The sequence below is a fragment of the Chiloscyllium punctatum genome, chromosome 24 (assembly GCF_047496795.1).
Source record: "Chiloscyllium punctatum isolate Juve2018m chromosome 24, sChiPun1.3, whole genome shotgun sequence".
In the NCBI taxonomy this organism is placed as follows: Eukaryota; Metazoa; Chordata; class Chondrichthyes; order Orectolobiformes; family Hemiscylliidae; genus Chiloscyllium; species Chiloscyllium punctatum.
In genome coordinates, this window is record NC_092762.1 from 59,637,305 (window position 1) to 59,709,393 (window position 72,089).

A 72,089-nucleotide genomic window follows, 5' to 3' on the forward strand; every position below is an offset into this window, starting at 1 on the left:
GGTGTTCCCCCTACAGCCCCCACCATTTCACCATTTTGTCCCCAACTCTGCAAAAGCCTCTTTGCCAGAACCACCCCACCCCCATCCCTAAGGCAGCAGGGCAGGTGATAGGGTAGAACTGCTTTTACCAGTTGTGGCAGAGAACGAGGTGGTTATGTTGGAGCTGTACAAAACTTTGCACTGGGTGGGGGGGGGGGGTGGGGGGTGGTGTATTGGAGAGCCAACAGGATATTGTCCAGGATGGAGCAGTTTCACGATTAAGAGGGGCTAAGTAGACTCAAGTTGTTTTCTTTGAGTTGAGAAGGATGATGGGGACGGACCAGATTGAGGTGTAAAAGATTGAGGGGGCATAGACAGGGTTGTTAAGAAGCAACTGTTCCCTTAGTCAAAGAGTTAACGAGGGGATATAATTTTCAGGTAAAGGGCAGGAGGTTTAGAGGGGATTTGAGGAAAATATTCTTCAGCCAGAGGGTGATGGGAATCTGCAATGTATTTCGTGCAAGGGCAGTAAAGACAGGAAACTTCATAACCTTTAAATAATACATGGATAAGCATTTGAAATGTCATCATACTCAAGGCTATAGGCTCAATGCTGGAAAGTGGAATTAGTGTTGATAGGTCAGCATAGACTCGATGGGCTAAAGGGCCTCTTCTATTCTGGAAGACAATAATGGATGTACCACCTGGATATTTTCACGCAGAGGTTGACGCGTATATGGAACGTGCTGCCAGAGGAAGTGGTGGAGCCTGGTACAATTACAGCATTTAAAAAACATCTGGATGGGTACATGAGTAGGAAGGGTTTAGAGGAATACGGGCCAAATTCTGGCAAATGGGATTAAATTAATTTATGACATCTATTACAATTGCAACATTTAATAGGCATCTGGATGGGTATATGAATGGGAAGAGTTTGGGGGGATATGGGCTGGGTGCTGGCAGGTGGGACTAGATTGGGTTGGGATATCTGGTCGGCATGGATGAGTTGGACTGAAGGGTCTGCTTCCACGCCGTACATCTCCATGACTATTTGACTTCTTGTGCTAAGATCTGTGACTGACTTCAATAAGCAGCCCTCAGTATCTTTGACCTGGCGTTCCTTCAATCTCATTACAGAGTCTTCTTCAAAAAAGGTATTCAGACCCTCTCCTGGCCTCCTCCTCCTCGAAGCACATCATCCTGAATATCGTTCTCTGAGGAGCCCTGAAAATATATAAGTTGTTATATGAACAGGACACATGGAGGGCACAAGATTTGATCTCTGATATAAGCAGCTTGTTTACTAACAAATAAATACAAGAACAGGCCAAGAACACTTTCAGAATGTCACAATACAATTACTTTTGAATTTTATTAACTATAAAACTGTAGCAGTTCTGTAGTATAACAAGTGTTTCACCATCATAAATAACTTCTCCTTTGAAAATTACTTCAGGTTCTTGCCTTGTGGTTTCTGGTGGGCTGAAACTGAATTATTCCCGGTTCATCCCATCCCACTTGGAAGAGGAATGAGACATCCCCACCTCACCTTCCCCAGGCACTGACAGCCAATAGCAAGGCAAAGCTTTTATCCCAGCAGCTAGGCCCGAAAACACAGAGGGCAAGCATCTCAGCTGGCTTGGTATAATTATTTCCATCTGAGAATAAGGGCCATAAATCTACCTTTGAATTATTAACAGCACATTTCTGGGCCTCGTGGAGAGGGATCCATGCTATCATCAGTATTTTTTCAGGCAATCAATTGCTGCTCATTTTGAGGATGTGAAATCTGTTCTGTAGTTGCAGCAGAAAACATCCAAAAGAAACAAATTAAATCATATTGGGCATTGAACAGAAGCGTTCCAAATACACTATTAATGCACAGGCAGCAGTGGAAAACATTTCAAGGAGCAGCTGCAGTAGGTCACATGTTCTGGCAACATTGCAGTTTATTAGATTTCTGTCCATCGCTTGTTGGAGGAACATCGATCTCCACCACATCACTGCCAGGTGACTCGTGCGTCAATCGGTCAGAGATCTGCTTCTGTGAAACTATGCGGTAAATTTCTAGAAAACAAAAATAATTTTAGTTATTCTGGACTTTTCAAACTCTATTTTTTAAGAAATTCGTCCCATTCTCTACACTCGGTACAAGGCAGCCTCCATCATTTTCATCAAGTAACCATTTCTCGTATTTGATTGTGGACCAGAGGCTGCCATCTTCCAGCCCAACAAACTGAAGCTCATCCAAAACTCTCCTGCCTCTGTCTGAATTCACGCCAGGACTCTTTCACCCACCAGTGAGCCCTGTGCTCACTGACCTACACTGGTTCTCATTCTGGCAATGCCAGAGTTTTAACGTTTCCAAATTCCTCCATGGCATCACCCCGCTCTACCTGTGATCTCCTCCCACATCGAAAATATATCAGATTAATCATCTAACTCTAAATCATCCCCGATTTTCATCACTCCAACAATGAAGAATGTGAGGACTGTAGATGCTGGAGAGTCAGAGTCGAAAGGTGTGGTGCTGGAAAAGCACAGCAGGTCAGGCAACATCAGAGGAGCAGGAGAGTCAACGTTTCGGGCATAAGCCTTTCATCAGGCCCTTGCTGCTCCTTGGATGCTGCCTGACTTGCTGTGCTTTTTCCAGTACCACATTTTATCACTCCAATAATGATAGCTAATGTCTTCAGCTGCTGAAGCTCTTTAAGCTCTGGAATCCCTACTGTGAAGCTTTCTACCACTCTCCTTCTTTAAGGTACTCCTGAAAACGTACTCTTTGACCAAGCTGTTCATCATCCTATGACTTGAAGTCAACATTTGTTTAATTATGCTCCACTGAAGCATCTTATGACGTTTTTGCAAACTGTTCTTTATATTCAGTTGTCACCTATGATTGTAATCTAATTATTCAACTCTCGCGAGTAGTAGGAAGGAAAGCAACAGTACAGTCAAGTCCAATTCTGATTTCAACTAGTTTTCCAGCAGGGTCACTAGGCAGTGATGAGGAGCAAGAACCCTGGGTGATTTTCACCTCTGAAGTGCAGGGCAATGAGACAAGTTATCATGTTTCGTACAAAGCCTCAACTGAGATCAATGGATATCAGAGAACATTGTGTGAACACAGACCTGGTTCAGTATTTATTTCCCATTTCCACATGGCAGGGCAAAATATTTCTCACCTACAGCCTTAACTGAGACCCAACTATTGTACAAATTCAATTCTTCGTCAACTCTGAGTATCGCTGTCTCACTTAACAGCGTTAGATTTGTTTTCAACATTTGTAAGAAAATTCAATTTTCAATCCAGTTTTTCTAATGGATTGAGACGGAGAGTAGCCTAGTTGCCTTATGTCAAGGGAAATACACCAGCACAGATTTGATGGACTGAATGGTCTGCATATTCTACAAAGTGCAGATCGAAGGACCGGATCAGATTTTCTGACTCTGCTAATGATTCATGTTTGTCTCAATTTCAATTCCTCTGTGAACCAAAATCTGACCTTGTATGTTGCAGTTGAGGAGGAAATATAAAGAATATACTCCATGAAATAGCAAGCCAACTGTATCCATGAGTAGCAATGAACAATGTCTGTAAAATGCTGATCTATTTTCCAAAGTAGTTGGTGCTGTTGTTAGCCTGTGACTGGAGTCCTGATCACTGGGAAGTGAAGGAGACAGTCAGTTGTTGGAGGTGGTGCAAAGGAAAGCCACAAGACTGCTCCCCAGTCTGGGGGAGGTCTGAGTTATGAGGAAAGGCTGTTCAGCTTGAAAAGTAGGCATAAGAGGAACTCTTATGCCATAATATTAAAGTTAATGGTGAAAAATGTGGGGACACAGATTCAAATTGAAAAAGCCACATTTAGAATAGTTTTCAAGAATATCGTCTGCTCACAGTGATCAACACATGGAATGAACTCCCAGATAGAACAGGGTATATAAATACCATTGATGAAACAATTGGGTCCTTCACGATGGAAGGCTTAGATACTTTGGATAGATTGGTGAATTAAAATGGGGCCGAATAGCATCTGTGATCAATCATAAATATGACAGTGTGCCTCAAGAGAACATTTGGAACTTGTAAAACGTATAGGATAAGGTATAGGACTTTACGCTGTCCTCCTGATCGTTCCGCCTTATAGTTGAGTAGAATTAACAACTTGATCTAGCTCCTTTGAATCTGCTCTGATGATGCCACCTGGTGTCTCTGACCTGTCCTCCTTTTTGCTCAGCCAAGGACTCCTGTGGTTGACAGAGTCCTTCGCGGTGTACAACCTATTTCCTGCACTTCTGCCCTCACCCCATTACCTCTCTTCTAAAATGCTAGGGTTCTCCTTGTTTTTAACTTTCCATCATCCTGTGCAGTAAAAGGGTCATCCTGTTCCATTTCTGCCACCTTCAGCAGGATGCCACCACCAAACACATTATCTATCCCCTCCCTGTCAGCAGTCTGCAGGACCTTTCGCTCCACATGATCCTGTTTCATTTCTCTATCACTCCCAACACTTCCTTGCATCCCACCTCAAACCTCAAGGCACCTTCCCTTGCCGACACTTGACCTTTCACCTCCTCACTGTCCAAAGTCCCCATCACCCCTTCCAGGTGAAGCAGCGTTTTATTTATACTTCTTTCAATCCAGTCTACTGTATTCAATATTTACAATGTAGTCTCATTTACATTGGGCAAACCAAATGCAGGCTGGTTAACTGCTTTCCAGAACATATCCATTATGTCCCGAAGAATGACCCTGACTTTCCAGTTGCTTCCATTGCAATTATCTGCCTTGCTCCCATGCGAACTTTTCAATCTTGGGCCTGCTGCAGAGTTCCAAAGAAGCTGGAGGAAGAACTCATTTTCCACTTGGGTATTTTACAATCCCTTGGACTGAATATTGCGTTCAGCAACTTCACAGCATGGTGTCTGTCCTCCATTGTTGATTACAACTATCGTCCTACCATGGCCATATCTGGATTCTGTCTCGTTACCTTTGCACTAGCAGAATGGACCATTTTCTCTTGCTCTTATTTATCATTTCTACCTATTTGACATCTCAACTTCTCCTTTTTACCACCTCTAGCACTCCCTTCGTCTTGCTTGTCAGTCTCACCTGCTCCTTACACTTTATCAACAGAATAAAAACCACCATTCACTGTGTCTCACACCTGCACACACACATGGGTGCTGGGGAATAAATAAGCACTACCGCAGTTAGGCAATAGTGTGGGGGTAAAAAGGGGAAGAAAATTTTTTTTAAATTAAAGAAACAAAAAACAGAAAAAGAAAACCCACCATTTTCTAGCTCCATTCAGCTGAATAAGAGTCAAATTGGACTTGAAATGTTAATTCTGTTTCTCTCCCCACAAATATTCTCCAGTAGTTTCTGATTTTATTTCAGATTTCCGACATCTGCGGTATTTTGCTTTAATTTTGCTGATGGACTTGCTGTATTTCTCTTTTTACTCAGAGGCTTTCTTTGGTGTATTTTACATATTGTGGTACAGATACATTTATTTGCATCCAGACTGTCTTTTTGATTTTACCTGTCAAGATATTTTGGAAAGCCTCCTCTACGTTTGTTGAATCCAAAGCAGATGTTTCAATAAATGAAAGACAATTCTTCTCTATATGAAAAGGGATCAGAAGAAATTTCATTAATATCAATGAACCTAGTGGAACCCAATAAAATCACTTCTGAGAGCATTTTAAAAAAAAATTGATCACGCAATGTTTATGAATCTGCCTTATGGCAGCTCATCAGTATTACACAGGAAGAGGCAGCAGGAGAATATAAATGGTCTTACAAAATTCACAAACATTATTTCTGTTCCACAGCCACCCATGAGCTCTGATAAAAGCAGAAAGAATTCAGATTTTAAATTGTTTCTGTGTGCATGTGACTTACCAGCAAAAGCCCGTGCCTCATCTGTTGGCACAGCTCTCAGATGACGGAGGTCACTCTTGTTCCCAACCAGCATGATGACTATGTTGTTGTCACCATGGTCACGCAATTCCTTTAGCCACCGCTCGACGTTCTCATACGTTAGGTGTTTGGCAATATCATAAACGAGCAGAGCACCGACAGCCCCACGGTAGTACCTGAGAGAGCACACAACCCAGATTTTATGAGTCCAGCTCATCTGCTGAAACCTGCACTACATGTGGTACATCTGTAGAGGCCTTGTGGCACACTGGTAGTGTCCCTACCCTTGGACAGAGAGATTCAAGTTATTGTCCCACCTGGTCCAGAGGTGTGTCATAACAGCTGAACAGGTTGATTAGAAAAAAAAATTAAATATACATTTTTTACAAAGCCGTCTATGGTACTTGGCCATATGGAGCAAAAAATGTCATCATCTCAATCCTTGATTCATGTTGAATTATTTGAACTGTGACCAGAGGGTAACAATGGTGTTACAATTGCCTCAGCACTCAAGTGGTATGCACGGAAAACATCAGGCTGACTGCTCCCCATCACTGTCAGTGACCCAATTTGAAAAACGCACACACGTTAAAAGTTGGGGTAGGTATGGATCCACCTACAGTTGAGCACATAAAGATTGGATTACTTACAGTGTGGAAACAGGCCCTTCGGCCCAACAAGTTCATACTGAACCACCAAAGCGCACCCACCCAGACACATTCTCCTACGTTTACCCCTGCACCTAACACTATGGGCAATTTAGCATGGCCAATTCACCTAACCCACACATCTTTGGACTGTGGGAGGAAACCGGAGCACCCGGAGGAAACCCACGCAGACACTAGGAGAATGTGCAAACTCCACACAGACAGTCGCCTGAGGTGGGAATTGAACCCGGGTCTCTGGCGCTGTGAAGCAGCAGTGCTAACCACTGTGCCACCATGTCACCCACTGGCACGGTGGCACATATATCCTTCAATGAAACACATCAGCTGGTATTCAGGGCATCATGCCCCAGCAAGGATGGAACTGTAACCATGAAATACTGAGTTCTTTAAAGAATGGGTGAAGGAAAAGACCTACTTCAAATTTTCAACTATTGAAGAGAAAACTGAAACCCATCAACCATCATTGCAAACTCAGCTGTTTCGTTGCTTTGAGAAGACTATATGACATTAAACTATCTCTATGTGCTGCATCAGTTCCTCTTCACCTTTGTTATTATATTTGACTTGACAGGAAGTTCTGAGATTTGTATGTCCTGTCTTTAAAAAGCCTGCACCAACTTCATGACAGGCTATTCAGATTTTCCATAAGCCAGTACAGAGTGGCCATCCTAATTGTGGAAAATGGGCCTCAGACATAAGAGAGATAGGAGTGGTGGAAATGTATTACCGATCGTATAGGGTGTTCGGGTTGCTGTGGCAACATGCACTTTGACATGTTTCGTGTCATCTTGAGCGGTGGATAGTGATAGTGGAAAGTCCAACTTTCTTTCCATCTCATGACTGATCAAGAATCTCAAATACCATTGGAAGAGTTTGCATATCAATAATCAATCTCTTTAGCCGTGTTATGAACAACTTTCTGTGGCTGTCAAGGCCAGGAATGGAACTTAAACTATGTGCTTCTGACTCAGAGATAGGGACAGAACCAGCTGGAGATAGATGGGGAAGGAAGGGGTGCAAATTAGTGAAAAAGGTCCATACGCTGAACTATATTAATAAAATACTTACGCTGAAGTGATGGCACGGTATCGCTCCTGTCCTGCTGTGTCCCAGATCTGGGCCTTAATGGTCTTTCCATCAACCTGGATACTCCTGGTGGCAAACTCCACTCCAATGGTGCTCTTACTTTCCAAATTAAATTCATTACGTGTAAACCTGGACAGGAGGTTGCTCTTTCCGACCCCAGAGTCTCCAATCAGGACAACTAGAAGAGAAAAGATTTGAACCATTAGTTTCAGAATCCAATCCTGGGATAGAATCACTGTATATGACCGTATCTATCATTCACAGTTAAACTGGCCTCTGTGCGTGGAATCTGTGGTTCAAACCATTTTAAATGGGAGGCCATGCCACTGCCAGTGTTCTGTTACCAGCTGTTGGGTCCATCGTAAGTGTCATCATGATTGACTCTTTCATCTTTGCACCCATGCTGCAGGGGTATGCTTAGCATCAACGCTGCCCTCCCCAACGCTGCCATTTGAAACTTAAAACTTGAGAGCACAAACCTGTGATGTCACACTCTTTTATGATTCTTCATTACAGATGCACAACAACCCTTTTCTACTGGCATTATGTATAGTTGTGTCGGAATACAAGTTACACCATCAATACTCAAGTTACTTCGCTTCGAAAACAATAGTCACAGTTTGATTTAAGGCTTTGTTTGAATGACAATGGGATCTTGATCAGATGGGCCAATGGGCTGAGGATTAGCAAATGGAGTTTAATTTAGATAAACGTGAGGCGCAGCATTTTGGGAAAGCAAATCTTAGCAGGACTTATACACTTAATGCTAAGGTCCTGGGGAGTGTTGCTGAACAAAGAGACCTTGGAGTACAGGTTCATAGCTCCTTGAAAGTGGAGTCGCAGGTAGATAGGATAGTGAAGAAGGCGTTTGGTAGGCTTTCCTTTATTGGTCAGAGTATGGAGTACAGGAGTTGGGAGATCATGTTGCAGCTGTACAGGATATTGGTTATGCCACTTTTGGAATATTGCATTCAATTCTGCTCTCCTTCCTGTCAGAAGGATGTTATGAAACTTGAAAGGGTTCAGAAAAGATTTACAAGGATGTTGCCAGGGTTGGAGGATTTGAGCTACAGGGAGAGGCTGAATAGGCCAGGGCTGTTTTCCTGGAGTGTTGGAGGCTGAGGGATGACCTTATAGAGGTTTACAAGATCATGAGGGGCATGGATAGCTTAAGTAGACAAGGTCTTCTCCCTCGGGTGAGGGAGTCCAGAACTAGAGGGCATAAGTTTAGGGTGAGGGAGGAAAGATATAAAAGAGACCTAAGGGGCAACTCTTTCAAGCAGAGTGTGGTGGGTGTATGGAACGAGCTGCCAGAGGAAGTAGTGGAGGCTAGTACAATTGCAACATTTCAAAGGCATCTGGATGGGTATATGAATAGGAAGGTTTGGAGGGGTATGGCCGGGTGCTGGCAGGTGGGACTGGATTGGATTGGGATATCTGATCGGCATGGACGAGTTGGACTGAAAGGTTTGTTTTCGTGCTGTACATCTCTATGACTCTAATCAGTTTGAAAATTCAGCCAAAGTAAGCAGGAGGAAAACCTCCCTTCAGGAAAGGAATCTCCTTTCAGCTAGAATCCTGTGGAGATATCAAGAAGTAACACACAGCAACAAAGAGATTTATCCTTCCCATAGTTTTCCCAAGTCGTAGCCTCCCTGTAGCCAACTGTGCAGCTGAACTTTTCCAAATATTTCTACTTTCCTCTTCTTGCTGACACGCATTCTACAGTAAGAGAACAATTCAGCAAGCACATAACAAAAAACCACTTCAGGAGATACTGTGGTGGATGGCTGGAAGTTAGGTCAAAGAGATGGATTTTAAGGAGCATTTTAAAAAAGGAGAGGCTGACAAGTGTTGAAAGGGAATTTCAGAGATTAGAATAAAACAGTTTTGAAGAGGAGTCACTGGACCTGAACCATTTTCTCTCTGCAGATGCTACCAGACTTCTAAGCCTTTTCAGCAATTTGCTTTTGTTTGGCAGCTGTATGGTGGAGTGATTAAACTGAATAATTGCAAGAGGCCAGAACTGGGAGAAGGACAGCAATTGGAGAGATTTGCACCTTGGACACTGAACTCACAGACGTGAGGTTTCAGAAAACCTGACGGAGTAACTTGTTGCAAAGAATGATGTCCAAAACTCGCAAAAATCTTTGAACCCTGGCAGCAATGTTCTGCAGCTTGATAAAGATAAAATTCTACCAAATTGAAAAATACTCATGTTCCTGGCCAGAAATTCTGGCAGCTCTTTGATTTTTTGAAGTTTCGCTCCCTGCAATTCTCCACTATTTACAACTTGTCCCATCCCCTTTGTTTTACTCATGCATTTCCCTCATAAGAAAGATTACAGATGCATTTTTCAGCATTGCACCTAGGCCCTGATTTTCGGGTGTGATGTCAATCTGTTTGCCTTCATTCTGAATGTTGCACTCAGCATCAAGTGAATACAGCTGAAAAACAGATAAAGTGAGAATTAGTCCTCACCAACATTTGGGGACCAGCTGGAGAGTTTAAGTTACATCATACAAAAGGGCAGCCAACAAGATCTGGAGCAGGTTTCCGGAGCCAGCTGGTTACCAAAGCACATTGAAATATGTAAATTAAGAGCAGAACTAAGCCAGTTAGTCTCAAGTCTGCTCTGCCTTTCAACAAAATCACGGCAGATCTGATTGCAATTTCAACTCTACATTTTCACCTGCATCCACTTTCCTCTCAGCCCCTTGAATTAATCTTCTTATGCCTTAAAAATATTCAGATTCTGCGTCATGTCTTTTAAGGAAGAATGTTCCGAAACTCTCAAAGCGAAAAAAATTCTCCTCTTTAAAAAAGGTGACTTTAACAGAAAGCCCTAATTCTGGACTATTCAACAACAGGAAACATCCTTCCCATATCCACCTTCAGGATCTTATAATGTTTTAATCAAGCTGCCTTTTACTTAGCTAAACTCCAGAGGATACAAACCTAGCTGGTCCAACCTTTTCCCAGAAGATAATCTGCCTATTCCATATATTTGCTGATTAAACTTTCTCTGATCTGCTTCCAAAACATATACATTCTTTCCTAAGTAAGGAAACTGATACTGAATGCAGTATTCCAGATGTGGTCTCACTAAAGGCCTGTGTAACTGAAGCATAACTTGCTTTTTTTATGTTCAATTCCCCTTGCAATGAATGACAACATTCTATTCACTCTCCTCATTCTGGCAGTAGAATACCAGAACCCTTCTCACCTCTAAGCGCTACAATCTCACCATTCGGATTATATGCTTGTATTTGATTCTTCCCACATTAGTCAGATCTTTGACCATTCTCTTAACCTATTGATATCTCTTTCTAGTCTTCTCAAGTTCTCTTCAGCACTTACTTTCTGCACTATCTTTGCATCATTAGCAAATTTAAGAACCATATCTTCAGTTCCTTCATTCAAGCAATTTATAGAAAATATTAAAAGTTGTGACCCCAGCATTGATCCGTGTGCTACACCACTTGTTACATCTTGCCAATCAGAAAATTATTTATGCTTGCTGTCTTAGAGTCTCACAGTCAAAGAGGTGTACAGCATGGAAACAGACCCTTCGGTCCAACCCGTCCATGCCGACCAGATATTCCAACCCAATCTAGTCCCACCTGCCAGCACCCGGCCCATATCCCTCCAAACCCTTCCTATTCATATACCTATCCAAATGCCTCTTAAATGTTGCAATTGTACCAGCCTCCACCACTTGCTCTGGCAAGTCATTCCATACATATACCACCCTCTGCGTGAAAAAGTTGCCCCTTAGGTCTCTTGTATCTTTCCCCTCTCACCCTAAACCTATGCCCTCTAGTTCTGGACTCCCTGACCCCAGGGAAAAGACTTTGCCTATTCACCCTGTCTATGCCTCTCAATGTTGTAAACCTCCATATGGTCATCCCTCAACCTTCGACGCTCCAGGGAAAACAGCCCCAGCCTGTTCAGCCTTTCCCAATACCTCAAATCTTCCAACCCATCTGGGAAAATTAACAAACAATGAAATTCATAACTAATCACGGAGGAACTGTTAGGCGAAGTTCACAGCACAGAATCAGATAAGTTAATTGTTGTTTTAAGTCTGTCCAACAGAAAGGCTGCAGTAGTGAGTATAGTGGATTCTTTCTTGATTATATGTTTTTGGAGATAAGTCTCTTGATTAAACTTAAAATATAAGCCATAGCTATTAATTTAACCTGGGCAGTGTTTGTAGAGGAATAAGATGGTGTTATTTTCTGGGTCTGTAGATTGTGAAGGAGCAAAAATGGCCTTTGCAGTGATATGTACTTCTTGTCAGATGTGGGAGTTTAAAGAGAGTTTAAGGGTTACTGCGGATTATATCTGCCATAAATGCTGTTGGATGCGAATCTTATCAGATCGAGTGGGTCGGTTGGAGAGACAGATAGAAGCGACGAGGAATTTGCAACAGCAACAGTATGTGATGGATGGCAGTTATAGGAAGGGGGGAAAGTCTCAGATACAGTCACATAGATGGGTTAACTCCAGGAAGGATAAGAGAGGTAGGCACCTAGGGCAGGAGTCTTTTGTGGATATACCCATTTCAAACAGGTATGCTGTTTTGGAAAATGTAGGGGGTGATGGATTTTCAGGGGAACGTAGCACGAACAGCCAAGTTTCTGGTGTTGAGACTGGCTCCAATGCAACGAGGGGTATGTCAGCTTCCAAGAGATGAATTGTGTTAGGGGAAAGGGGATTCTGTAGTCAGAGGTACAGACAGATGTTTCTGTGGCCAGAGAAAAAGCAGAATGGGGTGTTGTTTCCCTGGTGCCAGGATCAAGGATGTCTCAGAGAGGGTGCAGAATGTTCTCATGGAAGAGAGGGGCCAGCAGGAGGTCATTGTCCACATTGGAACCAACGACATTGGAAGGGAAAAGGTTGAGACTCTGAAGGGAGATTACAGAGGGTTAGGCAGGAATTTAAAAAGGACGTCCTCAAGGGTAGTAATATCTAGATTACTCCCAGTGCTACGAGCTAGTGAGGGCAGGAATAGGAGGATAGAGCAGATGAATGCATGGCTGAGGAGCTAGTGTATGGGAGAAGGATTCACATTTTTGGATCATTGGAATCTCTTTTGGGGTAGAAGTGATCTGTACAAGAAGGACAGATTGCACCTAAATTGGAAGGGGACTAATATACTGGCAGGGAAATTTGCTAGAACTGCTTGGGGGCGGGGAGGGGAGAAGGAGAAGGAGATAGTGAGGAAAGAGATCGATCTGAAACGGGTACAGCCGAGAACAGAAGTGTCAAACAGTCAGGGCAGGCAGGGACAAGGTAGGACTAATAAATTAAACTGCATTTATTTCAATGCAAGGGGCTTAACAGGGAAGGCAGATGAACTCAGGGCATGGTTAGGAACATGGGACTGGGATATCATGGCAATTACGGAAACATGGTTCAGGGATGGGCAGGACTGGCAGCTTAATGTTCCAGGATACAAATGCTACAGGAAGGATAGAAAGGGAGGCAGAGGAGGGGGACTGGCATTTTTGATAAGGGATAGCATTACAGCTGTGCTAAGGGAGGATATTCCTGGAAATACATCCAGGGAAGTTATTTTGGTGGAACTGAGAAATAAGAAAGGGATGATCACCTCATTGGGATTGTATTATAGACCCCCCAATAGTCAGAGGGAAATTGAGAAACAAACTTGTAAGGAGATCTCAGCTATCTGTAAGAATAATAGGGTGGTTATGGTAGAGGATTTAACTTTCCAAACATAGACTGGGACTGCCATAGTGTTAAAGGTTTAGATGGAGAGGAATTTCTTAAATGTACAAGACAATATTCGGATTCAGTATGTGGATGTATTTACTAGAGAAGGTGCAAAACTTGACCTACTCTTGGGAAATAAGGGAGGGCAGGTGACTGAGGTGTCAGTGGGGGAACACTTTGGGGCCAGCGACCATAATTCTATTCGTTTTAAAATAGTGATTGAAAAGGATAGACCAGATCTAAAAGTAGAAGTTCTAAATTGGAGAAAGGCCAATTTTGACGGTATTTGGCAAGAACTTTTGAAAGCTGATTGGAGGCAGATGTTCGCAGGTAAAGGGACGGCTGGAAAATGGGAAGCCTTCAGAAATGAGATAACAAGAATCCAGAGAAAGTATATTCCTGTTAGGGTGAAAGGGAAGGCTGGTAGGTATAGGGAATGCTGGATGACTAAAGAAATTGAGGGTTTGGTTAAGAAAAAGAAGGAAGCATATGTCAGGTATAGACAGGATAGATTGAGTGAATCCTTAGAAGAGTATAAAGAAACTAGGAGTATACTTAAGAGGGAAATCAGGAGGGCAAAACGGGGACATGAGATAGCGTTGGCAAATACAATTAAGGAGAATTCAAAGGATTTTACAAATATATAAAGGACAAAAAGGTAACTAGGGAGACAATAAGGCTCCTCAAAGTTCAGCAAGATGGCTTTTGTGGGTAGCCACAGAAAATGGGAAAGATACTAAATGAATATTTTGCATCAGTATTTACTGTGGAAAAGGATATGGAAGATATAGACTGTAGGGAAATAGATGGTGACATCTTGCAAAATGTCCAGATTACAGAGGAGGAAGTGCTGGATGCCTTGAAACAGTTAAAGGTGGATAAATCCCCAGGACCTGATCAGGTGTACCCGAGAACTCCGTGGGAAGCTAGAGAAGTGATTGCTGGGCTTCTTGCTGAGATATTTGTATCATCGATAGTCACAGGTGAGGTGCCGGAAGACTGGAGGTTGGCAAACGTTGTGCCACTGTTTAAGAAGAGCGGTAAAGAGAAGCCAGGGAACTATAGACCAGTGAGCCTGACCTCGGTGGTGGGCAAGTTGCTGGAAGGAATCCTGAGGGACAGGATGTACATGTATTTGGAAAGGCAAGGACTGATTAGGAATAGTCAACATGGCTTTGTGCGTGGGAAATCATGTCTCACAAACTTGATTGAGGTTTTTGAAGAAGTAACAAAGAAGATTGATGAGGGCAGAGCAGTAGATGTGATCTACATGGACTTCAGTAAGGCGTTCGACAAGGTTCCCCATGGGAGACTGATTAGCAAGGTTAGATCTCATGGAATACAGGGAGAACTAGCCATTTAGATACAGAACTGGCTCAAAGGTAGAAGACAGAGGGTGGTGGTGGAGGGTTGTTTTTCAGACTGGAGGCCTGTGACCATTGGGGTGCCGTAAAGATCGGTGCTGGGCCCTCTACTTTTTGTCATTTACATAAATGATTCGGATGCGAGCATAAGAGTTACAGTTAGTATGTTTGCAGATGACACCAAAATTGGAGGTGTAGTGGACACTGAAGAGGGTTACCTCAGATTACAACAGGATCTGGACCAGATGGGCAAATGGGCTAAGAGATGGCAGATGGAGTTTAATTCAGATAAATGCGAGGTGCTGTATTTTGGGAAAGCAAATCTTAGCAGGATTTATACACTTAATGGTAAGGTCCTCGGGAGTGTTGCTGAATAAAGAGACCTTAGAGGGCAGGTCCATAGCTTCTTGAAAGTGGAGTCACAGGTAGATAGGATAGTGAAGAAGGTGTTTGGTAGGCTTTCCTTTATTGGTCAGAGTATTGAGTACAGGAGTTGGGAGGTCATGTTGTGGCTGTACAGGACATTGGTTAGGCCACTGTTGGAATATTGTGTGCAATTCTGGTCTCCTTCCGATCGGAAAGATGTTGTGAAACTTGAAAGGGTTCAGAAGAGATTTACAAGGATGTTGCCAGGGTTGGAGGATTTGAGCTACAGGGAGAGGCTGAACAGGCTGGGGCTGTTTTCCCTGGAGCGTCGGAGGCTGAGGGGTGACCTTATAGAGGTTTACAAAATTATGAGGGGCATAGATAGGATAAATAGACAAAGTCTTTTCTGTGGGATTGGGGAGTCCAGAACTAGAGGGGCATAGGTTTAGGGTGAGAGGGGAAAGATATAAAAGAGACCTAAGGGGCAACTTTTTCACGCAGAGGGTGGTGTGTGTATGGAGTGAGCTGCCAGAGAAAGTGGTGGAGGCTGGTACAATTGGAACATTTAAAAGGCATTTGGATGGGTGTATGAATAGGAAGGGTTGGGAGGAATATGGGCCAGGTGCTGGCAGGTGGGACTAGATTGGGTTGGAATATCTGGTCGGCATGGACGGGTTGGACCGAAGGGTCTGTTTCCATGCTGTACGTCTCTATGACTCTATGAGTGGCGACATCTTTGTAAATCTTTTCTGAACCCTTTCAAGTTTCACAACATCTTTCTGATAGGAAGGAGACCAGAATTGCACGCAATATTCCAACAGTGGCCTAACCAATGTCCTGTACAGCCGCAACATGACCTGTTTCTTGTTAGCTAGCCAATCTTCTATCCATGACACTATGTTACCTCCTACATCATCAACCTTTATTTTTCAAAATAACCTTTGATGTGTCCCTTTATCCAATGGTCAGTGAGGAAGACTGCATCGATGAGCAACCCCCACTATTCTGCAAAATGTCATAAATGTGCTACTCAACGAAACAAGATTATCAATATGCCTCACAGACCACTATTCAGGACAAATGTAACTCACATCAGGTTTAATTATTAACAACAAAAGTAACTATGTATTGTAAATAAACTTATTTTTCAACAAATGTCAAAGAAAATGTTACTACTGTACAGCTTACTCCGTTAAAGCCCAAAACACATTGATTCATTCATCAATAAGACAGACAAAAACAGATGGTTTGACACAAATACTATGAGTGAAAAAATAAAGACAGGGATGGCAACTTCTGTAGATCAAGGTCTGGGCCCATAGGAATGGAAAAGTTATTTCTCTCTTGTTCTTTTCATTTTAGCAACAATGACAATGTTGTCCCCAGAATGATGTTAAACAATAGCCAATCTGGTAGACTTCGGTCTTGTATTGGAATTCTTTCTTTCAAGCCTCTGGATATTGTCGATTTTAATCACATAGAGAGATGATGTCTCTTGTTTGTAGGCTTCTGAATATTTCTGGATACACTGCATTCACAGGTTTATGACAAACTGCAGTGGAACCATCTGAAGGCTGCCATTTTGTTCTTAACTGAAAGACTTATGGTGCCACACTGTCTGATTAAGTATCCACCTACATGCTCTGCAAAGTAACATAAAGCTAAATGTTATGGGTTCTTGCTAAGTGTGAATCGCATCAGGTATGGAGAAGTGATTCTTGCCATGAAGCTAAGTAAGTTTCCACACTATATCTTACCAAACTTGCTGCACAAATTGTTATTTCAGCCCTTAAGGCAAGTACCATGTCCAATTTCTGCTCCATCTTACATGCGCCGTTCCAACAGCAACTTGCCACCCAGCATAAGACCAACATCCTTGCATCGCTCCATCTTTCAAAGTCCAGCGCACACCTGGAGGAAGGCTTCCATCTGGAAGCTGCCTGCTTGGGTGTGGGAGGAGTCAGTAGAGATGTCAGAGAAAAGGAGACTTTTTTTGGACAGGGACCTGGGGATTCTCATGGGCAGGGAGAGGAGAGTGGAGACTTCTTCTTAGAGAATCAACAGAAGAGGCCACGCCAGTCAAGAACATGCCAATCATCTCTGAGAGCAGTGTCCTCACCTGCTCAAAGGAAACAGTACTTGTCCTTGCAGGATCAGATCCCACAGGGATGTAGAAACATCCATGTCCTGACACCTGTCTCAGTACTATTGCCATTCAACTGCAATGCTCATACTAACCAGACAGTCCACAGAATGTATCAAATACCAGTACTAACCATTGGCTCAATGCCTTCGACCTGTTCATCCCTCAAATGCAATCCTTCCTCCCCATTCACCCTTAATTTCAATAAACCAAGGCAACAGAATGACCTTGGCCCAACTCTTGAGCGACTTGACCTTCCAGCTGACCCTCACATAGTTAGACCCCTAACTGGTGGGCACACATATCCCCAGTGGTACCACAGCTAACCCCAGAATGGCCCCTAATAGAGGCAAGAGGACTGATCATTACCACCTCTCTGGAGCACAGATACAGGGTCCCCCTGCATACAGCCACACCAACCAGATGCCTGACCACAGCCAAAGCCTGGGATTGGTATGGGAAGTGGCCCTTGACTGTGCTGCTGCCACCTCCTCCCTCCTACCAAGAGATGCCATGAGCTTCATTGCAACGCCTCCCCTAAGCCTTTCAAACATGTTTCAATGCTTGCTGCGTGTGCTGTGTGTTTAGCTGGAATGCTGAAGTCACACGTGGTAAAAGGTGCAAAACAAGATGCAAACGCCCCTATTGAGGACTGCTGCACAGCACAGCATCTCCCCTGGTTGTGTGACGTTGTCAAATGCTGATGCAAAGAAAAGCTGCGCAGGGTGTGGGCACCAGCTAATTGCAAGCTGAGAGTACAGAACAGCCTGGTCCATGCAGTGGCCTCGTTTCCTGTCCCTTTGTGGTTCTTGTAGCTTACTTTTTAAGAACAGCAAAAGAGGAAAAAAAACAGGGAATTATAGACCAGTTAGCCTGACATCTTGTGGCGAAATTATTGAAGTCTATAATCAAGGATGGGGCAAGTGAACATTCTGAAAAAATTATAGGTAATCAGGAATAGGCAGCACTAATTCATGGCAGATAGATCACACCTGACAAATCTCATTGAGTTTTTTGCCTGAGGTAGTGACAGGGGAATATCTATGGATGTTGGGCTTCCAGAAGGCATTTGATAAAGTCCCACATAACTAATGTAGAGACCCTAGAACTGTGGACAAATTCCTGATATGGCTGGGAAATCAGCTCAGTGGCTGGTGACAGAAAGTAGGGATAATGGGTAGGTACTGGATTAGTAGTGCTGGAAGAGCACAGCAGTTCAGGCAGCATCCAAATAGCTTTGAAATTGACGTTTTGGGCAAAAGCCCTTCATCAGGTTTCCAGCATCTGCAGTCATTGTTTTTACCATAATGGGTAGGTAGTTAAATTGGCAGGATGTGACTGATGGTATCCCACAAGGATCTGTGTTCAGGCCTCAGCTCACAGTATTGATTAATGACTTGGATAATGGTATAGAAAATCTTATATCCAAATTTGCCAATGACAATGTTGGGTGGCATAGTAGACCATATAGATGATAGCATGAAATTACACATGTATGTTGATAGACTAAGTGAATAGGCAAACTATGGCAGATGAAGTTCAATGTAAACAAGTGTGAAGTTATCCATTTTGGACCAAACACAGAACAGGGTATTTTCTAGATGGTTATGAAGTTAAATGCAGTGGATGTCCAAAGAGACTCAAGGGTTCAGGTGCATACATCTTCAAAATGTCCCATACAAGTGCAGAACCTAATTAACAAAAGCTAATGGAATGCTGGCCTTTAGATCTCAATGAGTGGAGTACAAGGATGCAGATATCATGCTGCAGCTATGTAAACCTGGGTTAGACCTGACTTGGAATACTGACAGCAGATCTGTGCACCATAGATTTGACTGGATACATTGGTCTTGGAAGGAGTACGTGGACTTCCTGGGTTAAATTATGAGGAGAGATTATACAAATAGGCCTGTCTTGTCTACAATTTCGAAGGTTACGGTAAAGATCTGGACCCCACGGTTGGGGGGTTGGGGGCGCTCTCTGTTCCGTGATCAATAAACACTAGTAATTTGGTTGGTTCTGTAAGACTTCACACATTATCAATCTCGGCTGGGCACAGGTTGTCTAGTAACACAGAGGTTAAACACTTCCATGTTCCTCGGAGAAATTGCGCGCATAGTTTAAGAAAATGACATTTTTTTATACCTTTTTGAAAAGAAGTACAGCCATAATTACAGAGTAAATTCAAACGATTACCAATCAAATCTAATAAAATGGCTTCACTGACATCAATTTAGCCCAATGGGAACCAACCTTACTTTCCACATCCAAGAACCCCTATCTCGCAAAACTATTCTTTAAATCTGTACTTGCAAGGTCAGTTAGGATGGCTAGTAACGTCTTATCTAGTCTAGTTCTTTCTATGCTATAAGGGAAGCATTGTTTGCTGATCTTTGTTGAGGACCACTATGGTTAGTTCATAAATGCAGCTTTTAGCAGGGTTAAAGGCCATTTTATAAAGCAGAATTGCCAATTTGCAGCCTGCTCCTCAGATGCTGCCTGACCTGCTGTGCTTTTCCAGCACTACTCTAATCTTGACTCTAATCTCCAGCATCTGCAGTATCCACTTTCACCTGGCATAATCTGAGAATTAGGGCCAGACCATTCAGGAGAGATGTTAGGAAGCACTTCGGTGCACAAAGTGTGTTAGATGTTTGGAACTCTCTTCCACAAATGGCAGTGGATGCTGGATCAGTTGTTAGTTTTAAATTTGATAATATGTTTGCTTCACAAAAACGTCTAAGTGATATGAGCCAAAGGCAAGTTTATGGAATTAGATCACAGATCAGCCACAATCTCACTAAGTGGAATGGCCTCCTCCTGTTCCTCTGGCAACCAGCAATGTTTGGCAGCATCAGGAACAATGTGCTCTGCAAGACAAGATTTGGCAAGATAGCTTGACATTGAGACAGGGTTCACTGTCCTTCTTGCCTGATTCTATCACTCATCTCATACACATTGTTCAGGCCTGATGAGATTTTACCCATTATCCTGTAGAGCTAAAGTGTGCACTATACAGTCCAACTTGTTCTTTCCTGGTACTCTTAACTAATTTACCATGTTCAACTTCAAACTTCTAGTTTACCATCCATGAGGAAAAATATGTTGCCCCTTCCAAATGCCTTTCAGAAGTCCAAGTATAGTACATTCACAAATTTTGCTTTATCCACCGCAAGAAAAGATTTACAAAGATGTTGCCAGCGTTGGAGGATTTGCGCTATAGGGAGAGGCTGAACAGACTGGGGCTGTTTTCCCTGGAATGTCGGAGGCTGAGGGGTGACCTTATAGAGGTTTACAAAATTATGAGGGGCATTGATAGGGTAAATAGGCAAAGTCTTTTCCTTGGGGTCGGGGAGTCCAGAACTAGAGGGCATAGGTTTCGGATGAGAGGGGAAAGATATAAAAAAGAGCTAAGGGGCAACATTTTCACACAGAAGGTGGTACGTGTTTGGAATGAGCTGCCAGAGGATGTGGTGGAGGCTGGTACAATTGCAACATTTAAAAGGCATTTGGATGGGTATATGAATAGGAAGGGTTTGGAGGGATATGAGCCAGGTGCTGGCAGGTGGGACTAGATTGGGTTGGGATATCTGGTCAGCATGGACGGGTTGGACCAAATGATCTGTTTCCATGCTGTATATCTCTATGACTCTATGTTAATTCTTCAAAGAACTCCAATAAATTGGTTAAACAAGTCTCCTTCACAAAACTATGTTGACCATGCAGGATAATCTTGAATGTTTCTAAATACCCAGCTTTACCATGTGTTCTTATTAATAGTTTAAGCTTGGGGTTCTTGTTAAAAACAGAAAGCAAGTAAATTGATTGGGAAGTTTTTTGTCATTTTTTTAAGAAGTGCATTACAGTGTGACGATGCTGTCACTTTAACAAGGTTATTTTGTCTTTGGGTATTTTTTAAGAAAGTCGTAAATGTAGAAGTGCCAAGAGGTCTAGGAAGAGGCTTGAATGGCAGGGCAATGGCCAGTTCTCGCAGTTCAGGTTTATTCTGGTTTGGTTTAGCTGTAGCAGTCACAGAAGTTGCTGCAGTGCAGAAAGGTTCCAAGCTTCAGCAGATGATTTCTGACTGACTTTTCTCTCTGAAATCTCTTTGGAATTTGTTCCCTCTTGCCTTCTGCCAAGAGTTCTGTTTATGGGATGTTACGGGATTGGAACAGCTCCTTAGTTAAGTTAAAGGCAAGTTACTGCGGATGCTGGAATCTGAAACCAAAAGAGAAAATGCTGGAAAATCTCAGCAGGTCTGGCAGCATCTGTAAGGAGAGAAAAGAGCTGATGTTTCGAGTCTAACTGACCCTTTGACAAGTCAGCTCTTTTCTCTCCTTACAGATGCTGCCAGACCTGCTGAGATTTTACAGCATTTTCTCTTTTGGTTCCTTAGTTAAGTTACTGTATCGGGATGGTTAAGTATTCCAATAGTTAAGTTATTCTAAATTCCATTTTCTTTTGTTTATGTTTCAACTGTAGTGTTTAAATAAATTCTGTTTTGCTTAAAGCCGAGTGGTTTGATCAGCTGCGTCACAAGTGGAATATCCACTTCACATCTGCTTTTAAAATAAAGAAAAAAACTAGGGTCTAGACTACCTTCTTAAAATAGTTTGAGGTGGTCTGGCCTGGTCCACAACAACAAAGAGAGAGAATATTTTATTACTACAGGCAAATGTTAAGCTGCTGCATGTTTCAATACTTTCAAAGTAAGTCCATATAAGCAGTTTGAACTCCCTCAATGATTTGTGTGGCATTAAGCCAACTTCAAACAGTGCTCTATACTCAGATAGTTTAGCAACAACTACCTCCTTGAATAGGGAGGAGAATAACAGCCAAGGTGTCTGGATAATGATTGCTACCCAATGACACACAAGTGGAAAGTTGTTGCAAAGATTTCTTATAAGAAGTTTAAAAATAGGCTTGGTCATAAGACTGCATGGTAAAATGGCCAGGCAACACTAATGACTGTCCAAATTCATCAATGAAGATTGGTCACTTAATTGAGCTAATATAAAAAGTTTACAGTAAAATAAAAGACACATATAAATTACCTTTAAAAAGTTAATGACAACATTAATGACTCAAGGGAAGTTGCATTTGGCGAGATCAGGCTTAGGTTAGCTGATGTTTTGATAAAGGGGCTGATAATTCAGAATTCTGCATCTATCCTGTTTGAGATCATAAGGTTTCTGTTACAGATTGCAGCTGGTAATTAGCAAAATTTAAGTCAGGAAATTTAAAAGCTCTAAGACTTAAAAATTACCAGATGGCAAGCTTCACTATTTGTGAAGTTCATTAACCCATTTTTCCCAGAATATAGAACTTGTTACCATAAGAGTAACTGAAATGAATAATGTGACAGTGTAATCTAAAGTAAATATAAGGGAGAAAAAAACAGAAGGATATGTTGACAGGGATAGATGATGATGATGGGAGGGTACTCACAAGTAGCATAAATATCAGTACAGGCCTGTTGGCCTGTGGAGCTTGTTTCTGTCATTAGCAAAATGAATTGTGTTTATTTATGGAACTTTTTTTTGTCTTCATGCATGGGATGTGGGTGTTGCAGTCTAGGACAACATTTATTACCTATCCCTGCTTGCCCTAGAGACGGTAGTGATCCCTCTTGTAGGCTCTGTCACCACCTGCCACAGAGCCATTCTAATAGTTATGTCCTTTAGCCCTCCATCACTGGTGCTGCCATGGGGCTACTCTTGATACAGATTATGTTTGTATTGTATCTTCTGTGCCCTTGGCACCCTTGGGGGATTCATCAGCTCAATAGGGATTGATGGGTAGTAATCAGTAGGTGGTTTCTTTGTTTATGTTTCACTTATCATTCAACCTCAGATGTCATTTGAATTCTTGAGGTTGGGAGTCAACACTGAAGACTCTCAGGACAACTCCCTCCAGCACTTTGCCATCACCTCGGTCTGTCTGTCCTCTCAGTGGGATAGGGCATACTCAGGGAATGTGAACAATGATTTAAATCTTTATTTTTGTCTCATGATTTTCCAACCTAATTCAGAATCTCTTGGTGTCAATTGTAGTATCCCTAACCTACTCCCGAAATGAGGCCATAATGCTAAACAAGCATTTCAAATTTTCTGCAGATGGAAGCAATTTATAAAAATCTCCACAAGTTGATTTTATGCCAATAAAACAAAGATTGAATAAATGTATGGCAAGCCTATCCATGTCTGGGTCTGAGAAACAGTGTAATATTATTTTGAGAGAGAACATTTTCTCAGGGTAACATACTGAGACTGCTAAAAGTAATTTTGAATACCTGAGCTACAAATTGGAATTAAGGTACTGAACACATGACTAATAATTTTAGAAGGACATTGAGGAGCTCCAGTAAAACTGAAGTCAATGGGAAACAGTCAGAAAACCCTTCCACTGGCTGGAGTCATACAAAATAAAGTACAATTGTTGCAGTTATTGGAGGTTAATTGTCTCTAATTACAGGATATTATTGCAGGAGTTGCCCACAGTAGCATCCTTGGTGCAACCAGCTTCATCAATGATCGTCCCTCCATCATAAGGTAAGATGTGGGGATGCTTCCTTTTGACTGCACAAGGTTCAGCACCATTTGTAATTCCTCAGATACTAAAGCATGTGCCCACTTACTGCACAACATTTAAGCTTGGATTGCTAAATGAAAGTAAAATTTGTGCTATTCATGCTTGACAATAACAATCACAAACAAGAGCCAATCTAACCATCTCCCTTTTACCTTCAATGGCATTACTAATATCAAATTTTTCAGCATTAATTTTTGGGCTTACTAATTGACCAGAAATTTAACTGGACCATCTGCATAAATAACTTGGCTGCAATAGCAAGTCAGATGTTTGGGCTGCAGTGGAGAGTAACAGTCTTTCTACTGTTTATAAACGTTGGAGTCAGATGTAATAGTCATAGAGATGTACAGCATGGAAACAGACCCTTCGGTCCAAACCGTCCATGCTAACCAGCTATCCCACCCCAATCTAGTCCCACCTGCTAGCACCCGGCCCATATCCCTCCAAACCCTTCCTATTCATATACCCATAAGGAATATTGTGTCAAGATCCTGGAAGTTCCATCATAATAGCATGATGAATGTGACTAAACCATGTCGGCTGCAAGGAGCTGGTTCACAAACATTTCTCAAAGGCAATTAATTGTGACCAATAAATGCTAGCCTTACTAGAGATGCCTATGTCTCAAGATGCCTAGATAGGTGCAGCTGAAACAATAGTCCGGAAACTCAACCATATCCAGGACGACAGTGCACCATAGTTGAGTGCTTAAGATGGCAGATGAAGGCTGTGATTAGGTTTCATGCGGAATTTGTATTATTATTTCGAAACTTGAGTTCTAAAGTCGAGCAATTACGTATAGCTTGAACATTGATCTTGCATTTCTATGCTGTGTTCAGAAATGAATTTTCATTTTGAGTTCTGAGAGTGGTATTGGGTTGTCAGGAGGTTTGATCACGCATTTAAACAAAGTTTATAAAACCCTCGCAATGTATATTTCACTGCATTACAAAAAAGTGTAGAACAGAGAAAAATATAGGCTTTTGCTAGGAAGAAGGTGTCCTTTGACACAGGGAAACAACAGACAGAAATATGTTCATTTGAAAAGGCAGTACTCATGTTTCTTTCAGAAAGAAGCAAATAATTTAGAAAGAAAAGATCTGTAAAAGCTGCTGTCGAGTCTAATTGTCTCCAAAGGTTTTGGGCCAGAAGAAAAGCAGTCCTGAGTGGGCTTAAAAGTCAGTAAGAGAAAAGCTCCAAAAACAGAATGCTGTGGTGGAGAAGATAAGGAATCCATGTTAATAAATGTGAGCTGTGTTAACAGCTAACTTAAGGGTCTCAGGAACAGATACCATTCCTGAGTAATTAAAGAAGTAGCATTAAGTGAATGTGCAAACCAAACAACAAACTTTATAAATGAAGACAAAGAGAATCTTCAAAGAGGTTTGGGTAGCTCTAAGATTGTTGAAGGTAAAAAAAATTCCTATATTTGTAATAATATTATTTCAGATAGTCAGTGTTTTCTTCCTTCTGTGTGCAGTAGACTTCTCATTCTTTCAAGTACATTGACAGCCTCTTGTGACTATGCTCATCATTGTTAACACAGAGCAAAATGTAGACTTAAGGTCCATCAATCAAAGACTCATTTTGGGATCTAACCTGTTCAGTATTATCATCAGTTGGTATCATAACAGGTGCCAAATCATTCTACCTCCAGTGCATCATGGTTGCAGTGTGTATCACCTCCAAGAAGTTTGCAGAAACTCACCAAAGACTTCTTCAACAACATTTCCAAAAACCTGAAAAACTTCTTTCAGCAGGAAGAGCAAGGGCAGCAGGGGCATGAGAACAGTGCCATATTCAAACTCCCCTCCAAAACAGGCAACATCTCGACTTACAAATAGATTGCCAATCCTTCATTGTTTAAATGTAGAACTGTTATAGAATCCCTACAGTGTGGAAACAGGTCATTTGGCCCAACAAGTCCATACTGACCCTCCAAAGAGTAACCCACACAGACACATTCACCTATACTATTATTCTACATTTACCCCAGACTAATGCACATAACCTAGACATCCCTAGACACTATGGGCAACTTTAGATTAGATCCCCTACAGTGTGGAAATGGGTCCTTCAGCCCAACCAGTCCACACCGACCCTCCGAACAGTAACCCATCCAGACCCATTTCCCTCTGACTAATGAACCTAACACTATGGGCAATTTAGCATGGCCAATTCACCTAACCTGCACATCTTTGGACTGTGGGAGGAAATCGGAGCACCCAGAAGAAACCCACGCAGACACAGGGGGAACATGCAAACTCCAAACAGACAGTCGCCAGAGGCTGGAATTGAACCCGGGTCCCTGGCGCTGTGAGGCTGCAGTGCTAACCACTGAGCCACTGTGCTGAGTCAAAATCCAAGAACTCTACTTAATATCACTGTGGGAGTTCCTTTACCACACGAACTACAATCCAAAAAGGTGGCTCATCATCAATTTATTGATAGCAATTAGGGAATTAGGGATTAGGAATTAGTGTTGCCTTTGACATCCACATCCCTCAAATTATTTATTTTTAACAAAGGACATGGTATTCTGACCCTACAGTTGCAATACTGAATTTAAACCGTGTGTAAGGACTCAACATATAAAAATGAAGAAAAACTGCAAACTATACAAGGGCATCAGCTAGCTCCTAGCAACAGAGATGAAGAGAATTTAAATAAAAAGATGGAAATCTCCTTTACCATCAGCTCTAACTTGGACTTCAGACAAATTTTCTAGATTCTTTCTAAAGAAGCACAATAAGCTAAGAGACTTACTTCAAACTCAGAACAATTTATTGTTTTTCTTTTCCTTTTTGTTTAACTTGTTGGTTCGAAAGATACGAAAACATCCCTAAATAAAAAGAACAAGGTGGAGCATCTCACACACCAGATGGCTACACCCCAGCAACAAACACACAGCAGAGAACCAGTTCCAAGGCAGTGAAACCATAGTAATACCAGAATTTGCTGGAAAGAACCATGACACTTTAAACATATAAGTCTGCCTCCTGGTCCACAATCTGTTACTCTGTGTGGCAAAGTGGAGCTTTGAGGAAAACCACCATGAAACAAAATGGTCAGCTTGCCAAACCAAGATTACAACTATAGTGGTAGTATTAATATTCACAACATAAGTAGAATAGTCTTTCTGACTTGAACCTATCGAGATATGTTTTAATTGCATCTTATAATTCCAAACCCTTCCCTCATCCATCATTACAGCAACTGGGTCTTGAATGCCAGCATTCAGCCTACAATACCCTACCCACAAATCATTCTTGTTATCAATTACATTTTACCTCAAGGAACTAGAAGTACTGAATCTGACCGAATCCAGCTGGGATGGGTAAGGACAAAGATGAGATAAAGATAAGTTGAATGTATGAAGCAGTGTAGGCTTAAGCTCCAGATAAAACAATGCATTCCAGAAAAATTCCTTTGTTAGATATCAGTGAGGAAGGGAATACGCCCATGTGAACTAGTCATGAAAAATTAAACCTACGCTGTTGCAACATCCAAACGTCTACTGAATTATTTCAAAGTTTTTGCCTCCACTACCTTACCGATTTGCCTCACATTAAATCACTTTCCATTCAAAGAACATCTTACATTTGAGGATTTCTTTAAAAATCTATAAATCTTGCTTCTTTTCAGAAGGCTTATGGTCTCCTTTTTAAACAATTAGCTTAAAACTGACAGGTTAACATTCCCAATTCATGCTGTTATATTCAAGATAATTGCAGGTAGTGGCCATCATTATTCTGAAGACTCCTAATTCTGTTGCAATTTTAAAAATCTGTACCATCAATAGGCTATTCTTTTTAAAAAAAAATGTATTAGAAGCAAATTGAAGACTGACAACCCTTTAATCTGCACTGTAACAAAAATTCAGATGTTCAAATTAAACTTGCAACATTTAAACTCAAATTACACTGAGTGGAGATGATACATTTCATCCCTTGTGGTGCCCATGAGTCACAAAGTCACAAGCATCAGTGTACACAACATGGGACAGCCAGGCACAAGCATAGCTGAAAAGGGGAAGTCAGACAGGCTGAAGACCCTCTCAACAGCCGACTGTCTAAAACTTGTTTTGGGGCACCTTGGCCTGGCCCCGGTCTAGACACAAGAAAGCCCTCCAATCTACCTGTCCATCCTTTGGCCATAGGTCAGGACTATGAAGCTGAAGTGCAAAAAAAAATTTGAGTAGTGGCTACCTGTGAAAGTGACATAGGGACTGCAAACTTACAGTGCACATGTAAAACAGTCTCACTGCTGTAAAAAAAACAATTCTGGCAACCTGGGGTACGTTCAACTGCATGGAACTGCTGTGTGCAACACTCAGTATATGCCAAATCCTTGATGGAGAAGGGGAGTACTCCCGCATAGAAAGCTCAGCCATGCCTTGTTTGTGAGCACACACAATCAAGTTTATATCTCATTTGTCCTTGTGTTACACTCCTACTATCTGGATGAGGGCTTAGAGTGTAATGTGATAAGTCTATACTAGCAGCACAAATGTGGCCTTGTTAACAGAGATGCAGATTATATAAACGATATTATAAAATAACTAGCAAAAAAGGAAGTGAATTACTTTAATTCTTCCTCAGAATGACTGACCAAAATCCTTTCCTCCAGGAAGCTGTCAGTATCAAACCCCACCCACCAAGGTATTACCACCTCATATAATGTCAATTTTAAACCCTAATATATTACAGAAAGGGTCAAGTGATTGAAAATTGCATTTTAAATAACAATAATGTTTTGGATATTAGCTGCAATGATGAAGCCACTGAGTTGAAATCTTTCTTTTATACTCGCCCCGCTCAGATACATTGTGGGGTTCAGCTCTGTTCTGTTGCAGTTCACAGTTCGGTACATGTCAGCTGCGCTAGACTTTCTTCCTGAAAATAAAACGGCAAAACATTCGAGGGGTGGCTTTAGCAGGAGGCATTTCCACCAGTGTCGTATCAGGGTTTCATTCAGGAGTTCACAGGTTACTGTATTCATCAGAAAACCTCACCTTTAAACAAATAATCGTATTCATCCTCTCGGGTCCCCATCTTCCGTGCCTGTACTGTCTGTCCCCCGTCACTCGCCTCTCCGCACCGGATAAAGATTTAATCAAGATCCTGGTTTCTGCCAAAGCACAAGCTTCGGAAGGAAGCCGAGATCTTCCGGGATTGAGCTGGAGGAGGCAGAGTCACGCTTAAAGCTGTACTGTCCCACTGATTACGCGACACAAAATGAGGAAATTGTCCCACTAACCTTATCCTGGAAATTTTTATGGAGACTTTAAAAAATGTAATGATAGATTATTTGCTTGGTCCCACTCTTTGCCATCACAGACTGAACATTGCTTTAATTCTCCTCTCGATCTCACACAATGCAGTTGGAATGCCTTAAGGCCCTTTGCTCTTTCACACTGTCCCTTAATAACACCAAGCTTAGCTTTCACCCGGAGGCCAACAGCTACCCCACCACTAGCTCTGTATTGTCAAACTGCTTCTGGGTCTAGAGAAACCAACCTTCCCTCCAGTTAAACATTGGGAGGATTGAAACTATAGATCTCACGACATAACACAAATTCAATAATCGGGCTATTGATTCCATCTTTTTTGCTGGACACTGTTTCAGGTTGCACCAGATTGTTTGTAACTGCAGAATCCCCTTCAATGTTAAAGTTTCCAACACCATATTCCCTGTGTCATATAGAGTGCTTCCTTCGACTTCTACAGTATTGCATTTCTACAACCAAGCTGCAGTCAAACCTGTTAAAAGGGTTGTTTCCTCCAGAATGATTGCAATGCTCAATTGGCCAGTCTCTCATCCTTCAGATTGGATAAATTTAGAAACATAAAATCCTTACAGAGTAAGAGCATTTGGCCCATCTAGCCCACACGGAAGAGCATCCCCATAAACTGGTGAGCCTGATATCAGTGGTGGGCAAATTATTGGAGGGAATCGTGAGGGACAAGATTTACATGTATTTGGAAAGACAAGGACTGATTAGGGATAGTCCGCATGGCTTGTGCGTGGGAAATCACAATCACTTGATTGAGTTTTTTGAAGAAGTAATGAAGGGAGTTAATGAGGGCAGAGCAGTGGTATTGATCCAAGTGGACTTCAGTAAGGCATTTGACAAGGTTCCCCATGGGAGATTGGTTAGCAAGGTTAGATCTCATGGAATACAGGGAGAACTAGCCATTTGGATACATGACTGGCTCTAAGGTAGAAGACAGGGTGGAGGTGGAGGGTTGCTTTTCAGATGTGAGGCCTGTGACCAGTGGAGTGCCACAAGGATCGGTGCTGGGTCCACTGCTCTGGATGTGAACATATAGTTAGTAAGTTTGTAGATGACACCAAAATTTGAGGTGCACTGGACAGTGAAGAAGCTTACCTCAGAGTACAATGGGATCTTGATCAGGTGGGCCAATAGGCTGAGAATTGACAGATGGAGTTTAATTTAGATAAAGGTGAGGTGATGCATTTTAGAAAAGCAAGTCAAGGCAGGTTTTATACATTTAATAGTAAGGTCCTAGGGAGTGTTGCTGAACAAAGAGACCTTGGAGTGCAGGTTCATTGCTCCTTGAAAGTAGTCACAGATAGATAGGATAGTGAAGAAGGTGTTTGGTATGCTTTCCGTTATTGGTCAGAGCATTGAGTATAGGAGTTGGGAGGTCATGTTGCAATTGTACAGGACATTGTTTAGGCCACTTTTGGAATATTGTGTGCAATTCTGTTCTCCTTCTTACTGGAAGGATGTTGTGAAGCTTGAAAGGGTTCAGGAAAGATTTACAAGGATGTTGCCAAGGTTGGAGGGTTTGAGCTAGAGGTAGAGGCTGAATAGGCTGGAGTTGTTTTCCCTGGAGCATCCGAGGCTGAGGGTGACCTTCGAGAGGTTTACAAAATCATTTTCTGGGGTGAGGGAGTCCTAAACTAGAGGGCATAGTTTAGGGTGAGGGTGTAAGATTTAAAAGGGACCTAAGGGGCAACTTTTTCATGGATAGATTTGAACCTGCATCCCTGGTGCTATGAGGCAGCAGTGCTAGCCAGCATGCCACCCCCCTTCCTTCCTAAAAAGTTGTGGAGGAAAGAAGTGACCTTCATTTCTGTTGACATCCACCATTGATATGCAGCCCCCACCCTTTTTGTCTCTCTTGCTATCTCTGATTCCCAATTTCTTGCTTCCTTCAGTTCCTTCGAATGCCCTCAACAATCATGCTATTTAAGTTCCATTCCCTGTCATTTATTTCTACCTAACTCATATTTATCTGAACCTTTTGAGTTGAGCCCACTTTTGAGTAAAGCCCAGTTAGCCTACCCTTGGGCAACTGTGTGTTGTTTGTATATTCTACCTGTGTCTGTGTGGGTTTCCTCTGGGTGCTCCAGTTTCCTCCCAGAGATTAACTTGCATTAGCCAGGTTGGTTGCCTCACTTGGGCAGGCTTGATGACTAGTCAGGCTTCATCCATGTTATGATAAGTGTTTAACAACAGCAAGTAGGCCTCACATGACTGAGACTTCTAATGAGTTGGTTGACCTGGTTAGGCCTTATACCTTACACGGTAAAGAAGAAACCAAGTTATTGAAGAAATTTGTCCTCATTAGAGCTTGGGTGAAGAAGTCTAGCCTGTAAGGTACATTCCTCTTTTTCATAGTTGGGTTTTCTAATTCACGTTTTCTATTTTTGCCCAACAAATGTGTACCTGTGAAATAATTACAGTGGACCAGGGTATAAATGAATATTCATAGTGTGTTTCTAAATGCAAAAGAACATCCTAACCATAAAGTCAGGAAGGCTGACCTTCCCAAAAGATTCAAAGGAATTAACACCAAAACTTTAACCTGCCAATGGAAGTTTTTGCTTCCTACTCAATTGGGTGCATTCATCCACCCTTCTAAAAGCTCAGGGCAGGCTTAGAATATTCCACCTTTTGTTTCATAAACCTCTTGGGCAGGATTTCTAGAGTCCACCAGGTGTGAAGAATAAGTGGAGAAAACAAAGAATGTTTTGCTTTTGGCCTATGTGCTAGTTCTGGATGTAGGTTTGCTCGCTGAGCTGGAAGGTTTATTTTCAGACATTTCATTACCCTACTAGGTAACACCTGAAAATTCCTGCTTTTTATTTATATGTTTGGGTTTCTTTGGGTTGGTGATGTTATTTCCTGTGGTGAAGTCACTTTCTGTTCCTCTTCTCAGGGGGTGGTAGATGGGGTCTAACTCGATGTGTTTGTTGATAGAGTTCCAGTTGGAATGCCATGCTTCTAGGAATTCTTGTGCGTGTCTTTGTTTGGCTTGTCCGCTACATGGATGACACCTTTGTCATCATTAAATGAAACAAATTAGAGGAAACATTCAAGACCATCAGTAATACCCTTACTGGCTATGAACCTAATGTAGACTGCCTACTGTATTAATAGTAGCCACAACTCCTGGATTTGTTTTATTTCAAAAATATTTCAAAGGTTTATGAAACAAAAGATTTTTGGTACACATACAGTTGATGATGCCGTTCAGATGTGTACTGATTTTACTTTCAGAGAACAAACTGAGTTGCTGCTGTTCACCATTCTCTAAGTTTACCATCAACCTCTTGGCATTTAGCTGAGGCATCAGCTGGGCCCAATTACTGAATGGACTCCTATTATTCTTCGGCAGAGGGACATTTCACAGTGGTCTTTCCCTACTGTGCCTTGGTGGCACCTGCCCTAAGCTTCAGTGTGTCCCTCAGTACGTAGTCCTGGACCTTGGAATGTGCCAGTCTGAAACACTCAGTGGGGAGCAACTCCTTCACCTGGAAGACCAACAAGTTTTGGGCAGACCAAAGAGCGTTTTACTGAATTGATGATCCTCCAGGCACAGTTGATGTTCATCTCGGTGCACATCCCAGAGAATAGCATAAGTCACGGCGATCCCTTGTCACGGAGCTGTTCGGGACAAACCCCGACAAAGTGCATTCCTCTCCAGACTTCCTGTGCATTGGCACATTCCAGAAGGAGGTGTATGGCAGCCTCGTCCCCTCCACAGCCACTTTGAGGGCAGTGTGTAGTGATGCAGAGAGTCCGGGCATGCATCAAGGATCTCAGAGGCAGAGCCCTTCTCACCACCAGCCAAGCGATGTCCTGGTGCTTGTTTGAAAGTTCTGGCATTGAGGCATTCTGCCAAATGACTTTGACAGTCTGCTCAGGGAACTGCTCAACAGGATCCACCCTCTCCTTTTCCCGAAGGGTCTCAAGGACTCTATGTGCTGAGCAGTTTCTGACGGACTTGTGGTCAAAGATGTTTTTCTTCACAAATTTCTCCATGAAGCCACAACTCCTGATAGTACTGCTGGGACTGCCGAGTTGCATGACATCCAATTGGCAGCTCCCTGAGCAAGGTGATAGGAGTAAAAATCTCACCTTACTGCAATTGTTGCTGCTCCCAGTGGGAAAAATGCAGCAGTACAAGTATTCAAATCATGGGCAGGCTCCCTTGCAGCAATTTTAATAGGGGGTGGGGTCTGTGGCACATAAAAACAATCTGTACATTCTAATCTCCATTTGAGTGTGATAGCAGGGTCTTGTTCTCATTGTCAGCATTCAGCCATGGAAGGCAGTTCGACTATGTTAACTACCAAAGAGAACCCTTTCTACACTGCCCCATCAAATACTTGCAAACCAGGTACAATGCTCATAAAATACTTTGTGAAAATACATTTCCATCCATCAATTATTCCTGCAAGAAAACAAAATTCTAATTTCTGAAACTGTAATAAAAACAACTATAAAGATTGTTTATTTCACAACTACAGATCTAAATTTTCCTTCAGGCTTTTTATTACCTCAACGAAATATCTTGCTTGCAGCATCAGCCTCTCCCACAGGCATGGGTTTGGACCTGTTATCCTTGCCCATGCTGTAGGCAGCATTTAGATTGTACAGATTGAATAGAGTTGAAGTTAAATTGAAGTCTTCTGGGCGTCTGAATGAAATGTCCTATGGTGAGATTTGAGGCTGAACTGGATAAGATGTCAAGGTAAAAACAATGACTGCAGATGCTGAAAACCAAATACTGGATTAGTGGTGCTGGAAGAGCACAGCAGTTCAGGCAGCATCCAACAAGCAGCGAAATCGACGTTTCGGGCAAAAGCCCTTCATCAGGAATAAAGGCAGTGAGCCTGAAGCATGGAGAGATAAGCTAGAGGAGGGTGGGGTGGGGAGAGAGTAGCATGGAGTACAATGGGTGTGTGGGTGAGGAGATGAAGGTGATAGGTCAAGGAGGAGAAGGTGGAGTAGATAGGTGGAAAAGAAGATAGGCAGGTCGGACAAGTCAAGGAGACAGTAACTGAGCTGGAAGTTTGAAACTAGGATGAGGTGGGGGAAGGGGAAATGAGGAAGCTGTTGAAGTCCACATTGATGCCCTGGGGTTGAAGTGTTCCGAGGCGGAAGATGAGGCGTTCTTCCTCCAGGCGTCTGGTGGTGAGGGAGCGGCGGTGAAGGAGGCCCAGGACCTCCATGTCCTCGGCAGAGTGGGAGGGGGAGTTGAAATGTTGGGCCACGAGGCGGTTTGGTTGATTGGTGCGGGTGTCTCGGAGATGTTCCCTAAAGCGCTCTGCTAGGAGGCGCCCAGTCTCCCCAATGTAGAGGAGACCACATCGGGAGCAACGGATACAATAAATGATATTGGTGGATGTGCAGGTGAAACTTTGATGGATGTGGAAGGCTCCTTTAGGGCCTTGGATAGAGGTGAGGGAGGAGGTGTGGGCACAGGTTTTACAGTTCCTGCGGTGGCAGGGGAAAGTGCCAGAATGGGAGGGTGGGTCGTAGGGGGGTGTGGACCTGACCAGGTAGTCACGGAGGGAACGGTCTTTGCGGAAGGCGGAAAGGGGTGGGGAGGGAAATATATCCCTGGTGGTGGGGTCTTTTTGGAGGTGGTGGAAATGTCGGTGGATGATTTGGTTGATGCGAAGGTTTGTAGGGTGGAAGGTGAGCACCAGGGGCATTCTGTCCTTGTTACGGTTGGAGGGGTGGGGTCTGAGGGCGGAGGTGCGGGATGTGGACGAGATGCGTTGGAGGGCATCTTTAACCACGTGGGAAGGGAAATTGCAGTCTCTAAAGAAGGAGGCCATCTGGTGTGTCCTATGGTGGAACTGGTCCTCCTGGGAGCAGATACAGCGGAGGCGGAGAAATTGGGAATACGGGATGGCATTTTTGCAAGAGATAGGGTGGGAAGAGGTGTAACCCAGGTAGCTATGGGAGTCGGTGGGTTTGTAAAAAATGTCAGTATCAAGTCGGTCGTCACTAATGGAGATGGAGAGGTCCAGGAAGGGGAGCGAGGTGTCAGAGATAGTCCAGGTAAATTTAAGGTCAGGGTGGAATGTGTTGGTGAAGTTGATGAATTGCTCAACCTCCTCACGGGAGCACGAGGTGGCGCCAATGCAGTCATCAATGTAGCAGAGGAAGAGGTGGGGAGTGGTGCCGGTGTAATTACGGAAGATCAACTGTTCTACATAGCCAACAAAGAGACAGGCATAGCTGGGGCTCATACGTGTGCCCATGGCTACGCCTTTGGATAAGATGTCTGTCAAGGCCCATCTCTATGTCAGCAGCATCTCAAGTTTCACAAAATGAGTTTCTAATGGGCAGCAATAATTAAAAAGGTCTAATGCTTGTAAATGCCTTATTTAAAGGCACAATGCACCTTGTTAATATCAGCTTTCAATATTACCTGATGTGGTGAACAAGATAGATTAGATTAGATACCCTACAGTGCAGAAACAGGCCCTTCAGCCCAACAAGTCAACACCAACCCTCTGAAGAGTAACCCACCCAAACCCATTCCCCTACTCCCTACTAATGCACCTATCACTATGGGCAATTTAGCTTGGCCAATTCATCTGACTTACACATCTTTGGACAGTGGGAGGAAACCAGAGCATCCGGAGGAAACCCATGCAGGCACAGGGAGAATGTGCAAACTCCGTGCAAACAGTCGCCGAAGGCTGGAATCGAACCTGGGTCCCTGGTGCTGCGAGGCAACAGTGCTAACCACTGAGCCACTGTGCCGTCCCACTTGTTGAGAAATATCAACATAGAAATCAGAGCAAGTACCTGCACGCCCAGCTTGCCCCTGATTGCAACCAGTATCCATGTTGTTCAGGACCAAAGAGCATCTCAAGGCTTGATCCACAAGCACCAGCTGCATGCATCTCTTATGCATGGACATTGGCATCCATCATTTGCCAACTTCACACGACCATCATGGTACCCCTCTGATACACCTGCAGACAACTAAAGATTCACAGACTTGTATTGCATGGTCCACTAGCAACTAACATTGGAAAGTTTCGGCAAGGACATACTTCCATCTGACAGATTAGATCAGGCTGCATGTCAGAGCTGCTCTCTTAGCACTCACTAACTGAGCACCAACCTGTAAACTCACAACATCCATGCACTGTCCTGCCTTGCCTTGCTGCACTAATTAGTGCAGTCCCGCAACCAAGCAACTTGCCTTGCTGGTCAGCCATATGCTACATTATTGTCATACCCATGGCACGTGCCAGCAAGGTACATGACTTTGCATGTGCAGCAAGCAGACAGCCATGTCTCAAAGTCTTAAAGAAGTAATCCACCAAAGTCCATGGAGATAGCAGCCAATCAGTTGGTTGTGCCACAGTAAGTGAATGGTAACCTCTGATATTAATACCGGAGATTGGCCACAGTCAGGCATCTTGTCAGAGTGTTCTTGTTCAGGGGTCCATGCATCTGCAGTCCAGGGAGGGATCACATCAATCCTGTAGTTCCACTACAGCCAGTCTAGTGCTTAGAGCTAATGCAATCAGGAAGATGTGTACCCATCAGTCATGGGTCTGAGCATTTCTATTCTAGGGCTGTCTGGTTAGGTCACTCATGGGAGTGGAACATGTTCAACCTGTTGGGTCTGTCCACAGAAACGGAGGGGAAATGGGGCTGTGGGGCAAATGAAGGCTGCTACCACAAGCAAAAGACTTAGCAAGTATTCATTGGGCTTGGGGCTGGAGGTTGACAATTTTGAAGGGAGAGACAAGAGTCTGCAAGGGAGGGACATGGTAAAGCACTGGATGTAGGTTTGCTCGCTGAGCTGGAAGGTTCATTTCCAGAAGTTTTGTCAACCTACTAGGTAACATTTTCAGTGGGCATCCAGGCGAATCATTGCTGATAATTCCTGCTTTCTATTTATGTTTGGGATTCTTTGGGTTGGTGATGTCATTTCCTGTGGTGATGTGATTTCTGGTTCTTTTTCTCAGGGGTGGTAGATGGGGTCTAACTCGATGTAGTTGTTGATAGAGTTCCAGTTGGAATGCCATGCTTCTAGGTATTCTTGTGCGTGTCTCTGTTTGGCTTGTCCTAGGATGGATGTGTTGTCCCAGTCGAAGTGTATGTAAGGATACTAGTGAGAGAGGGTCATGTTGTTTTGTGGCTAGTTGATGTTCATGTATCCTGGTGGCTAGTTTTCTGCCTGTTTGTCCAATGTAGTGCTTGTTACAGTTCTTGCACGGTATTTTATAAATAACATTAGTTTTGCTTGTTGTCTATGGAGGGTCTTTCAAGTTCATTGGCTGCTGTTTTAGTGTGTTGGTGTGTTTGTGGGCTACCATGATGCCAAGGAGTCTGAGTAGTCTGGCAGTCATTTCTGAGATGTCTTTGATGTAGGGGAGAGTGGCTTGAGTTGCTGGATGTGTTTTGTCTGCCTGTTTGGGTTTGCAAAGCACGTATTGGAAGGATGTTATGAGGGAAAGGGGTTAATCCATGGTCAGGAGCAGCCTGATTTCAATGGGTGACAGTGTATGACCACACCTGGCATGGACTAGTGGCCTAAGATGTTTTGGATAGGAACCTGGGATGGTGTGTAGTCTAAGGGGTTACAGAAAGGCGATTTGGATGTTGGGGGGGGGGGGGGTTGATATTCACTGACATGTAGAGATAGAGTTGAAAAGCCACTGGCCGAGGACCACATTGACCTTCCATCTTTATGGAAAGTGTGCAAATGGGAATAAAATGGCAACAATCAGTCTTGGAGTAGGCAGGGTAAGTATCTTGACTTGTGAATGAGAGGGCTGTGAGACCCACTGATGTGAAGGCTTTCAAAGGGAAACAAAATTGCATACAGATCAAGTACTGCAAAGTACACAGACTTGAGGGGTCTATACTCCCTGGCTACCCTAATGCTTTGGCTGCCTGTTTGTTGTGCACCTCCCAGCCTCAGGCCTCACTGACCCATTCACTTACAACAACACTTAAGCTAGGGGTAGAATAGGGTTGTAGAATGAGATAATAGTGTCAGCAAGATCCATTCCATAGGTTAATTGTTGATTCCATAGGTTGTTTGTCCATAGGTTTTGCTTCCAGATGCTGCAACAGCTTTCAACGCAGACATCAAGCCATGGTATAACCTGGGAGATTGTGAAGTTATACATAATGCTGGCACAGTTACATTCAAGCTACAAAACGAGACTACCAATCTAATAAAATGCTAAAATGGTTTAGCAATATACGAAATAATGTGCAGTGTATAGTCAATGCTTTCTTCTTCTTCCCCCTTCCATACCATCTTAGTGTACTCCCTCATTCTGCAGCTGGGGTGGAGGGACCCTAGTCAGCAGGTGGTGGTGAGCTGCCTCTTCAGTCGATTTGCTATAGGTAGGTAGACCCTCAATGCCTTTCGGGATGAAATTCCAGGATTTTGACACAACAACCCTGAAAGCACAGCGATATATTTCCAAGTCAGGATGATGAGTGGCTTGGAGAGGAACTTGAAGGTGGTGGTGTTCCCATGTATCTGCTGCTCTTATCCTTCTGGATAGTAGTGGTTGTGGATTTGGAAGGTGCTGTCTCAGTATCTTTGACGAATTTCTACAGTGTGTCTCGTAAATGGTACAGACTGCTTCTACTGAGTGCCACTGGTGGAGAGAGTGGATGTTTGTGAATGTAGTACCAATCAGGTGTGTTGCTTTGCCCAGGATGTGTCAAGTTTCTTGAATGTTATTACAGCTGCAGAGGAGGGTTCCATCACACTCCTGACTGCAGATTTTATAACCTCTGACCTGCTCTTGTAGCCACCGTATTTATATGGTTAGTCCATTTCAGTGTCTGGTCAACTCCCAGGATATTGATAGTGGGAGATTAAACCCAGCCCCAGCACTCTATCCCTATAACCCCACGTTTAGCATGGCTAATCCACCTAACCTGCACATCATTGGACTAGCCTGAGGAACACCTATAGAAATATCCTGGAGCTGCGATGAATCACCTCCAACTACCATAATCATCTTCACACCAAGTATGACGCCAACAAATGAAGACTTTGCTCCCTGATTCCCTCTGAAATCCAGATTTGCAAGGGCTCTTCAATGCAATACTTGGTAAAATGTGGCTTTGCCATCAAAGGCAATCAACTTCATATCATCTCTGGAATTTGTTGGTGGGCCCAGTGCAGGACTTGAGGCAGTGGTGACGGCAGGGTGGCCTCTGTGGTCAGTGGAGAATGTGTCATCCGTAGTTGGCACTGGTGTAGCAATGTGGGAGACCCGAATCGGTACTCCTGGCAGATCAACAGGAGCGGTGGTTGCATTGTTGGTGGGAAAGTAGGCCTGATGTGGTGCTCCTGGTGGTTCAGTGGTGGTGGCCCCGGAGCAGGACTCCTGGAATGGACTGTGATGTGTGGGCATTGGTGGGCACAGAGTCTGTTGTGGAGACCCCCCTATCGAAATCAAGCAGAGCACTAAAAGGGACGAAAAACTCTGTTTTTAGTTATATCTTAATATGTTCTGTAACTCAAAATGGCGCAAGAGTGAAGCGACATATTACACTTCTCACTTTATTTATTTGCTAAATGCAAATGAGAATCAAGCATTCATTTCAATTTAATTAAGCTCTTTTGTTTGCGTTTGGACCAAGGCGCTGGTGAAACCCAAACTGGGCATCAGTGAGCAGGTTATTGCTAGACAAGTCCTCCTTGGTAACACTGTTGATGATACCTTCTACCACTTTACTGACGATTGAGACTAGACTGATGGGACAGTAATTGGCTGGGCTGGATTTATCCTTGGGCAATTTTCCATGTTGTTGGGTAAATGCCAGTGTTGTAGTTTACTGGAATGGCTTGGCTAGGGTTGCAGGAAGTTCTGAAGAACAAGTCTTTGGTACTATTGCTGGAATGTTGTCAGGAACCATAGCCTTTGCAGCATCCAGAGTCTCCAACTGTATGTAGGTCAGATCACGAAAAGATGGCAGTTTTCTTCCCTAAATGACATTAGTGAACCAAACATGTTTTCTGACAATCAGCAATGGTATCATGGTCATCATTAGATTAGACTCAGATTTTTAAAACTTGATTTAAATTTCCAGCATCTGCAATGATGTGATTCAAACCAGTTCCCCAGAATATTACCTGGATCTCTGGATTAAACATCTAACAATAATACTAGATTGTTGTCTCTCCAAAATACTAACAATGTTGAGGGTTTGTGTTAAATTTATTACCAGGTGAATAATGCATGATAGCAAAATGGTAGTTTCTTTACATCTCTCCCAATTTGGTGTAAATCCTGCCGTATCTATTGGCATACTTGGATGCCAGCCTTGAACTCTGTTTTAAATTTGCTATCCTTTACCTTAAGACTATGACCTCTCATCTTAGAATGCCCCACAAGAGGGAACATCCGTTCCACATCTATTTTAACCTCATCTTTTATCACCTTGAATACCTCAATTTGATCACCCCCATTCTTCTAAATTGCAGAAAGTATAGGCCTAAACTCTTTAATCTCTCTTCATATGACAAACGCTTAACCTATGGGATCAATCTAGTGAACTTTGTTTGAAATGCCTCCAATGCCACCACATCTTTCCTCAAATAAGGTGACCAAAACTGTGCACAATACTCCAGGTATGGTCTTGCCAATACCTCATATAGTTGCAACAATACTTCCTTATTTGAAAAATGTGGTGCTGGAAAAGTACAGCAGGTCAGGCAGCATCTGAGGAACAGGAGAATCGACGTTTCAGGCATAAGCCTTCATCAGAAATGTTCCTAATGAACGGCTTATGCCACACTTTTTGACTCTGATCTCCAGCATCCACAGCCCTCATTTTCTCCTACAACACTTCTTTTCCTTTATATTGTATTACTTTATCTATAAAAACCAACAATCCATTTGCTTTATTATCTGCTAGTTTTCTGTGACTCATGAATGAGTATCCCTGGATCCCTCTGTACCAGAGTATCCCCAGGGCTTTCACTATTAAGATAATAGGTCGCCTTCCTATTTTTTTTGACTCAATTTCATGACCTCTGATTTGTTGGTCCACACCTTTTGAAATGTTTACAATTTTGTCCTGGATTATTTTTTCTAACAGTTTCTTCAACCCTGAGACTAGACTGTCTCCTAGTTCCTTAATTTATTTGTCTTCGGTTTGTGAACAGAAATGTTACATTTCTAATCCATGAGTCTTCTGTCACAACCTCTGTATCCATGGGGTGTTGGAAGACTGTGACCAGAGCCTTACTTCTTTAGGTAATCTAAAATGCATCTTTTCTAAAATAGATGACTTTTCAAATTTGAGAACTGCCAAACCTTTATGTATCTTCTCTATCTATTTTTATTCTATCCAATATATCTAGTACTTCCTCCCACTGCTACATTGCTATTTTCTTCTCTAGTGAAGACAGATACAAAGTACTCATTTAGTACCTCAGTCATGGCCACCATTTCTGTAAGTATATTGCCATTTGATTTCCCTATCAGTACTGCTTTTGTAATTTTTAATATTTGGTTTTGCTTGTGAAATATTTTTGGGTTCCTTTTTGTAGCCACTGATGTATTTACGTGCCAACACCCCCCACCCCCCACCCCCATTTTAAATTTCTTCTATACTTTGTGTATTCAGTGTCTGTGCATGGATGAAATACTGTGCTTGTGCAAAAAGGATAAGGTACAATGTATTATAAGCAAGTTTATTGCTCACCCCAGCAGTTTCACTTTGAAACTTGTTCTGGTTTTGCCTGTCAATTTGTACCTAGCCTGTCAGTTCCATACTGTATAAATTGTAAAAATCACAAATTCAACTAGAAGTACCAAGTTTGAACTGAGGACTTAGTTCAGCTGTTATAGTAAATTGCGAATCATTTCACCACCCTTCTCCAAGGATTTCCAACAAGCATAATGGAGTGCAACTTTTGGGACTGTGAGTGAGAAATAATATTTGCTTTTCTTGAATTTAATCATTGGGATTCCTTTTCTAAATCACTTCTTTATCTCCCTCTCCTCCATTAAGATGTTCTTAAAAATCTACCTCTTTGACAAGCACTTTGCTGGGTTAAAAATTTGTTTGATAATGGTATCACACGGTGGATTGCAGTGTTTTAATATGTGTATACATTAAAAAAGGGATTTTTTTTGCAAATAGTATTTGAAAACAACATAGTACCATGTCTCCTTCGGGGTTCAAAACAATACTAGCTCCTTAACGCTCAACCATCAAGCTGTTGTTAAAGAATTAGCGCACTTACCATCTAAGACCTTCCCCATCATTGTACTTGCTTAAAATCTGTTAAGTTTCAAACTAAATCATCGTGGTGGTAGTTAGGGCAGATACAGAGAAACTGTTTTAAAAGCGATTGGTGGAACAATCAAACAGTAAAATAAGGAAAAAAAAACTTGTTATTGCAATGAGTGGTTACAATCTGGAACTTACTGCCTGAAAGGATGGCAGATTTCGATTTAAATCATGGTTTTCAAAGGATAAGTGCCTGAAAGGAAACGAAAGTGTCGGGCTTTGGGTAAGATCAGCAAAGTGCGTTTAGCTAAACCATTCTTCTATAAATGCAGTACAGACTCCAACAGCAGAAAGCTGTTTTCACTGTTCTAGTGATAAATTGTTCCAGTTCTAATAAGGACGAAACATTCCCTTGCCCAGCGTGCTGCTGACTTACTTGTTGACCGTTTCTAGCATATTCTGCTCCAGGTTCAGGCAGGCCTGTGCACGTGCCAGTTGCCCTGGAGATTTGGCGGGAATCCAGTGTGACGTCATCCGAGCGAAGCTGTACCCAGAATCCTTCACGCGATCGCAGGCAGACGCCATTCCGAGTCGGACAGCGCGATCTGGTAGCTCGTTGTTGCGTCGATGGCGGATTTGGAGCCCACGCCCCAGGAGCCTGTAATCAGCAACCCTGAACAGGACGAAAAGCAAGATGAGAATAACCCGAGTGGCGGTGATGAAGATCAGAACCAGAGGTGCAGTTTTGTGTGAGAGAGGGAGGCAGTGTGGCTATGGCAACGGTTCAGGCTTCAGTTGGGTCTGTAGGCCGCGACTCCGCGCGCCGAACAAAAGGCCCGCCGCTCAATGATGTCTGAAAACCGCGGCCTAACGCCGCGCTGATAGCGGGCTTTGCATAGCTCTGAGGACGTAAAGTACGAAAAGCTGCCTGGTTTTAATACTGAGGAACATTTTAAATTAGTTGGTTGCTTTTCAGCTCTTCCTTTTTGAAGTACGTTTTGCACACGAGAACGAAAAAATGCGTTATTCCATGCGCGTTTCCCTAAGGAGTTAGAGCTCAGTATACGAATAATTTGCATTCATATCTCAATTTCCCACTACTTTTGTGTTTGATTGAGGTGGACACCATCCCGCCCCTCTTCCGATTGCGCGTGGATTTACACCATATTGTTTCATTAGTGCATTGTTCCGTTGCCTCACCCCACCCTCTCCCAAACTTGCTTCTGGACTTGAATCGGTTCCTCTTCCATTTTCGCCTGGGCTTTTTGTCCCGTTCACCCTCTCTAACAACTAAGTTCTGTTGGAACGTGGGCTGCAGTTAGCCATTGTTCGTTGTTCTAAAACAGCCACTAATATTAAACAGGATATTAAAGTGACATTTTTGTTCTCTAGTAACCTGTTTTGTGGGAAAACCACTACTTGCAGCAGTTTGAATTCAGTAAGATTGTTGATATTGAAACAGGTGTTTTGTACTTCACAGTGAAACAAATGAAACTTCAGTTCAGAATGAAAAAAGTGATAAGCTGAAGGAAAAAAGCAGCAAGCGTGGTGGAAACCGCTTTGAGCCATATTCAACCAACAGAAATGCAAGATTCCGGGTTTTTGTGAGCAATATCCCATTTGAAATGAAATGGCAAACACTTAAAGATATAATGAGAGAGAAAGGTAAAGTCAGTTGTAGTGTGTTAACTGGAATTTTTAAAAAAAGTTTTAAAATTTGGTGAATACTGTGTACTAACTGCATTACTTTGTTTTTGTCTTCACTTGCTGATGCCAAATATTGGTGTTGAAGAATAAGTCCTCTTATGCAGAAGAAGTGACGCCTGGCATTTTAGCTGAAGTATTCAATCATTTTTGTAATTAAATGTTTCTTTACAGCTATTCAGAAGGATGATCATGAACAAAACAAGAAATTTGCCTAGGAACCCTGAATTGTTCCAATATATTGGAAGGGAGGATCAGAATTCTCAAGTTGAGTTGGTGTCTCCTGACTGTTGTCACTAAAAGTTCAGGAGTTCACAAATAAATTTGAGTTTGTCACCATCTGTTCAGATGTTGGGAAGGGCCAAGGTTGTTGTTGTTCTGGGGGTTGGGATAAGAAGAGGGTGGCACATCGGTTATTATTTTGTTCTGGGAGCAAGCTCGATGAGCATCCTTTTCTGGGGTGGGGTACTCGTTACTATTTTCATTGATTACTGTAGGTGGAAATTGTGAAGTTCTGCATCAGCTTTTATTTGATATCCAATTAACCCAGCTTATTACGCACAATCAGCTTTTGTCTTTAATTTTAAAAAAATCTATCCTCTGGAGAGATTCTGGCAAAGTGCTTCAAATTGAGCAGAGAACTCTGTCAAAAATACTTTTGAGTTTGAGAGAAAACAATGAATTTTTGCTAACTAAGGTTGCCTGCATTTATTCCGAGTGACGTGTTTCCAGTCACTTTGTGTTACCTCTATAATTGGCTAGTTGCAAATATGTATGTAGCTTGTTTAGGTTGAATTGTTAGTGAAAATTGTCTTTTATATTCTCTATGCATTTTTCAGTTGTCACATCATTGACAGCTTATGTGGAAAGTCATGGGAATGATACTCCATCCTACTTGGAACAATATGTAGTGGACTGCAGAAAATAATTGTATACTTAACATACAGTTTTGAAAATTGTTCATGTGTTGGTATAACTTGTATGTTTGCACAGTGTAAACCAAAGAATATCTGATTTTAGTAATCATAAAACAGAAGATAGTATAAACATTGGCATGTGGATCAGCAGCCATGCAAAACATTGAATTAAATGCTCTACAGGCTATTCTTTGTTTTAACCCGTCCTTTTTATTTGAAACTGTTTAAATGCTCAACTAAATGTTTACCAGATCTGGCAGTGCACATTACAAGTGTTAACTTTTAAACAAAGAACTGCGGTTGCTGGTGATCTGAAACAAAAATAATTGGAGCATCTCAGCAGTTCTGGCACTTACTGTGGGGAGAAAACAGTTAATGTTTTGAGTCCATTTGGGGTCAGTGGGCTCAATGATAAGTTTTCTGTCCACAGATGCTGCCAGACCCGATGGGTTTCTCTCTTGCAATTTTTATTTGTTAACTTGTATATTGTCTTCACAGATACTAACCTCCCTTGGTGTTTCTAGTGTTTTCTGTTATGTGTCCAATACACATGTAATCTTCAGGAGAGTGCTGTTTATTCTTAAATATATTCGTTACCTGAAAAGAATACGTCGCAACTTAAAATTTGACCATGGGAACCTTTTTGGACTTGTCCCCATCTTGCTATTGTTCCCCTCTATGATCAAATGTAGCAACAGAACATTGAGTATTTATTGTGGCACGGTGTCACTGACTAATGTCATGAGTAACAATGACTTTTTAAAAACAAAAGTTGTACCCTCTTCAATTAAAATTGACAGAGCAAAATAAAGGAGTAGTTATTAGGTGTTAACTTCCTGTTTTGTGCCGTTAAGAAAATTTGACCGTTCTTTCAGCATTAATTATGGCTTTTAAAAGCTGCTTTTTCTCTACAACACCATCCTCAAAATAAGTTGAAAAGATCTGAGCAAATAATTGATGGAGTACATTGTTTTGATTGTATGTTCCACAACTAGGGGTGACAGTGATGGATGACGGCAGCATAACCCCAGGAGAACAGTTTCTTGACATGATGGCTTTTGAAAATACAAATTTGAAGTTCTTTCAAACTGTCAGAAATCAGTCTATGCCTTTTTGAAAACTTGGTAACATTGGTTTGGTCAGTCATGTTTATATTGCGACATCTGAAATCTTGTGAATAGGAATTTCTTATCCCTTAATCAGTTGTTACAATCACAGTTAATGGCTAAGCAGAATTTCGTTTCCTTATAGTAACAGCCAATGGAAATAGATCAGTGGTTAATGTATGCTTTCTGTAACTTTATTCTGTTTTTGTTGAAGTGACATCGTTTGCCGGATAAACTGGATTTAGCCATCATCACATGATTTGTTTCACATTTGGAGTTTTGTTAACTTCAAGTATTTGTAATTTTTTCTCTGTAGATAGCATTATTGAGAAATGGTATGTCATTTTTTCAATATTGAGTTGAAGGTTAATGAGAAATGCCATCATGTGTATACCGTAAGTTTACAAATTTGGTATTTAAATAAAGGCTGGTACTTGTATACAAATGAATGCAATGCATGTTTGAACGTTGGTAACCTGGGCAGCCTGTCACAAGAAATATTGTCTTAAACTGTTGTGGAATTGTTTTGGTTAATAGTTATATTTAGAATGGGTTGGACAATTATTCAAACAAATGTCCTTGCATTGGGTGTGTTGTGCATTAACATTGAAGCATATATGGCTCATTATGGTATGAGCTATCACTACAGCAAGAATTCTGTGGTTGAATTAAGGTGTTGCATCTATAGGAGATGCAAAGAGTCATACTTTTGTCTCTTACCACCCTTCATTGCTTTAAAGTCATGGTAAATCAACTAACTATTGTGACCTTCCGAAAAATCTTGTTTCCTAAATTCAGCTATGTGCAAATTGTAGACAGAAGTCAAATGCTTGATTTTACAGTGAGGTTTCTGCTATACAGAAAATTTATCTAAAATTTCCTTAACTTTATTTCCACAATTACCTTTAGTTTATTACCAAAAATCTTTTGTCTTCAATATCAAGCTGACACATTTGACTCTGGAAAACCATATGTGGTAAACTTTCTTTGAAGATTGCCATTCAATTGTGTGTTCAGTATCTGAGTGAAAAAGGATTATTGGTGTTTCAGAACAGAAGTGTGAAAATCCGCCATGGTGCATGCTGCTGCTGCATAGGACTACTTGATGGCTCCAGTATTTAGTAGTCTGACAGGAAAGAAATCTTTTTCAGCAGACATTGTTAAATATGTGAAACCACTGTTAAGTGTCATATTTCTAGGTTTGTGTAGACACGCACCTTTCTTGATGTAGTGATGGCTTCAAGCGGTAAGACTCAAAAGTTGGTGGTCTATAATTAGTGTAACATTGGGAATGTGCCCATGCAGTTTCACATGTCCTTGGTTTTTTTAGACTACTGATGTCTATAAATGATTTAGATAGTGGTGGGTTATGGTGGTACAGGTGTGTAGGGAACCAAACTCTCTCTTCAGCCTAAATGTAGCCTGGGTGTTGCACTAAGCCAAGTTAAGAACAGTTGAAGCCTACTGCTGAATGTAGCAAAGGTACCCCAGTTCTTTTTAAGAGCAAGATATAATTAATATGCAGATTTCTTTTTCACTTATTCTGGTGTGGGATGATGGAGATGATTCTGAAGTTTTTGTTCTAAAATGGCATCATGGTGCAAAATGTCATGGGACGGTGGGATTTGTTTGATTCCCTTCATGCTGGCATGGGAGTGCAGAATGCAGGCAGGTGATGTTTATAGAAGACTCACCTCTGTTAAATTTCAGTCAAACAACGGCAATGTCAGTGAACCTTAAGGAATTGGATGCCTTTTCTTTTAAATATCTTATTAATTTAGATGAAGTAAGCTCTTTGGCCTGTTAAATGCAGTCCAGTGAAGCAACTTCTGTCAGCTTATAATAATCCTTAGTAGTTTGTTGATTTTTGAATATAGTTCCATTATCCAAGTGCAAAAATGAAATTGGTTCATTTCAAGCTATATTGCACCATGTGACCTTTTATCCCCTATTAAAGATGCTTAATTATTGGCAAACATCCAAGTTAATGGCAGAAATGCAAGAGTACGTTTTAGTACTGCATAGTGTCATGGTAATGTCTCAACTTAAATTACATCCTTTGTTTGGACATTAAACTTTTTGTTCACGTGTGCATTGTGACCTATGCAGATTGCTTAGTGAAAGTTAAATTTCTCCTATAAATCTACAAAACTAATCATTCTTGTCTTGCATAAACAGAAAGCCAGAACTTTAATATTTGGATTAAGTTAGGATGAGTTCGTGTTTTGTCACAAATGTTTGATTTCTCTTTAGTTTGTCCATTTGTGTGTGCAAGCTAAAGTTAGGTTTCCCTGGTTTTGCCAAAACAGGAATGATAAATTAAACTCAAATTGAGATTGTACTTTGAAATTCTGTGGAGCCAAAATGCAATTTACTCTTATCTAAAACTTAATATTGAGAGGTGCTGGGGTGAAGTATGAAGGGGGGTTTTGCTAATAGTAAATATTTGAAATTTTAACTTGCTCTTCAGAGGGACTGATTGCTAAAATTGTCTTGGCTGTTGGCTTAGTGTTATACGTGTAAATGGATACTAGTATTGCAGTGGTGGAACTCTTGATCAGTTCCAATTTGTTCAAACAGAACTTGGTCATATAATGGTTTGATTATTTCACAGTTGATTAAACAGTACATGAAGGTGATCTTAACAGAAGCAGACTCGGCTGCTTATGGTGGTTGCTGGTGAGGATGTCACAATATATAATGCAATAACGTCTATAATTAGGAAAAATATTTTTTGAAATCTGCAGAATGTTTATAGCTTTCATCTTTTGAAACTTTGGCTTAAATTTGATAATTGCACTGGTTGCAGATCAGGGAAAGAAATGTGTATACTTTGCATATTATAACATGACATCCTTATTGGCTGGGCACATTTGAGAAGAGCTCGTTTGGGAAGCGCATGTGTTCAGTTCACTGGGTAGAAGTAAAAGGGCTTGTTGTATGTAACTTTGTTAGTAACTGGTAACAATGATATTAAGGGTTGTGGCTTAACAAGACTATTCTAGGTTGGGTTAGACTTGGGATCACTGCACACCTGTACATAGCATAGTAAGAAGGTTTAGGTATATGGAATGATATTCTGGGCTTTTAGAGGGCTCAGGTTACTACATAACGTTGTCAATGTTTTTGCTGAATTCCAATTGTTTTCTTGGCTTTTCTCCTTCCGTGTATGTTTCGTCTGGGATCTGGTTTGTAGTTGGTGAGGTTACTTACGTGGAACTCTTTATGGATGCGGATGGAAAGTCGAGGGTAAGTGATAAAGAATGAGTTCTTCTGTGGTTTCATTGCAAATGTAAAATGCACAGGCTATGGAATACTGGAAGTGGGCTTTGGTTAGACTTTGAAATCTAAAGCTCAGAAATATGGATGTGGCAAGGTGGGGAAAAGCATTTGAATGTAAAGTTATAGAATTGTATAGCAGGCATATTTGGTGCTATTAGTTAAATTACTATAGGTACAATTTTGTTTGGTAGTGTTTTCCAAATTGTTATAATGTAAATTATTTAGGAGAGAGTCTTCCTTCCTCACTCTCTCCCTGACCCAAAATAATGTTTTCATAGTGTCTGTCTCTGCCTCTTGAATTCCCTGATTAGTTCAATACAATTCTCCAGGTGCACACAGCTATCTAGTTAATGTCAGAATGGTTATTTTTGAGAGTGACCTGACTCCGTAATTGGAGTAAAATGATTTAATTATGAATGTCACCACGATGGTGTGAGATTCTTCCGTTGTCTTGCATTATGCTTTTGAACAAAACTTATGGATGGTTATTAAATGTCCTGGCTATTTTCTGAACCTTCCATTTTCTCACTGCCATTATCTCATTACTGATGCCATTTAAGTTCAATAGTGGTAAGACATTGAATCAGGGATCTTTGGCTCTATGTGGTGCTGTGCCACAACAAATTTTCCTTTAATGTGCCACGGTAGTCTTTCAGTTTTGGCAAAATTTTATTCTTTTGTTTAAACCCCTGTGCATTAGCTACAATGTTCATGTTGCTGACCAATCATTTGGGACTTAATTTTGGCACTCCTCTTTGGGAAATGTTCACTTGTCAATTAACATTAGTTTTTTTTTGTTTTAAAAAGTACCAAATGTATCTGCTATATAACTTATTACAAAAAGCATCAGGTAAGGGATGACAGTTACTTTTGTCTTTTTAGAAGTAATGCTAGCCACTGTTGTAATTGTCAAAGGGGAAAATTCATTCTGAACCTTAACAATGGTGTTTAAGCGTAGGTTAGGATGTTGAATCAAAGTTGTAGGTGGAAGCAGTGTGAAAGTGGAATGGATTTTAGCAGCATTGTTGGAGTGATAGTTTGATCTAGGGTTTCTCAAGAATCATGTGAATATATTTTGGTTATGAATCTGAAACAGGGCTGCCACATTCGCAAGACTCTCCCTATATTACTCAAAGTGGGTGAAGCCTTACTTGATATTTAACACTTGATAAATCATTTATTTGAAAGTACTTAGTTTGACTTGAATGTTAATCTGCACTTATGTGCAGCACGCACTTTGAACTAATTGCTGGGGGAGCCATGTCTAGATTTTGTTTCAACCAGTTTTGTAATACATATATCAAGTACTTTTATTCTTTGAATTTACCCACAGGTTCTAGTAAGTAAGTTAAGGTCAAAATTGGTCAAAATGTCTCATAATAATCCTTAAGTCACTTTTTCATTTGGAGAGATCATTTTGGTGTCTCACTTCTGCCCAGTGGTTGCTGGAAGTATTTATGACTTGTTCCCAGGTCGAATAAACCAGCTGCTGGGCACTTTGAGTGCCCTTGGGGACTCATGACACAGTTTGCCCAGCAACTTCTGGTGCTATTCCCAAATTTTGCTGGACCTTTCTCCTTTTTGTTACAGCCAACATTGGGAATTCAAAATTATTGAATTGGTTTCCCTCTTCCATGTGCAGCTTATTGGTGGTACATCTGCACTGCACATTATATTTTTGTTTGCAAGAGGAAATTATATAGTACAAGCAATGAGGTACTAATTACTAGCTTAAAAATTTGTGGCACCCCATATTTAAATATCAATGGACGTTTTGTGGAACTGTTTTTAATTTACTTTGTGTAATTTTAAATTTTTCTTTCTTCTTTACATGGTATTGCCTGTGACGAAAGGGATGTGGGTAAGTTTGCTTCAGAATACTTCTAATTGCTGTGTTTTGAGTTGGAATTGATCGTTTGAATTTGTAAACTGAACTGCACCTTCCTTGTATTCTGTGTAACAGGAGTCCTTAATCCAGGAAGGCCTGTTTGGCCCCTGGATTATGAATAATAAATGGATGTTGATATGAGGGTGTGGGGGCAGCATCACCTTGCATAGATAATCTGAGAGGAGAGTATTGACTGTTTTCTATTGCTAATCTGTGATCTTGCTGTATATGCCTGTGTGGGGACATTGGGCAAGTAAGTGAGTGGGCTAAGTGGTGTGCTTCCTGTAGATGAATTACTTGATAACAAAGTATAGTAGTGTAACTTGAGAATGAGTACTTGAAAAGGAAGTAAAGTAGTGAGAGCCAAGAAGCTTAACCCGGACAATAGTTCCAACGATGGTAATAATTTTAAGAAGATTGGGAAATTGGCATGGGGAAAATGAGATCACCAGAGTTTTGGGCTATTGCATGTGCAACATGTCAAATTTCTCTTTTCAGTGTTGTGGAGTTCAAGAGTGAAGAAAATATGAAAAAGGCTGTGGAGGTGATGGACAAACAGAGTTTCAGTGGGAGACCTCTTAAAGTGAAAGAGGTGAGATGTTTCAATGTGCAGTAAAATTATGTTGGAGTGGGGTGCTGAACTGGTGCAAGTTTGTCAGTATTGCAGAATGATGGGAGAAGACTTGAACAAGTCTTGAGCAAATGTTGATGTTTCTGTGATAACATATACTCAATAATAAGAACTGTTACTGTTTTTTTGATGGTTTAAGGCTTTTGTTCTGCCATTGGCAGTTTATTTCTCAAGGGTGAATAAATTGTCCATAAAATTCTGTGTTTGATCTTGCTAATGAATGTGATTTGAAAGCAACACATTAAATATTAAACTCTGTTCTGTCAAATGAATTCAGTGCTTCAATTATAATTCTTGCTTTGTTGAAGCTTTGCAGATTTTTTAAAGCCTTCTGGTATTTATTTATTTGTGTAGTTTGATATTGTTCACTCCAGACATAGTAATGAATAGAGCTCAAGGTGATGGAAGCAGATTATGATATGAAGGAACTTGAGCATTGCAAAATAGAAGTAAAGATTGAACTGTTTAAGTAAATCTTTAACTGTGTTTACTTAAGATGGGTAGTGGTTTTCCACCAGCACAATTTTAACTTTTCTTTTTATTCCTGAATCTATAGGATTTGGATGGTGAGCATGCAAGACGTATGATGCAGAAGTTTGGTGGTTTTGACAGAATGGGAATGGGTGGCGGAGGTGGTGTTGGTGGTCCTGGAATGAATATCCCACCTGCACTCTTGCATAACTCTCATGTCCCCAGAGATGTTCTCAATGCCCTGCAGGCTGGCAGGCTTGGAAGCACCATCTTTATTGTTAATGTGAGTTTGTAAAAGCTAAAATATCTCTATATAAATGTTTTAAAGATGAAATTTGAGGAAAAAAAAATTTGCTGAATGTGTGCATTCAAAAGTTTGAGAGAACTTTTCATGGTAACCGAAAGTAGTTATTCTTTAATTTCCTGCATGTGCATCATCCTTCTATGTTCCTACCCTGTTTTTCTCATGGTCAGGAGCACTTGTGACTGACTCAATTCTGCATCAGAAGTAATGGGTTGTAGATGTTGATGAAACCACGTTGTAGAGAAAGTGAGGACTGCAGATGCTGGAGATCAGAGCTGAAAATGTGGTGTTGGAAAAGCGCAGCAGGTCAGGCAGCATCCAAGGAACAGGAGAATCGACGTTTCGGGCATCAGCCCTTTTTCAGAAATCAAGTTGTGCCAATCTTAGTTCATTCTCAAAATGCAAGTGACAGCTTCTGAAATTAGTATTTTGGTGCACATCAATTGCACTTAAATGTCCAGGCTGTATTTGATCATTGTCCTGGTGAATCACACTATAGAAGATTAGAGTTGAATCAGTGCTGCTCATTTTTGTGTAAACATTCTCAGGTCACTTTGACTAGTCATCTCAGTCAGCAATTGAGAAAACAGTTTCCAGAAGGTAACAGTTAAAATAACTTTCTGTAAAATAAACCTTCAGGAAGAGAACTATCCATTATTTAGATTAGATTATTTAGATTAGATTACTTAGTGTGGAAACAGGCCCTTCAGCCCAACAAGTCCACACCGACTCTCTGAAGAGCAAACTACCCAGACCCATTCCCTACATTTTAGGGTCCTTGTTTTTAGTTTGAAAACAGTAAGATTGATTTCTTGTTCTGTTACTGCGCATATTCTCATTTCTGTTCCTTTTCTTAAGTTAATTACTTTATTTTGGTACCTTTCTAAATTGTGTGCTCTAATCCTTTTAAGCAATGGATAATTTGTATATCTAATTCTTGTACACATTCAAAGTTTTTAAATGTGCCTGATGAGTTTCCACTTGAGAATAAATTAGTATTTCTTTTCAGTTCAGCCCACTAGGTTGTCATTTGCTGGACTAGGTCTAAAAACAGTAATGTGATTTAATCGTGCACTCTAATAGTGAGTTTTGACAAGATTTGTAGCTCAGTTTGAGGTTTACGAAACATCTGGAAACTAACCTTGCAGCTCAGCGAACAAACCTACATCCAAAAAGTGCTCTAACAGTCAAAAGGTTGGAGACACCATTTGAAATGTACTAGGAGGGCAACATGAAACATGATATAAAATGTTTGAAAATTTGCAAATGACATGTAGATGAGTTGGTAGAGCAGTGTACGAAGATGACTGCAAAGCTTTGCAAAGGGATGTTGTTTAAGTGTGTAGGCAAAGGTTTGGCAGATGGAGTACAATGTAATAAATGTGAAGTCATCCATTTTGGTAGGAATAACATTTAAAGAGGTATTACTTGAATGGTGAAAAAAATTCTCATGTAGAAGGACCTGGGTGTCCTTGTGCATGAATCACAAAAGATTGGTCTGCAGGTGCAGCAGGTAATTAAGGAGGCCAATGGAATTTTGTCCTTCATTGCTAAAGGGATTAAGTTTGAAAGCAGGGAGGTTGTTGCAGCTATGCAGAGTGCTGGTGAGACCACATGGAGTACTGCATGCAGTTTTGGTCTCCTTACTTGAGAACGGATGTAGTGGCACTAGAGGGGGTGCAGATGAGTTTCACAGAGATTGATTCTGGAATTGAGGGGGTTAGTTTGAGGAGAGACTGAGGAGACTGGGATTGCATTCATTGAAATTTAGAAGAATGGTCGGGGTGGGGAGGTGTGGTTGTGAATCTTATACCAACATATAAAACTCTGAAGAGAATGTATAGTGTAGACGTAGAGAGCATGTTTCCACTGATGAGTGAAACTATGACAAGAGGGCATAGCCTCAAAATTAGGGGGAGTAAGTTTAAGACTGATTGAAAAGGGTGTCTTCACCCAGAGACTCGTGAATCTAATTCCCTGCCCGGTAAAGTAGTTGGGCCTTCAGTAAGTTTAGAACAGGAAAGGAATTAAGGGTTATGGTGAGAGGGCAGGTAAGTGGAGCTGAAATGACAAGATCAGTCATGGTTGCCTTGAATGGCGAAGCAGGCTTGAAGGGCCGGATACACCTTTTATTATGTTATGACTTTTGATCTCTGGTTATTTGGTTTCAATAATCTGTTCTTCAAAAGCCTTGAATCCTTTGCTTGTTCTATTAATTGAAACATAACTATTCTGTTTTCTGCATTCTCCTATTTATTCTTAAATTATCTCATTGCTTTTGAGCTTACCTTTGTTTGCCAATGATTTTATTAACTTCAGATTCCTTTAGATTGCCCATAACTGCTTTTTTTATCGACAGAAAGCTAGATAACATTACATCTTAAGTTCTGTACAGTATTATAAAGTGTCCCAACTCTTCAGGTTATGTTTGTTCCTTTTCCTAAAGGACTCACCTTGTGAATCTGTTATGTGAAACTGCATTTTTCTGAAATCCAGATAGGTAACAACATTGCTTCACTTGCATCTACTATATTGATAGCATCTTGCTTGTGAATTTGGTGGTTGGACTGGTATTTATTGCCCTTCGGAAGGTGCAGGTGAGCTGCTGAGTTGGACTATTGCTGTCTCTGTATTATAGGTAAACACATAAAGCTTCTAGTGAGAGAATGCTTGGATTTTGACCCAACAACACTGAAATAATGGAGATACTTCAAATTGGGAATGGCAGGTGTTGGTATTCCCATATTGTTGCCCTTGTTGTTCTAGATGGAGGAAGTGCTGTCCAAGCTGTGGTTATTTTCTGCAGGGTATCTAATAGATCGAGCACATTCAGTCATTGAGCTTCAATGGTATGGGAAGTAATTGCTTGCCGATGTGTTAATGAATTGGATTGCTTTGTCCTGGATGGCATCAAGCTTCATTGTACCACATTACTATTGATCATGACTAGACAGGGGTGGTAATTGGCTGGATTGGATTTGACCTTTTTTATGAACAGCACATACCTGGGCAATGTTTCACATTGTCAGGTAGATGTCCAGTGATGTGGCTATACTGGAACTGCTTGGCAAGGGACATGGCAGGTTCTAGAGCACAAGTCTTCAGTATTACCAGAATGTTGTCAGGACTCAGTCTTTGCAGTACCCACTACCACCAGCTGTTGGTATCACGAAGAGTTAATAATGTCAACCAAAGACTAGTCTGCGCCGAAGGAGGCTGAGATGCATCATCCATTTGGCACTTCTGGCTGAGGGTTGCTGCGGGTGCTTCAGCCTTATCTCATAGACTGATGTGCTGGGCTTTACTGTTAAGGTAGGGATATTTGTTGAGCCCCCTCCTTCATAGTCATCGTGATGTACAGAATGGAAACAGACCCTTCGCTCCAACCTGTCCATGCCGACCAGATATCCCAACCCAATCTAGTCCCACCTTCCAGCACCCGGCTCATATCCCTCCAAACCCTTCCTATTCGTATACCCATTCAAATGCCTCTTGAATGTTGCAATGTTCATTACCTTTCAAAATCGGATATGGCAGGTCTCTGATTGATTAGCTATGGAGTTGCTTTGCTCTGACTCTTTGCTTATGCTGTTTAGCATGCAAGTAGCCCTGTTTAGCTTTTCCAGATTGACAGTCACTTTTAGGAATGCCCATAGCTGTTCTTGGCATGCCCTCCCTCACTCAGCTGCATTTGATCTCCTGGCTTCATGATAGTGTTGGAGATATGCCAGGAGTTTGCAGATTGTGGTGTTGTATGATTCCACTGTTGGCATCCAGTGGATTCTCTGGTCTTCTGAGTTGCCAGACCAGTTTGATGTCTGTTCCATTTGGAATGATAGTGCTAAAACATGTATTCTGCGTGTGCAGATCTGTGTTCTCTACATGAAAAGAGCAGTAGTCCCTCTGAAGCTGTCATGGACAGATGCGTCAATGTCCACAAGTGCATAATTTTCATCCCTTGCTCCATTCTGCTGTCTCGCTTCAGTGACTGCTTCCATTTTGACTGAAAATTGAATTAGCAAGTCTTATGCACACAACCATTTTTCCTTTTGTTCTTTTTTAAATAAAGCAATCAACAGGCATGTGGAACTTGAATATGATCTCCCCTTTGCTTAGCAGGATATCAATTTTTATAACTTGTTTTACAGCTTGATTTCAAAGTTGGATGGAAAAAGTTGAAGGAAGTTTTTTCGATGGCGGGCTCTGTAGTACGGGCAGATATTGTGGAAGACAAAGATGGGAAGAGCCGTGGAATGGGCACTGTAACGTTTGAACGCCCAATTGAATCTGTTCAAGCTATATGTATCCTTTAAACTAAAATCATGGATTGACCTGCATTTGGCTGTAGTATGTAACTAGAGAGTTAGCTCATTTGAAATGGCAAATTGTTAAAAAGCATGTGTTTGCGTTTCTGATCAGTCTTGTAGCAGATTACTGTCCAATGCATATGTGAAACTTTTAAAATGTTCCTTAATATCTGTCTAGCAATGTTCAATGGGCAGCTTCTGTATGACAGGCCTATGCATATCAAGATGGTAAGTTTTCACGCACTTTCAATATTTATGAAAGCAAGTACATACTGTTGGTTTCAGATTTTGGGTGATGAATGTTCCATGTCAGAACTATTTGTGCAATTGCACTAGTTGTTAATACATTGCTTTTCATAGAAGCATAAATATTAGATTGTTGCCTTTGGGAAGAATTTGAATTTGCATGCACCTGACTTTGATGGCTTTTACATTTTTATTGGGTTTCACATTTTCATAGTGTATAAGATTTTAAATATTTTCTAAATGTTTTTTTCTGATGTGATGACTTTAATGGTGGAGATTCTTCCAAGAATGTGAGTTTTGAGTCCTTTTCATTCCCCTGAATAGTGGGGAGCAGTGCTGCCAAGCTGACCCTGGTTTCAACTAGCAAATGTGTGTACTTCGCACAAGGTGACACTAGGCTGGTTATTTGAATGTGCCCAGCTCCCCAGAAGTCTAGGCACAATGAGACTGGTAGTGTTTTCTCTCTGGCTGAGAATAGCCAGATCAACAAAGCTCAAAACTCAACACTTGAAGTTAGCTCTGTCCTAACTGCAAGTGCTCCTAACAAAGGCTCTAACAGAAATACTTTTGTTTAAAAGAGAAAATTAGTAGCCTATTTCATTATTTACTTTGTTAAAATAGCTTTTGATTTTCTTGCAGGATGAAAAATCCATGCCAAAGAATAACTTCTATGGTGCTGAACGCACTCCTCAACTTCCTAGTATGTATTTTTGAAAAAGTTTTAATGTTGACTTTTCCTATTGGTGTATTAAAGCAAAATCGTTTTTATGTTGAAGTTTCATTCTGAAATTAGACTATTTATCTCAACCACTGTGTTCTCATTTACCCATCCTATTTCCATATTCCTTTGCTTTTGGTTTTCCTATCTATTTACAGTAGTTGAGTATTGACAATTTTTGCTTTAGCCATTAATCATGGAAGTGAATTCCACAGATGTAGTGATGAAACTTAATTTATGCCTTGTTCTCGCTCTAAATCTCCTCCTGCATTTCATTGTACTCAGCTTCCTCAAAATTTTCAGCTAGTGATTGTCTGTCTGCTTCTGTCTCCCGTGTCTTTGTTCTTAATGTGAAGCATGGTCATATTGCTCTCATTCTTAACTAGTAAATTCAAATCTTGAAACATTTTAAAAGAAATGGATGTTTTCATCTTAGCTTGGTCCATTCTGATGTGACAAATCTGCAATGAATGTTAAGTATGGACCACTTAACAGTTGAGAGTGGGGATTACAATTTTGTTTATCCATTTCTAACTTGGGTACTGAGGTATATGTAGTGATCCTTCTAACACTTTGGCCAAAGGATTAACTAACTTGGTACTGGATCTTTTCTAATCCCATCTACAAAGCTGATGTTGCTGTATAGTAACAAATGCTGCAATAATTCAGCCATTTATCACTTAGATTTTCAAAATAACATCTGCAAATCTTAGTAAGAAAAATTAAAATCAGCAATCCACTTGAATTTACTAGAGCTGCTTTTCAATTTTGTTCCACCAAGTGGCACTGCTACACTTCATGAACTGCTGTTGATTGTATTGCTAATCTTATTTCTGTTCACTAAACGATTAGCAAATCCTTTTTTGTTCAAAATCTGTTCAAATTCTTTTGATGTAAGCATTTAAATTCTTTGACACCTATACAGTATCTTCGCATTTTGTTATTATTGGGTGTTTTACAAGTGAGATTAGTTAAATGAAATTAAGTCTGAAATCTTGGACAGTAAGAGCTCTTTAGTATTATATCAATCTTAGTGTAGTGAAAATGTCATTTGGGTTCTAGTAAGCATTCTCCTTCTCTTAAAGTAAATCACAGCAAATCAGTGGAGAGCTGATAATGGGCGAATGGATATTTTACCAAAGATCTCAAACTATGATGCAATAAGGCTGTGAAAGGTGTTTAATGTTAAACTTAACTCCTTTTCATTGAACAAGTAAAATAATGTATAGGTTAAATATTTGTGCCTGACTTTTGACTTTCTGGTGGAATTGTGGTTCTGACTATATAAAAGTAAAGGTTTACAATTAACTTTATCTTTCTCAAATCTTGGTGTTTGCATGTTAAATTCCAGATTTTTGATGCCTAATTAACATGTAAATGCCAGTTCTCATGCTGGCCAATATCCAGTAAAACTAATGTCAAGTGGATCTGTGCTGTGCCACATGAACTGTAGCTTTATATTTACAGTGCTTGTACTTTGAAGATTTTCTCAAATATGATTACTTCAGCTCTTCTGATAGGTTAATTTGCTTCAATTGTAGAGGGACTTGGTGGTGTTGGTATGGGCCTGGGACCTGGTGGCCAACCGCTTGATGCCAGAGATCTGAATTCCGGAATGGGAAATGCTGGACCTAGAGACATGGGTCCAGGCATGGGAGGTATGCATTGTAGTTTTGCTAACTTGTTGAGTCTCATGGGTGTCCTGTGCCCCTTTTTTTTTGATCCACTTAGACACAATCTGTTTTACCTGTGAGAACGGATACCTCAGTAGCTATGAATTTTTCTTCAAATTGTAGTGTTACGTTGCAAGCACATGGAAAGTTAATGAGGTAAAGAATGAGTCATTGTTGCTTAATAGTTAATGGATGTGTTTAAAAACTCTAGTTACATCACTTCTAGAATTATATGGCATATGTGCATCAACTTGACTCTGCATAGTTGGGGTTGAGAGGAATCCACATCTGACTTGTGACAGAATAGTGGACATGTTCTACTCTCTGAAAATAAATTAGAAGCACAAGGGCTATTGACTCCTGTGGTGACTCTCTACCTCAAGTGTCTTCAGTCTAAATATCAGCCTATGATATCTTATCTGAAACTATGCGAAGGAAATTGTAATCGTGTGAAGAAACAAAACTGGATATGTATTATAGATATGGTCTAATCAGATCTTTGTTCAGAGACGATAATTTTTATTAATATCGTCGCCATAGTCTTATCAGAACATGGAGCGGAGTTGCCCAGACAGAGACAGACAAATAATAGTGTAATCGAGGGCCTCCATACCTCAAAGGGGAGAGGTTGAGAAGGGAGTGTCGTTCATGGTAATATCAACTGGTGATGGAAATTGAATCCACACTGTTGGCGTCACACTGCTTGGCAAACCGACCGTCCAGCCAACTCGAAACCAAACCTCATTGTCCTGAAAATACAACTTCTGCTCTTGCAATTACCTTGTGCTTCATTCTTCAGTAGATTTGAGAATGTAGCATTGCATGATGTATACTGCTAATTGAATGAAGGCAATTTTAAAATCTTAAACAGCATTATTTGTCTAAAAAGACTTAGACCAGGTATTTGCCAACTACATTGAGAGCTACCTAAATTTATTTTGCTGCTTTGAACTTCTACCCACATGTATATAAATTTAAGATCAGTCCTTCAGTATCATTGACACAAGTCATGGAAGCAGCAATATGCATATTGAGACTGAAGTAATTGGTCCTCGTGAAGGTTCCCTACTGATGATGATAACTATTCAGAAGTATTATTAAGGCCATAGCAGTTCCCTGTCCTCTTCAAATCTGTCTGTCTGTACGTCTCAACTTTAATATGTGAAAGTCTTCTCAAATACATTTTGGGAATGAAGGTGCATAGTATTGACTGACTGACTGCTTTTAGTACCTGTCATGCAATCATCTGTTTTCTGTAGCAACTCCCGTAGTAACGTTTATAAATGCAATTAACGGTTGATTGAATTGTGGAGTTAGCATTATTGTTACGCATAGATACCAGGACATTGCTGCAGTCATTATTCAATGCAATGTTGATTGCCCAACAATTTTCAACTTCATCCATGACTACCCCTGCATGTGTCAGGTGTGGGATTGATCATTTATTGATCTCCGGTTTAGTTTCAACTCCTCTGGCGAAACAGGTTGTCAATTCACATACATAAATAATATGAAGCTTTAGACTTGGAAGCATCTGAGCATTTCTATAGACGTGGTCAGATTGGCATGTTTGGTCAGTGCTAATGAATTGGACTGAAGGTCTGTTTCTGTGTTATGTGGCTCACTGTTGCTTCTAGGAAATTCTTTGAAATAAGAAAAAGTAAAATTGTTTCTCCAACATCAGTGGTAACTCAAAGAACTTAAATCAATACTAATACTTAAAATTCACCAACTGTATATACTAACTGTGACTTTAATCTATGGATGCAGTCTGAGAACTCTGAAATCTCTCCCAGCAATGTTTGGAGCATGTCATCTAACTCAAAGCATATTGTTGATCTATCCACTGCGTCACAAATGCACTGTGGCTACAGAAAATGTGAACTAAGTATAGTAGCAGTGTCAAGATTTTCCTAGCCTTGACCTGAACAGAAGAGGAAGACTTGAGAGTGTGAGATTGACTACCTTGATATTTCCAGTTTAAGGTTTTGTGCTGTTCTGACTTGGACATTTTCCTCTTGTAAGCTTTGAAATTACCTATTTAAAACTATGTAGGAATAGTGTTAATATGAATGCTGCTATGCCTCTGAAGAAAGAAAGAGCAGCCACTAACCCATTCACAGCAATACTTTAAATAGACAATGTCAGCTTGTCAGTTCCATCTCCTGAACCGGTAATAGAGGATTGCTGTTTGCATGACTAATAACCCAAAAATGGTTAAATTATGTACAAAGCACTGCAATTGTAGTGTAATCAGTGCAACAAAGGATATTGAAATGTGAACCACTTATGCATGAAGCACTCATAGAACTTGGAGAAATTCATGCTGCTGTGCTTAAGCTTACTGGTGATTATTCGTGGCAGAAATGGTACAGGAACAGCATTGCTTGATAGTACATGCTGTGCTGTAAATTAGTATTGGATTGGGGCTGCTGAAATGTAGTCCCAAATGTGATATGCTGGAAACTGTTTGTTTAAGAATGGCCACATTTTGGTATCTCTTCAATTCTCATGAGCTATTAACTCCTAAATAAGGGGATATCCTAGGCTTTTTATCATCAGCCACCCAGTGTGTATGCTACTACTTTACTCTGTCATCTTAACATGTTTGCTCAATGAATTGATTTTTATTAGACTTTATTTTGTTGTGTGCATGGAATGTTCTGTAGGTGGTCATGGCCAGACCAAATCGTCATCGATGTACAGCATGGAAACAGACCCTTGGGTCTAACCCATCCATGCTGACCAGATATGCCAACCCAATCTGTTCCCAACTGCTAGCACCTGGCCCATATCCCTCCAAGCCCTTCCTATGCATATACCCATCCAGATGCCTTTTTAATGTAGCAATTGTACTAGCCTCCACCATGCCCTTTGGCAGCTCATGCCACACAAGTACCACCTTCTGCATGAAAACGTTGTTCCTTGGGTCTCTTCTATATCTTCCCCTCTCACCCTAAACCGATGCCATCTAGTTCTGGACTTTCCCACCCCAGGGAAAAGACTTTGTCTATTTATCCTATCCATGCCCCTCGTGACTTTGTAAGCCTCTAAGGTTACCCCTCAGCCTCTGATGCTCCAGGGAAAACAGTCCCAGCCTGTTCAGCCTCTCCCTATAGCTCAAATCCTCCAACCCTGGCAATATCCTTGTAAGTCTTTTCTGAACCCTTTCAAGTTTCACAATATCTTTCCAATAAGGAGGAGACCAGAATTGCACACAATATTCCAACAGTTGCCTAACCAATCCCCTGTACAGCCGCAACATAACCTCCCAACTCCTGTACTCAATACTCTGACTAATAAAGGAAAGCATACCAAACTCTGTCTTCACTGTCCTATCAACTGCGACTCCACTTTTCAAGGAGCGATGAGCCTGCACTCCAAGGTCTCTTTGTTCAGCAATGCTCCCTAGGAGCTTACCATTAAGTGTTACGGATCTTGCTAAGATTTGCTTTCCCAAAATGGTTCAGATGTATTTCAGTTTTATTTACCTTTGTATCCAACATGATAGTGTGTTTTGAAAAATGCTTGATCTTCAAAGTGACCATTCAAATCTGTTTCTTCCATACAGGTATGGGAATGGATGGAATGGGGTTTGGTGGCATGAATCGGATGGGAGGAGGCGGTAAGTCTTAAGAACCCAGTTTGGAGCTTTTTTTGAACATTACGGTACAGTACAGGCCCTTTGGCCCTTGATGTCATGCTGACCTGTGAAACCAATCTGAAGCATCTAACCTACACTATTCCACTTCCATCCATGTGTTTATCCAGTGACCATTTGAAAGCCCTTAAAGTTGGCAAGTCTCCTACTGTTGCAGACAGTGCATTCCATACCCCAACTCTCTGAATAAAGAACGTACCTCTGGCATCTGTCCTAGATCTATCACCCCTCAATTTAAAGCTATGTCCTCTCATGCTAGCCATCACCGTCTGAGGAAAAAGGCTCTTACTGTACACCGTATCTAACCATCTGATTATTTTATGTCTCAATTAAGTCACCTCCCAATCTCTTCTCTAATGAACACCACCTCAAACACCTCATCCTCTCCTCATAAGACTGTCCCTCCATACCTGGCAACATCCACGTAAATCTCTTCTGAACCCTTTCCAAAGCTTCCACATCCTTCCTATAATGCGGTGACCAGAACTGTACGTAATACACTTTGCACCAGAGTTTTGTACAGCTGGATGGCAACTTTCAGGATCTATGTATGTGGACACCGATCTCTCTCTGCTCATCTACACTACCAAGAATCTTACCATTAGCTCATTCTTTTTTTTTTACCTCCTTCCCGCTGCTCCTTCCAAAGTGAACTACTGCACACTTCTCCGCATTAAACTCCATTTGCCGCCCCTCAGCCCAGCTATGCCGTTAATCTTAGTCCTAGTTTTCGGATCACTAGTTAACTTACCATATGCTGGACTTGTTCTGCAAAATTTTAATTGTGGCAAGAAATTAAAATGTTTTCTGCTCTGGTAACCCGGTTTGAAGTACGTGCAGCCCTCTTTCCCCCATGACACTTGACATCAAGCCTGCATTTGACAGTGTGGCACCAAGGAGCTCTCATGAAACTGGAATCCAAGGGTATTGGGGGCAGTCTCTCCACTAGTTAGTTATACCTGGTGCATACAAAGATGGTTGTATTTGTTGAAGGTCAGTCATTTGAGATCCTGGACGTCTCTGGGAGCTCTTCAAGGTAGTGTCCTAGGCTCAGCCATTTCACTTGCTTATTAGTCGACCTTCCCACCACCATATGGTCAGAAGCAGGGATGTTTGCTGATGGCATAATGTTTAGCACCATTTGCGACTCAGATTTGAAGCAGTCCGTGTTAAAATGCAACAAATCCTGGATAGTATCTGGGCATGGGCTGACAAATTGCAAGTAACCTTCATGTCTTGCATGTGGCAGGCAGTGAACATCGCCACTGTGACAATATAGCCACTGCTGCTTGGCGTTGCCATCTCTGTATCCTCTCCTGTAATTATCCTTGAAGTTTCTATAGACCAGAAACTCAATATGGCAAATAATATATAATGTGAACTGGGTCTGTTTTGTCAGGAAGAATAATTCTAACTGGTGAGATTGCAGAGCTCTTGGACACTGATCTCTCTCAATCTCATTGTGCATGATATGTAACAGTATGCAAGTACAGCGAATAATTAGCAAAACTAATGGAATGTTATTTCAAGGCAAATTAAATATAGAAGTAGGGAGGCAACGCTTCAGTTATTCACAGCATTGGTGAGACAGTTTGGGGTACTGTATTGATTACCTTACTTGAACAAAGATGCAAGTGTTGAAAGCAATTCAGAGCTGGTTTACCACACTAATGCCTGGGATGGGCCTCTTTGTTTGGATAATTCCATTGGAGTTTAGAAGAGTAAGATGCAATTTGTTTGAAAATTTGATATTAAATCAAATCAAGTGGTCTTTGATAAGGAAGATGTGGAGAGGATGTTGTCTCTTGCATGAGAATCTTGAGCAAGGGGTCATTGTTTTAAAACTTGAGTTGCCCACTTAAAACATAGATGAAATTTTTTCCTGAATATCGTGTCTTTGGAATGCCTCCATAAAAAGGTGTTTCAAGCAATTTTCAAGGTAGAATTAAACTTTCAAACACCTTAACAAAAATTTATCAGGGCATTTGAGGCCAGAGTTGCTGTCAGTCTGTTACTACCTGTACTTAACTGAGCGGTGCCATAGCCAATGGAACATTTGCTGAGTGTGTAGAAATGTGTTAAGAGCCTTGAAATCTTGTATTTAAAGTTTGACATCAACTTTCAGGCATGGATGGTCCATATGGTGGTGGTGGCGGTGGTGGTGGGATGGATAGGATGGATAACATGGGGCGGTTTGGCCCAGGAATGAACATGGGCAGAATGGGAGGTAAGTCTTTTTTTGTTTTAAAGCTAAATAGACAAATGTGTTTCACTTAGCCAACAGGATGACGAGATCTGCCACTTTGCAAATCTCCGTAGCGGGTGTTATTACTTTGGCCTTACCCATTACAATCTCCTTTGTAGTAAGAAAATGCTAAGCAGTATGGTCCCTGCCCGTCTTGACATGTTAGGGAGGAAAGGTTTTTGTGCAAAATTCCTTAAGTGGATTTTGAAACCTTTGAGTTGGCTTACTGTAGAGTAAGTACTGTACATGACTGATTACAAAATGGTGGCTGTGAAAAGCACTGAACAATTAAGGATGGTTTTAATTCATTTTTCACATTAACTTGGAGTTTCCAGCATTGACCTTTCATTCTGGAGTCAAGCTCTAGTTTCCAGCCTTGACTAGCTTTTTTTCTTAAAAGGAGACTCCCAAGATTGTCTAGGTTAATTAGTTAAGAGCTACTAGACCTAGCTCCTTGGGAGTGGTAATGGCAGGGGAAAGTTGAGTTATGCCCAGATTTTAGTCAAAACCGTAAGTACTTTTGAATAATCCTGTGTTACAAATGTTCATGTAACTTCTCTGCCCAGGATCGGGAGGAATGGATGATTTTAGAGGACCCGTTGGTGGTGGAGGAATGGGTGGTGGCATGGGAGGTAAGTTCACATGGACTGGAAACATACCTAATGAGTATACAAAACTTTCTATCAGATTAGGTCCTTACTTACATGCAGTCAGTGCTGGGAATTCTTGTAATGCTGTTCATCTCCATCTGTTTTGTCTTGAGGGTTTTGCATAGAAACCTGTTAACATCCTAACCTTAGATAAGTTGCTTATTCTTAAGAAAATGTGACTTTCAGGTGCAGGTCATAGAGTAGATGCCCTAATGACGTGGAATTATCTAAATCCTTATGCAAATTTAATACAAATGGATGAATGAGATTTTTTGGGAAATTAAAGATGTGAACAACTATTTTACCCAAAGTCAAATGGGGATGTATCAAATTGCACATTAGAGGTGAAAAGCAGGTATCTACTTTTTCAACTTTTACGTGCAAGATAATGTACATGTTGGTATGTTTGAAACAACTATTTAAAAGAAGAGGCTTTATTAATATATGAACCCAAGGCATTAAGTACTGTTATAATATATTGGGGTGGATGGAGTGTGCACACTACATTGGAGCCAAACTCTCTTTCTAAAATAGTGGTCACTGGATAGTGACCAGGAGTATCAGTCCTGGCTGATGTCCTAGAATTGTCATGTTTGGGCAAATGCCGCTATCTTGCCTGAGATTACATAATGTAACACTCTTCTGCCCATTACTGGCTTGTGTGGCTTACTGAAACCAACTTGTGTTATTGGAGAAGCTCCAAAGCATGAATTTGATGTAAAATTGGATGGTTAGTGTTATATGAATAACCAATTGAATCTGGAGCATTCTGGCTTGATGACTTTGTACTGAAGGGTTTTGATGTTCAAAGGACACAGGTGAAACATGGATTTGTGTGTAAAAGACTTTGACATAATCACAATAAACATGACCACTAAACCACAATTTGTTACAGCACAAAAGGGCTCTTTGGCCCATCGTGTCTGTATGGCTGTCTGAGCAGTTCAGACTTTTCCCATGTGTATATAAAGTTTTTTTTACAGTAGAACTGCTGAGGGTTAGAGTTAGGATGTCATTGTGACAGTGACATTTGAGTATGAAATGGGTATGGATGGTGATAATATATTTTATACATCTAGGTAACACAATGGATGAAATGTTACTGCTAATGGCACTCATGCTTGGTCAGGATTGCCTCCACTTTAATTGCTGAGTGCATTTAACGTTTATACTATTTGTAAATATCCTGCAATGACATTTATCTGAAAACTTTCACAATGTGAAATTATTCACTTCATTAGCATACTTTATATGACTTGCAGACATGTACCAAGGCGGAATGTATGGTCCAGGCAGTGGAGGAGGAATGGGTAGCAGTGGCTTTGACCGAGACTTTGGTAGAAATGATATGGGAATGTCCCGTGGCTATGGGGATTCCTTTGGTGGAGGAATGGGTAAGTTCAAGTAGCAATGTTGGTTGATTTTTCAGTGTTAAAAAAACAAGCTAACATTAGTTGCATTTTAGATTCATACTACAGTTGGGCTTGCTGTATTTAGCTAGCAGTGCAAACCTAGGCCAGTATTGTGACCAGGTTCATTTGTAGTCTGTTTTAGGTCTGTGCTTCTGATCCCTTTTGCATTTCCTGTTACTTAGTGTACTAAGTTGGTAACTATTGCCAAGGAAAAGAGATATGGAGTCAAGATTTTCTTCATCAGGACTGAAATGCAGAAAATGAAGCAGTAATTTGTATATCATGAGGGTTTGATTACTGTTTGGACTCTGGCAAGGAGATTCATCAGGAACTGCTGTTAACAGAATATTGCCAAATCAAAGTGGTCAGGGCATTGCCATGAAGATGCTGAAGAGATTGGCTGTTTGCTTAGCTTTCCTAAGTACAAGAGGTGCAGTGTGTGAACATATTCTCTTCCTACAAAGAGCAGGGCCCTTTTGAGTGTGAGAGTTGTTTAGTTTCTAGTATGGACAAATGGATCACACTGCAATTGCAGCTGATAAATTGGATTCCTGTAGAATTATTAGTCTTGTCAGGATTAATTATAAAATGATGTCCAACATCAGAATTGTGTCTGATGTTGTGCACTTCTGAGTTTTACCAGCTTGAGCTTGTTGAGCAAGGTCAGCAGACTGTCAAAGGGACATGTTTGATATGGTCTGTCAGTCTTTGGGTCCTCCAGCCTATTTGGCATTGCACCAGTGCTGAAGCTTGTATTATGTTACTCATTGGTAGGCAGACTGTTTGTTTGTTTTTGTTAATTTGGTTTGACAGCAGCACCCTCTTAGTGGAGAATACCACTATGTTTACTGCAGTGTAGCTACTTGAATTTCTCATTCCTCCACCAGAGGTATCCCCATAACCACACGACATTCCAATGCCATTTCTGCTGAAGTCTCGACCAAAGCCACCCATTCCTCCACTGCCAGGATGACACATTCATGGTACGTGACTGCAAATCAGTATAAAGAAAATGCCACATTGCTACTTTCAGGTAACATGACAAGTGGTTTTCCCCCCACTGAGGATGCTACACTCAAGCCAAAAAGATTCTACCTGCCACAAAAATGAGTAACGTATGAGCTTCACACCCAATGTAAATGCCATGTGTGCAGGCTACATGTCCAAACCACCTGAAGGGCTATATCAAGCAATTTGCCGCTTTGACTCTGATCAGTCAACCTGCTGCAATCAGCTTATGTTAATAAAACTCTAAACAGTGTACGCAGCATTAGATGTGATTTTGCTGTGGATAACATTTACTGAATCCTGACTGCTAAGAATTGCACTGGAAACCAATTTAAGATTATCATAATGTAAGTAGCTTCTACCATGCATGAATCGCATTTATGCACAAGATCCTGGTTTTTGTAGTTAAAAAGAATGTTCCAACTAAACCATTTTCTTAGCAAGAGGTGCAGTGGAAACAACCAATCTTTGCTTAGCTTTCAAGGCACTGCCCTGACCAGAGCCAACTTGTTTGAATTTAGTCAGTTGACTGTTCTAACTGCCTAGCCATAGTCTAATCAACACCTGCCTTTGTTATAAATTGTTGTTTTTCTTTTGTTTCAGTCCTGATGGTTGCAAGTAAACAATCATTTTTCTTTAGTAATTAAATTCTGTTCTTCAATAAAATTATTCCGGATAGTTACTTGCTAGTATAGAACTTGCTGAAAATTACATTTTTATAGAAGCTTTTTGTCTTCTCCTGATTGGGACATTTCACAAGAATACCAATTTTAGAGGGAATAACAGTTTTATGTGATATAATGCTGAGTATGCTGTAGTTGGCAAGTAGACTCTGCTAGTGTTGTTCCCACCGAGAATGCACCATTTAGATTGTTAACTGCCAAGCTCCGTTTAAATTTGAACCAGGCAGGTTGACTGGTTAAGACATTGTCCCACGCAATGAACTAGTGTGTGGCAGTTGCGTTTCAGTTCTAAAGAATAGGGATCTGTGCATTAACATGTAGCTTCCACTGCATGCAAATATACCACAGTGAAAGCCTGATTGACGTTTACAAATTGTTTCTCCAAGTTACTGTTACATGCAATTTAATAGGAATATTTAAATTGGTATCTTAGGCTATTGATATTAATGGAAATTGACTTGATTTCCAGACTTGATAGCAATTCCATACTTAAGCTTTAAAGCTTAAATCCACGCACCTCTTGATACTTTCTGCTGCCAGCTTTCTTAAAGACCTGCATCCAAACCTGTTTGTTCCTACTGTGGGTCCTTGATAAGTATGTTCCTGTCAGGCAGAGAGGAAGCAGTTGAGCAAAGGAGCTGTGATTTACTAAGGACGCTGAATCTCTTGTCAAGAAGAAGGCCTATTTTGGGGTGAGATGAGGGCTCAGTTAGGCTGCTTGAGAGTTGCAGGAAAGACTCGAAGAGCAAGCTAAGAAGAGCCTGAAGGGGACATGAGATGTCATTGGCAGGTATGATCAAGGAAAACCCTAAAGCTTTCTAAGGTATGTCAGGAATAAAAGAATGACCTCTAGGAAGATGAGGGCCAATCAAGGATAATAGTGGGAATACTGGATTAGTGGTGCTGGAAGAGCACAGCAGTTCAGGCAGCATCCAACGAGCAGTGGAATTGACGTTTCGGGCAAAAGCCCTTCATCAGGAATAAAGGCAGTGAGCCTGAAGCATGGAGAGATAAGCTAGAGGAGGGTGGGCGTGGGGAGAAAGTAGCATAGAGTACAATGGGTGAGTGGGGGAGGAGATGAAGGTGATAGGTCAAGGAGGAGAGGGTGGAGTGGATAGGTGGGAAAGGAGATGGGCAGGTCGGACAAGTAAAGGAAACAGTGCTGAGCTGGAAGTTTGAAACTAGGATGAGGTGGGGGAAGGGGAAATGAGGAAGCTGAAGTTGAGTGTGGAGTCTGAGGAGGTTGGGGAAGTGCTAAATGAAATTTCTTTGGTCTGTCTTCCAGTGCTAAGGAGAATACTGAGATACAGGCTTCTAGATTAGACAGGATTGAGGTTTAGAAGGAGTACATGTTAGCAACTTTGGAAAGTGTGAAAATAGATAAGTCCCCTGGACTGGATGGGATTTATCCGAGGATTCTCTGGGAAGGTAGGGGGGAGATTGCAGAGCCTTTGGCTTTGATCTTTATGACGTCATTGTCTACAGGAATAGTGTCAGAAGACGAGAGGACAGCAAATCTTGACCCTTCAAGAAGAGAAGTAGAGACAATCCTGGTAATCATAGACCTGCGAGCCTTACTTTGGTTGTGGGTAGTGTTGAAAAGGTTCCACTAGCTAGGGTTTGTAATCATCTACAATGAAATAATTTGGTTAGGGATAGTTTTGTGATGGGTAGTTCGTGCCTCAAAATCTTAGTTCTTTGCGATGGTGACCAAACAAGTGGATGAGGGTAAAGTGGTTCATGTGGTGTATGTGGATTTTAATGAGGTGTTTAAGGTTCCACACAGGCTATCGCGCAAAGTGCGGAAGCATGGGACTGAGGGTGAATTAGCGATTTATATCTGGAATTGGCTATTTGACAGAAGGTGGGGTGGTGTTTGATGGGAAATGTTCATCCTGGAGTTCAGTTACTTGTATACGCAAGGATCTGTTTTGGGTTCACTGTCTGTCATTTTTATACATGATCTAGATGAGGGTGGAGAAGGATAGGTTAGTAAATTTGGGAATGGCACTAAGGTCAGTGGCATTGTGGATAGTGCCAAAGGATGTTGCAGGTTAGAGGGACATAGATAAGCTGCAGAGCTGGGCTGAGAAGTGGAAAATGTGTGGTGATTTTCTTTGGAAAGCAGGGATGCAGAGTACTGGGCTAATGGTAATAATCTTGGTTGTGAAGATGAGCAGAGAGATCTCTGTTTCTATATACATAGATCCTTAAAAGTTATCACCCAGATTGATAGGTTGTTAAGAAGGCATATGGTGTGTTAGCTCTTATTGGTAGAAGGATCAGATTTTGGAGCCACAAGGTCATTTTGCAGCTGTACAAAACTTTGCAGCTGCACTTAGAGTATTGCGTACAGTTCTGGTCACTGCATTATAGGAAGGATGTGGAATCTTGAGATGTTGGCTGGTATGGAGGGAAGGTCTTAAGAGGAAAGGCTGAGGGAGTTGAGGTTTTCATTAGAGAAAAGAAGGTTGAAAGGTGACTTAATTGAGATGAGATAATCAGAGGGTTAGATAGGGTGAACACTGAAAGCCTTTGTCTTTTGGATGGTGATGGTTACCATCAGGGGACATAGGTTTAAATTGAGGGGTGATAGATCTAGGACAGATGTCAGATAGTTTCTTTTATTCAGTAGTAGGAGCATGGATATTGGATTAGGGTATGGTCAGCCATGATGTACACTTGCAAAATAGTATGGGAGAGGATGAATTTAAGGAAAATGAAAATCATAATTCAAAATCTGAAAATTGAAGCCAGTCAGGAAGCATCCGAGGAACAGGAGATTAAAGGTTCCAGGCATAAACCGA

At 41.2% G+C, this 72,089-nt stretch overlaps 2 protein-coding genes across 2 annotated transcripts in view; one reads left to right on the plus strand and one right to left on the minus strand.

Moving 5' to 3' along the window:
- Positions 1–1,253: 1,253 nt before the first annotated feature.
- LOC140494595 (ras-related protein Rab-11B-like) lies at positions 1,254–29,028 on the minus strand. Its single transcript, XM_072593940.1, has 5 exons — positions 28,877–29,028; positions 7,642–7,837; positions 5,888–6,081; positions 5,526–5,606; positions 1,254–2,046 (listed from the first exon to the last, which is right to left on the minus strand). The coding sequence occupies exons 1-5, from the start codon at positions 28,914–28,916 to the stop codon at positions 1,904–1,906; spliced, it is 654 nt and encodes a 217-aa protein (XP_072450041.1). The 5' UTR covers positions 28,917–29,028; the 3' UTR covers positions 1,254–1,903.
- A 13,898-nt stretch (positions 29,029–42,926) lies between these two features.
- Positions 42,927–72,089, plus strand: part of LOC140494596 (myelin expression factor 2-like) — a 35,073-nt gene continuing 5,910 nt past the window's right edge. Inside the window, exons 1-14 of the mRNA XM_072593941.1 lie at positions 42,927–43,113; positions 43,857–44,041; positions 49,300–49,352; positions 51,239–51,246; positions 51,772–51,865; positions 52,461–52,658; positions 56,828–56,981; positions 57,165–57,214; positions 57,872–57,932; positions 59,492–59,608; positions 63,195–63,248; positions 65,410–65,511; positions 66,096–66,161; positions 67,442–67,573. Coding sequence (XP_072450042.1) covers positions 43,004–43,113; positions 43,857–44,041; positions 49,300–49,352; positions 51,239–51,246; positions 51,772–51,865; positions 52,461–52,658; positions 56,828–56,981; positions 57,165–57,214; positions 57,872–57,932; positions 59,492–59,608; positions 63,195–63,248; positions 65,410–65,511; positions 66,096–66,161; positions 67,442–67,573 — 1,384 coding nt within the window. The 5' untranslated portion in view covers positions 42,927–43,003. The remainder of the gene's footprint in view (positions 43,114–43,856; positions 44,042–49,299; positions 49,353–51,238; positions 51,247–51,771; positions 51,866–52,460; positions 52,659–56,827; positions 56,982–57,164; positions 57,215–57,871; positions 57,933–59,491; positions 59,609–63,194; positions 63,249–65,409; positions 65,512–66,095; positions 66,162–67,441; positions 67,574–72,089) is intronic.

Excerpts from the sequence above, each read along its gene's own strand:
- LOC140494595 (XM_072593940.1), bottom strand. The coding sequence starts at position 28,916 with ATGGGGACCCGAGAGGATGAATACGATTATTTGTTTAAAG. Across the intron at positions 6,082-7,641 it reads TACCGTGCCATCACTTCAGC|GTACTACCGTGGGGCTGTCG; the intron begins GTAAGTATTTTA and ends GTGCTCTCTCAG. Across the intron at positions 5,607-5,887 it reads TGAGGCACGGGCTTTTGCTG|AGAAGAATTGTCTTTCATTT; the intron begins GTAAGTCACATG and ends CTTTTCATATAG.